This window comes from Cinclus cinclus, chromosome 2 (assembly GCF_963662255.1).
Source record: "Cinclus cinclus chromosome 2, bCinCin1.1, whole genome shotgun sequence".
Classification (NCBI taxonomy): Eukaryota; Metazoa; Chordata; class Aves; order Passeriformes; family Cinclidae; genus Cinclus; species Cinclus cinclus.
The window spans coordinates 24,650,207-24,716,829 of record NC_085047.1 but is presented as its reverse complement, the minus strand read 5'-3'; the positions used below and the strand labels follow the sequence as shown (position 1 = coordinate 24,716,829).

The following is a 66,623-nucleotide window of genomic DNA, read 5'->3' as shown; positions in this document are numbered from 1 at the left end:
AGGAAAGTTTGGATGGGAGGAGGAAAGGGAAGAGCTGTTTATGCCAGCCATATTTGCTAATGATCCAGATCACATCATTGCATATGGAGTCTAAAAGCTGGGTTTCTTTTGCAAGGGGCTGCCTTGTTTGCAGCACTGGCCAGTTCACAAGCACAGTGCCTTGATTTTTGTACAAGCAGTAATCCCAAGTTTATGAGCCTCAATTGTCATTTAAACACTTCCCAAACTGTTTAATATTTCAGGGTGCATCATGTAAGTCTGTCTGGGCTGTTTTCACTTGATCCAGTACTTCAAAGAAAAAAAGACAAAGCTCCAAGAAAAAGGCAGATTGTAGCTTTTACAGAAGCTAAAGCTGGCATGATTAAAATGAAAGTTTCATACTACTGTTTAATGTTAACGTGCAGCATAATGCAGACAGGGTAATGCTGATCAGGTACACTATGTCTTAGCAACAGCATAAGGCAGCAAGCTGGAATCAATTCACTCTCACAGCCAGATAGGCAAAGCTCTCCAAAAGCATTTGGCAGTACTTGAGTAACATCAGAAAGACAACATTTTGCTGTTATCTTGTAACAGGTCATTAGAAAAACCCATATATGTGCTGAAAGTTTCCAATAAACCCAAATCTGAAACAAATACAACTGAACTGTTGGTGAAGATTGTGTCAAGCTAACTGAATGTCACTGGACAGAACGCCAGAGCCAGGGACCTAGACCAGCACTAAGTGCTGCAGACAAAGTGGCATAGAACAGGGTGGGTACCCAAGCATAGCAGCACACTCCAGAGCTTTAGCAACAGGAATTTGTGCATGCGGACACAGGGATGTGGCCAGAAAAAGAACCCTGCCCACAAAGCCAGGCTGTCAAGCAGGCTGTTGGTGCAGGTCTGAAGACAGTGTCACTCCCAGGTACCTCCCAGAGCCATCCTCTGCAGCACCCAAACATTCCCCATCTCCCAAAAGCTTCGTGTTGACCTGACCAGCAGCAGGTCAGACGAGCATGTTCTCCAAGCGCAGCAAGCTGAAAGTGCCTGCAGGGAGTGTGGGCAAGCTCAGACCATCTTGGCTGCATTAAGAGGCAGATTGTGAGAGGAAGCACAAGCTGGGAGAGGCTGGATAACTCGGGAAGAATGGGGAGTATTTTTTGCTGAGTCCATTTTTTGGACTTGAGCCAGGCAGGGAGGAGCAGAGCTGGGGCTGAGTTCCCAAAGTAACGCCCTAGTGCAGCTAGCAGCCACGCTTGGTGCTAACAGCAATCCACTTGCTCTTAGGACATTCTTCCCTGCTAGAAATCTTTGCCATGTAGTGCCCCCTGAGCTCCAGGAATTCCTGAACCAGCCCTTATACTCTCATTTTTCTGCTGGAATTTTCCTCCCTACTGGGGCTTAACAATGGATGCAGCAAGGAAGGTCTCAGGCCCACCCTCTACCTGGATTTACAGTGTAAGGACAATAGTAACCTGTAGCACAAAGGTGAGAGGAAGACCTCCATCTGGAGGAAAGGCAGCATTCCAGCCAGCCAGAGACAGAACATGCTGCAACTGTGAGGGGAGGAACAGGAGTTCGTAGCAGTTGAGTGGATGTGCCCACATGCAGCCTGGAATTGACCCTAGTAACAGGCTGGGTATGTATTGAATGTGCATCTTGCACAGCCAAAAAGGTGCCCCAAACCACTAGCTACTCGGGAGTGTATGCAGTTTACTAAACTGCAGATTTTTTTCTCCTGCAATGCACATTTTCTCCTCAAAGCCCACAGCTCCCACTCATCTCAGTGCCCACTCACCATCCATGAAAATAATGCTGCTTATGTGAAGCTGAGTTTCTTCCAAAGAACTTCAAGTACAGTCAACACTTTGGAAACTGTCCTTTGCCTCCAATACTATCACCTTTCAGGGTTTCCTTCTATTCCTAGTAGCTTTGAAAGATTTTCCTGACAAGACACTCATGGGTTGGACAGTTGCAGCAGCATGAAGACAAAAAATGATCCAGGAGCTGTGCTTTGACAGCACTGGTCTACTGCTAGTGCAAGCATGAAAGTGAAGCCTCATCTAGATCCAGCTGAGGGATAGGGAAGATGTTCAGGGATCAGGTAAATTCATGCTGAACATGGACTAAATAAAAAGAGAGATGAGAAGCTCCTTGACTTCCCTATTGATCCACATTTGGCTGAAACAACTCATCCCTCAGTGGCAGAAGCAAGGCCATGCCAGATGATGCACAGGATACCCCTAAATCCCTGGCATAATATTGGTGTTTTGCAAATTCAGGCTCCCAGAGGAGGGTGATGTGAGAGAGCTTGGCAGACCAAAGAAACAGCTTCAGTCTGCAGCTGTGGCAGAACATTCCTCCTGCTCCAACACTTGGCTAGATGCAGATGCCAAAACCTTAATGCTGGTCATCAGCCCACACCGCTCAGGCACACTCCTGCCTGTCAGCTCCTTGCTTTACTTAGCAAGAGAGGGAGGTGGCTGCACAGCCAGGCTTTCGTTCTCCTGCACAGGGGTTGGGGGAGGACTTCTACTGCAGTACAACAGCAAATACAGAACCTTGAAGTGATTGCAAACTCCCCATCCTCTACCAACACCCCCGCCCTACAGAGTTGTTACACAGTTTCCCAAAAATCTTAACCACAGCAATACCATCTTCTCCTTAAATCTATATACCAGTCACTCCCAAGTCCCCCAGGCTCTACACAAACTGGATCTGAAAGAGTGCCTGAAATATTAAACTATTTCCTCTGCTCCCACTAGGCAGGAAGCCACAATAGTTAGCCTCTGAGGGGCTCCTTGCACCACTGCAGTGTGATCCATCTTTGCAGACCTCTTATCCCATTATGGGCACCTGCCCCAGCAGTGCACTTTGGCCTTCCCAGCACAGAACCTGCCACTCCAGGCACAGCCTGGCTCTGCAGGGCCAGCAACAGGGAAAAAAAAAGCTAGGGAGAGACAGAAGTTTCTTGTATTGCCATCAATAGCACTGGACTTAAAGCTGGTAATGCTTGGGTGTCCAAGTCTGACACCCTTCTGCAAACACCAGTCTCATCCAACTAAAACCCTGCTGGAAAGTCCTTGTTGCCAGCAGTGCAAAGTTATCTTCAAAGAGGAACAGCTAAACAGCAGACAAAAGTACTACCCAGGAAAATCAAAGCAGAGTTCCGGAACAATTAAAGACACCTGTGATTCTACTCATTAAAAGTTATCTTGCCTTTTAGCAGCTGTTCCAAGACACCAATAGACTTAAAGGCTACATCTCTTCCCACTATCTACAAGGAGAATATCCATGTCATTTCCAAAAGATTGTTCCTTTTTGGAGTTCTGGGTGTATTATGTGGGCAGGTGACAGTGGAAAAGCAAGACACAGGGACAAAAAGGCCAGGAACCTGCTCAAATACTGATAATACATTGCTCATAGGATGAAAGCTCCCCATGTAAATTCCTACCATGAGGGAATTCCTACTCTAGTTTCTAGGAGGCTGAGAGCTGCCAGCAGGTCTCTTATCTCAGTACCAACAAACCCAAAGGTCAGCTTTTGCAGAACTGGAAGAACATTTGTTTCCCAAATTTTCCTTAGCCTGTTGCTCCCTTATCCCCAAGTCCAGCTCACAGCTGAATAGCCATGAGACAGTGGCAGCTTCTGGTCATTCGGCTTGCCTGCATGTGTTGGCATAAATCAACAGGCCACTCCACAGATGATTTCCATTAATTTATTTTGATTAATTTGACACCCATTTGGAAACACTGAATATGATGCAAAATGGACACAAACATACACACATCAGCCTCTTCAAAAAAGCTCACAAATATTTCACTAAGCGTTTCCACCTAAAGCTCAGGTTTAAAAAAAAAAAATCCACTTTCTTTCAGAGTCCATCACACTTCACATTATCATCAGAGGAATTTCATAAAGACCAGATCTTGGAAAGCTGAATTCCCACATTTCAGAAAGAACTTCACCTGCCTGCTGCACAAATATCCTAGTAGTGGCAAAAAAAAAAATATCCTAGGTAACAGTAGAATTTTTCACTGAAGGGCATATAGGAAAACACATCCATAATCACACACACTTCCTGCCCTAATGAGGCAATATACATTCACATAGGAGATAAAAAACAAGCACATTATTAAGACATTAGGCAGTGAGGCAGTATCCATTTTATCTTCAGAAGAAATTTTACAGCAAATGGTTTCATTAAGACACTTGAAAGCAACCTACTTTGAAGGGGAAAAAAGCACCATCATAGCATGAAGGCTGAAATGTGATTAGGAGTCACAAGCAGCACCAGCTCGGGCTCACCAGTGACTTTTGTTATTTGAGGACAAGTTAAAAGGAGAAACAGTGGATGTGAGGACCTGTGACTCACCTACAAAAAAGCATAATGCAGGAAAACACAGTTAAAGAGTGCCAAGCCACCATTTACAGGGTGTATTTAATGGTGCACTGTTCCTACTACAGACACCAAACAGTGGGGTGATAGCATTTGGACACAGAGGGTATAACAATTCAACACCAGAACCCTGGCCCCCAAGGAGCCGTCTAGTCTGCATAAGTCCACACTACTTGTAAAACAACAGATGCCTCTTATGAGGTCATGGGTAAAGCAAGATAAACTAACTTCCAAAGTCTGAGTAGAAAAACATCAAGGCTGGCTATTACCAAAATCCTTCCCTGTTCTTGATCAGCTTTAAGTCCTCTCTTCACACACAAGTAAAAGTTTTAAGAGCCAGCAGGGTACTGTTTTCTGTGCTACCAGGCATACAGCTTTACAGGTGAGACATCCGTCCTTGCCTGAAGATCACACACAACCAACAAGTCCCCTGTCACATGCAGGCTGCTCCCAATGCTCCAATTCCCAGGCATCACAGATCTAGGCAGGTACTAACACAGGGTGTGTCTAGATTATAACATTTTTTCTACCAGCATGGTCGGTACCAAGCTCAGCAGGAAATTGCTCAGGAAAGAAACTGTTCCTGAGCACACCAAATCACAACATCTTGCCCTCGAAATAACTGCAAAGGGAGCATTACCCTCCAAGGATCTCTTGCTAATTCTCAGGGATGTTAAACGGAGAGTTCCCAAGTATGCATCTGAATGGACTGAAACTCTTCCGCCCATTTAGATGCCTTTTAAACATCCTATTACTTTATGCCTCTCATCTCACAAAGCAAATGCTATCAGAAAGAAGAGATAAACCAAAGCCATGCCTTTAAAGAAATGGTCACCATTACTATGCAGATTACAGCCACCTGAACTTCCTGTTCGCTGAGGAGCCAGCATCGCATCTTCCTCCTAGAAAAAAACCTCATCCCTGCAACCCTTTAGTGCCCTGAATAGTTTCAGTTTCCCCTGGACCCAGTGCAAAAAACGAAATTTACTTTAGCACTTCGCCCCTAATCTACTGGAGCATGTTTGACCAAGGCATGGAATGGTTACATTATTCTCAGGTCCTTTGCTCCTAATCTGCACTCCAAATTCCATGCTGCCTGGCACAACAGCCCAGAGAGAGTCTCAGTGTAAGCAGTTCAGATGAAACCTCCCAGTCACTAAGAGCTCACCGAGAGGCAAGGGACAAGGCTACAGTGACAGACAGGCTACAAAGGTGCAACCAATCGCTGCCTGTGGGAGCAAGTGAGCACCACAGAGTCAGCACTGCCAAGGAAGTGCCCTGTGATCTGCTCTGCTTTCTCCAGCCAGGAGTAGCAGGACTCTGCAAAATCACTTATCTCAAGCCTGCAAAAGCTCCCAGAGCTCATTCAGCCCGTGGGTACATGATTGATTCATGGGCACATGATTGATTCCTGGACGTGCAGTACAAAGGGATGGACAAATTGGCTGTCTCCACTGCAATGGTTCATTTAGCCCAGGAGATCCTTCTGCCTTAATCTTCCTCAGTGCCAGCAGGATAGGATCTAAGATCCTGCTTAACCCGCAGCACCCTTATCTCCAGGGTCACCTAGCCTGACATCGCCTCAGCAGGCATCACAAAATACATATTGGAAAAATTTACATACAACTCAAGTAGAAGCAACTTGTCTCAATTTGAACTACTATGATCAGGCTTCAAGCTCCAAACAGAAGGTCATAAATATTTTGCACAGTCCAGCAGAGTACCTTTTCATTCACATTAGGGTCAAGAAAGTGATCAGCACCTCCTACTGTGCTTGGTTACAGGTACAAAGCAGAAGTGCTATCCCTTCACCTCCTTATAAAGAACTGCTCACTAAATAAAAATGGTCAAGAGGAAATAAGGGAAATTCAGTAACTGTACAGCCACATTCCAAATGTAGCTGCTCCTCAATCATCTGCCAGTTATAAAGAGTGCCACTTGAGGAAACCAAAGAGTGCAAAGAGAGACACAGTCTTTACCTTAAACTAGGACGTGTCACGAGGAGCACTCACATAAAATATGGCAGGGATCCCAAGGGACAACCCCTGCTTTCTTTTGACACCATGCATCCACTTGTCAAAGTTACTGCACAGCAGCACAGTGAATGAGCATTACTTGCCCAATATCCCCCAGCTGTCTGCCATGCCTGTGCACTCAGGGGCAGGCATAACCCATGCATGCTGCACATGTCTGAAAGCACCATAGTTAGGACAAAACTCTGCTTTTTCACCTTAGGCCAAACTTGTAATTCTTGTGCCATGGTCCCTTGCTATTTCAGCCAGACCTTTGCTATTACTGCAGGGTCAGCAGCATACATAAATGGTTTAAAACAAAAAGCAACAAAAAAAATCCCACCCACAAAATCCAGAAAACACTTCTACCAAAACCTTGTTACTGTGGCTGAAATTCGTCCAAACCATAGTACAGTTACAGGCTCATGAGGAAAAAAAAATTGCACTCCTGCAGAGCGCATCTTAACAGGTTCATTCACCTGTACAGGTCATCTATCCCAAAAACAAACACCTCCAACACATCCTCTACTTCTCCCTATGTACCTTAGAGTTGATCTGTTCCTTGGCATCTTGACTTAAGAAAACAGATCTACAGGCAGCTCCACAATATACAGGTTGAGAGGAGACAAGATCATGGTGTTAACAGCAACACAACCAAGATGCTACCTACCAAATATGCTGCTAGCGGAATTGCCTACTCTCCCACAGACAGAGGATGAAGGTAATTTCCATAAAGCTACAGTAATGCCAGACAGACAGCACTCTTAATTTGCCCTCAGAGTTCAGTGTTATGTGTCGCTTCAAAACTCCTTACTTGGTGTATTTACCTGCTGTCACAACCCATAATCAGAGCAGAAACACTTTGAGGCAGAAGAGCAAAGCCTTCAAACCAATACAGACCCAGCTTGCAGAAAGAACAGTGGGATCTCTTTTCACTCATTTAGACAGACAGGGACAGAATAACAAATTTAGAGGTCAAGAGGTAAAGGCATCTTACAGAGTCCTACAGGAATGTAGCTCACAAAGGCACTTAATAGAAGCATGTACACAGCTGGATGGAATCAGAGATAGTCAAAAGAAATAAATATATGCACCAGAGAGGAGAGTGCTGCCCAATGACTGCCTAAACAGTCTCTTTGAGCCAAAGAGCCTGGTTTGTGCAGGGGTCCATCTGTTATCTGTATCCAAAGTTCTCTCTTTTGACTTCTCCAAAATGTTACATGTAGGTACAAACCCAGGGATTCCTTAACCTTTGCAGGAACCAGGGTACTCTCTGAAGCCCAGCAGCAGGTTCCTCCTGATGCCAGTATTCACATCTAAGGGAAACTCAATTTCTCAAAATGTTGTGCTCTTCATGCTGTTTCCCATGGTGGAAAAAGGCAGCAGGCTCCTCCTCTCCCCATCTGCACTTATGGCTTACTACTTTCTGCATCCTGTTGCTGGCTGACAGCATATGAAGAACCATTCCACCTGGGAAAACATCTGGTGTTGTCAGTGAGGGTATAGCCCACACATTGACCACGAGGAAAGGTTGTGCGAGGAAGGAGTCCTGGTAGGAGGGGCTGTTCCCCTGCTAAACAAAGTCAGTGAGCCATGACACAATGCCATCTGCAGAAAGAGGGCTGTCACACTATGTCCTCGGCAGAGCGCTGCGTAGGAGAAGACCCCAGGCCCAGGAAGTGGCCCCAGTTGCACAGGAGTCCCCTGTTATACTGGCCAGTATCTATCACTAACCCGCCCAGCAGTCTATGCCCAGTGTTGTCCCGCAGAGCCAGCCGAGCTTCCCTCTCAGTCACATTGTAGCTGATGTTCAACAGCTGGATAAGGAGGATGTATCCCATGCCAGCTGTTACAATGGCACAGTACCATACACAGGTGAACGACAGAGCGGAGCTGGCAGCAGGGGAAAAGATGGGAAGGAAGCCATTTAGTACTGGAACAGCTGCTTTAAAGTGACTTTCCCTGGTAATCACCATCCTTTCAAATCCCTGTCTACATCTGCCACAGTGATCTCACTTTGCTGCTTTCATCAGATAATACTTAAAGCTTTCTCAAAATTAAAGCTTCAAGGCTTACTTAATGAGAGTTTTTACTGCTATCAGAGCTACTCTTGCACACTGCCGTCACACAACCTAGCTCTTTACTCTTCCTGTTGTAATGGTGCTTGAGCTTTAAAGATCCCAGGATGCTCTCACTGGTCACGAGATGGAGTAGAGGAAGGGTCACTCGTGTACTAGCAGTGCCCTGCCCATCTGTGGTATTACTGGTCTCTGAACTTGTGTCCAACAGCTCCCACTACCTTCCCTGCCACACAGGGCATGTTCTAGGCAGATAACTTAAGAGTAAAGTAACTAGACAGTGAGGAATGAGAGAGAATGTGTGGATTCCAGGCTGTCAGACCATTACCTGCATCAGGGGGCATACATACTTACATCTACACATAACACGAATACTTCAAATCCTAGCTCCTTCAACTTTTTCCAAATAAATAGTGAACTCTCTCCAAGTCTCAGGCTGCCCACCTTGCTGAAAGCAGAGGCATGTCTTTGCTTTCCAGAGTTTTTTAGGGAGCACTTTGTGTCCAGGGCTGACAGCCAGCAGAACAAGGAGCAGGAGCTAAGCTGCCTGAGCAAGCCTGCCCCCACCCCAGCTCTCTCCCAGATAAACATCTCACCTGTAGTCAGAATAGGCCCCGGGGCAGTAGAGCAATGCCACAAATGGAGTTTGGCCCCTACAGATGGTGTGCAGGGTCAAGGTAATCCCATACACAGAGGTGAGCATGAAGAAGGAGAGTGCAAGGATGAAAGCTTGATGATTCTGCTCCCCTACGCAGCTGTTAATCCTCCAAAAGGAAAGAAAAGATTACTTTGCTTAAAAAAAGAAAGCATCTGCTATTTCTCCTTCCTCTCCCAGCTGTCAGAGAACCTGATTTCCAAGGTGCTTCCAGCTGATACAGGCTAAGAACTTTGAAAAATGTTCAAAGAAGCTTCATAACTTTTCTATATAAAGTTAAAAACATGAGACAATAGATCTGGAGGGTAACAGCAGCAGACTGTTTGCCTTAAATTTTTAGCAAGGGTAATATCCTTTGCTGAGACATATTATAACCTCCTTGGTTCCAGCACCACGTGCACACCCAAAAGGCAGCTTTGGGTTCCTTTGCCCCAGGAGAGCACTAATGCAACTTAACTGCAGGATCACTAGTGCTCCACAGACCAAGTCTAAAAACAAAACCAAAAAAACAAACAAACAAAAACAACAACAACAAAAAAAAATCCAAGAAAACCCACACCAAAAACAACCCCAAACTGATGAAAAACAGAGAAATAAAGGCAATTCTGAAGTATGCTGTAGAAGCTTTCAGCCATCAGGTCAACCCATTTAGAATAAACAGCTACTCTAACTGTTCTTTTAAAGGGTAAATACAAAGCTTTCTGTATTTAAAGAGTTGCATAAGGTCTAGCATATAGCAAAAGCAACTCTATTTACCAAGGACTGTAAAAAAACTTACTTTTAAAAGGAAGGAACTCAGAGAGAAAAAACAGGGAGCCTCAGCAGTGCAAAACCTACCAGACACAGTGATGGTCCAGTCTCCTCACACATCTGCCACAAAGCCGGCAGTGCCCTGCTCGGGCTGGCCTAATCAGCCGGCATTTAGTGCACCAGTCCTTTTTCACACCTTCTGGCTGCTCAGCTGACATCCTGCAATAACCTTTAGCCTCCCCATTCACAGTCCGACTGCTGCCAGCATCTGAGATGCTATGGAGCCCGCTGGAGCTCCCTCTAACATTCTTGTTGGGCAAACCTTGGTTCAATGGCTTCTCGTTACCTGCTGGGATGGGAAGGTAGCCAGGGTCCTTCTTGGCTCGAAACAGGGCTGCAAGCATAAGAATTAACCCGCACGTGAGAGCGACCACTTGGGAATACTCCACGTGACCCCGGGGAACCACCTCCCGGAGAAACACATAGTACATATATCCCAAAGAGAAGAGGCCCAGGCTCAAGAAAAAGAGAGTCCGTTCTTTCCTCCGGTGGGTGAGGTAGTAATACCACAGCACCACGACGGGCAGGGACGTCAGGATGATGAGCCCCAGCAGGAAGTGCAGGGAGGCAATGTGGAGGAAGACGGGCAGCAGGACGAGCGGTGGCACAAGGCTGAGGTTGATATTCACGGCCCCCGAGAACCAGGGGACCCGCAGCCGGTCCGCGATGGTGTCGGCGATCCTCTCCAGCGCTCCCGGGGGCAGGGATCTGCACGTCAGCCACCTGCAAACGAGGGGAGCACAGCGCCGGCTGGCACTGGGGCAGCCGCGCTCCCACCACATCCCTTTTCCCTCTCTCCCGACAAGTTTCCCAGGAAGCGGGGCGGCAACCCCGCGGGGACGCAGCCGCCAGGAGGGTGTCCCACAGCCGGGCGGCCCCCGGGGGTTCGCGGAGCCGATACCTGTCGCAGCCGTCGTCCAGCTCCTCGCAGTCGCAGCAGCACGCCACCAGATGGTTGCGCCGGCCGCGCCGGTCCACGTACTCGCAGCAGGAGAGCGGCTCCTCCATCGCTGCCGCCCGATCCGTCCCTCCCTCAGGACCGGGAGCGGCTCCCGCCGGTGGCGCCGCCTCAGGTGCCCCACGCGCGCCGCCGCCCCCGCCCCGCAGCGCCCGCCCGCCATTGGCCGCCCGCGCCGCGAGGTGTGCGGAGGGCGGAGCCCCCGCCTGGACCGTCCACCTGACGGCGGCGCCCACCAATGGCGCATGGGGGGCGGTGCCGCCGTCAAGCGGGGATACCTGCCTTAAAGTGGCAGTGCCACAGGTGACAGCCCGGACGCCCCGCTGCTCCCCGGGAGTGGACACGAGGCCGGGCATAGCTTCCCCCTTCACGCCTCTAAGCTGACCCTGCACCCCACCCCCTCCCTACCCCGCAACCCTGCGTTTGCATCACTGCCCGACGGGCTGAGCACTGCCTGAGACAAGCTCTGCCCTCCAAACACGACCAGCCTCGAGGGAGGGGGGGTCCTTGCGCTTTCTTAGATTTTCCTTCTGTATTAATCTTCTTTCCCTCAACCTGCTTAGAAAGCGCCTGAAGCACGTGAAAAGGTGTTTCATCATCAGTGGGCACACCATGCTGAAACACAACCCTTGATGGAGGAAAAACACTGAGGGCTGAAATTTCTCTGAGCTGGAAACATATGGCAAAAGGCAGCCTGCCAAAACTTGCAGTATGCAAGAGATATCAAACCCTTTCCTGTTAATTAATCTTAGGCATATTCTTCCTTAAGATGATGACTTGTTTCACAAGGTCCCCAAGGCTAAAAAAAAAGCCTATGAAGACCCTGTGTCTGTGAATCCACTACATTCATTTTTCTCCAAAGTGCTCTTCAGTGATGGTCATTTTCTACGTTGACACAAAAAGCTGCAATTTTGTAAGAGATAAGCCCAGTTCTCTGCTGAGGGTGTTTTTCCCTCTCTGAAGTGTTCAGATCTGCTCACCAGCAGAACAACTGCCCTCGCTCATTCACCATGGGATGGATCCAAGAGCTCTGCACTGTTGGGAATTGAGACTCCTGGCTGGCAGGGGAGAAAAGACTGCCAAGCTATGGCAATGTAGAACCCAACTTACATCTTCCACAAACCTTTATTCTATGCAGCTTTTGAGCTAAACAGTAGTCTAGAGGAGACAGTTACAATCCCTACCCCACAAGTCCTCACACACACATCCGTTCTTCCAATGTCTTCAATGAAAAGCTGATGTGGTTATTAACTCTCAGTCTTGCTGCTCCGCGTCCTGTTCAAGTCATCAAAGCTTCTTTGGAGCATGGAAAGGGAAATCTTCAGCTGTGAAGACACAATCATCCACCCCACCAATTACTTAAGTCGATCTCCTGCACAGGTGAGTGACATCAGGAATATAAAGTCTCCCTCTTCCTTTTCTTTTGAAGATTTCATCTGATTTCCTCCTCCCTGTTTCCATAAACAGTTGGCTTACTGTGCTCTCCTAACAGCTACATTCTGTAGAGTTTATAAATACTAACAGTCCAGGATAATAACATCTTAACACCTCACCAGACAACAGCACAGAAGATAAACCACCCCACTCGTTTTTAGTCACAGATAATGTTCTGTGCAAATACGCCAAGGAACATGGCAGTACAAGACGAATTTTCTTTTAGTACTTGGCCCTCCTAGTGCATTTTGGTGCATAAAACACGTTTAGATTATTGACAACCCTCCCAAAACACAAGGTAGCAAGCACTAAGATGTGTCAGGACTTCCAGACAAAAAGTGTTAATCTGGATAAAAAAGGTGGCTAAATTCTCACTCTTATTTTTTTTTTTTTTTTTAACACTGCGTGTTCAAAAAGCACTTAACACTTCAGAATTAGGAATTGTTTAGAGAGTATGCAGAGAAAATAAAAAGGGCACGGAAACCAGGAAACTAGAAATCTCTCAAGTGGAACTTCCAGCACTCAGGCTTTTTCAAGTTGTGATCAGAGTGGCTAATTAATAGATTAATAGCCGTTGGGTGTGCAGAAACACCTCTAAACAAGGAGTATAGAAAATGGCTTCTTTTTCTAACCTCCTTTAGTGCATGTAAGAGCAAAGAGCAAACGACGGAGAAAGCTACATGTGAACTCCCCCTTCAGCTTTCCCAAACTAATAATTTATTCCATTGCATTTTAAGATTTAATAAACGAAGTTAAAACCAGAACATTCCTGAGTAGCAAGTAAAAACTAAAGCATGAATTTACTGTCCTTCAGTTACTGAGTTGAAATTTCAGCCTAGGGATTGTAAGGATTTAAAAGTCATGGACTTCAGGATTAGAGAGAAGCAACACTATTCAATTTTTTTTTTGTGTGTATGTGTGTCTGTAGTATACAAGAGCCTGAAATTTTAAGTTATTATGAAGGAGGATTATCTTCTATGGATCCTTCAGAAACACAGAGTCTGCAGAAATTATTTTTCACTGGAGATTAGGTAGCCCCTTGATGCCAATGCTATGTGAAGCTCTTGCCAATATCTAGACGAGTGGTGGGGAGCAAATGCCAGGATAAATCTGAATGAAGAAACCCCATAAGATGGCAAAGCGCTTGATAAATCTTAATATGAGTGTTCTTAGAAAAGATAATCTGTTTTGAAATATTATAGTCTTTGCTTTGTCATGATTCAGAACTGAATTAACACATCTCTTAAGCACTGGACAAGCAGTTAAGAAAACAAGTTTAAGAAAATTAACATGGGTGCTTACATCTTAGTCAAATAAAATAAACTACACCAACCAAAAAAAGGAAAAAACCAAAACAAAACAAAACAACCCAAACAAACAAAGAAACAAACCCCCCAAAAAAAACCAACCAACAAAACCCCCAACCCTCCAAGAAACAAATTCAACACCAAAGCAACCCAAAACATCAGAACAAATACTGCCCATTAACTAAACTCAAGCCTAGGGCAAAACAGATCAAGAAAACTTTATATAGCACCAGACTACATCAAACAAAAGCCATGATAACACAAGGGAGAAATCCTGTGTTGTTGAGAAACAAGAACATCACCAGGAAGGATCTTCAGACCTACCTGCTCAAGCATTTCAATTGAGTCTCTTAAAACTCCCTTGACATGTTCAACCTGTTCCTTATCATACTGAGGTATCTCCTCTTTTGATACAATTTCTGGAGGTATGCTGAAAAAGATTGAGCTTACATAAGAAACATGAAACAAGAACCTCAATGGCTTTTTAAAAGCAACTGTTCTCTGCCACCATTCCTGGCCATTGCTAAAAGCATCCTCTTACAAAAGCCACATAAAAAGCTGCCTGAAGTTGAATTCCAATCCCTGTTTTCTTGAAGATAGTACCTCAGATCTTTGGAGGCAATGGCCACCAAAAGATTCTGCTCACATTGCATTTGCAATGTAAGGTCCACACTTCAGGGAGCAAGATCTTTCTTATGAAGAAAGTTGCTCTAAACAGTTCTGAGATGGTCACTATGGGAGGTCCCCACACTCCTTCCAGACTCAACATCAGATTATGGTTTTCACCTTTTTTGTTGATACTGTATTCAAAAGGAAGCAACATCTTTCTGTGTCAGAGTACAAAAGGCACCTAACATGGAAGTTTGAATCTCCTGCTAAATCTCCTCTCCTTCACACAGAGAGAAGCTAAAAAGCTAAATGAATCTTTAACATTCAATTTGAGAACATGCTGGTTCACACAGGATGAACATTTTGGTTCTGTAGTCAGCACTATGATTTCACAGAAGATGAGTCACAGCATGCTGATAAATGCTAACTAAGGTTAACATTTCTCCCAAAACAGCTTGTCGAAGGAGAAATTTATTACTGCAAGATGCAGTCAGACATGTCACTGGATTTCAACATTGACCACAGAAGTACAGCAAGCCCCAGACACTTCTGAAAACTTGTCACTGAATTTCATTGTTTATAATATATTTCTTTAGATCAGAGTCACACGTAAGCCAAGAAGAAAGCAAGAAAAGATTGTGAATTCAACTTACTTCAAAGAGCTTTCCTCCTGAAGCTGAACATGATAAAGGGACTGAGCTGCATGCTCTATCTTTGACAGTTTGAGGAACAGTGTTATATTGAGCAAGACCAAGAGCAGCAAACTGTAGAGACAAGAGAACAAAAATCAAGAGTTGTAACAATTTCAGCTGCAATGCTACAAACACAAGATCATGGCTAAAGACAGCTAAGGAAACAGAAACCTGTGAGGAAAAAAAAAGTGTGGGGAAGCACTATACTGAAAAATAGTATCTATCTGAACAAGTCTTAGCAGTTAGCATTAAGCTGGGTAATAGCTAACAGAAATAACCGTATCTCTTTTTGGAATTTTTGAAATTAGGAATCAGTAGATTCTAGACTTAATTTTTTTAATAGTATCAGACCTAAGAAAACCTGTAAGGTAGACTTGTTTGACAAGTCAGCATTTTCATCTTGCATGTCATTTCCAAGTCAATCCACTGCCTTTTTACACCTACATGCTCCACTCAAATTAGTTTATCATGCTGAATGCAATCTTAACATACAAATGAGGAATAAATACAGATAAAAACAAAGATAAGCTTGAATCAAGCAACATTTTAATGCAAGTGAGTACTTACAAGACACTCATTACTACAATGATGGCAGTGGTCCTAGTTACTGCATCTCTTTTCCTTCCTATAGGGTATGGAAGACAAGGAAGTTAGAAACTACTAAAGAACATTCCTCAAAGATGACTGCAGATAGATATATATAAGCACCCAGCATTTCACACAGAATAGGTCAACAACTTCTGATAGAAGAAAAAAAAAAGTCACGTAGGTGCACAGGATCACCTCCAACATTCACCAAGGCATTTTTGCAGCCATCTCTGAGAAGCTGGCTGAACAGTCACAGGCTCTTCCATCAGAATTCCTCCTACCCAGTGTGCTGTGGAGAACACAGGTCTGGGGCATGGTCACATTAAACCTGAATAGCCTGAGAAGTTTGCAGTCTATTCACTACTAACAGGCATATGCTCTGCTAGCTACACACAGCAGAGACAGGCTGCAAAGTGGCTCTCTCCTGCTTGCTCTCCTTCTCACATTCATCTTTCTCACAACCAGTGTCAGCCACGTTTTCCTGTAACTTGTCCCATCCTCACTGGATTGGATTATCTATCGTCCTGAAAACAGCCTTTCAAGAGGCCATCTGCTATTCATCAGGAAACAAGGATCCAACACCAAGGGACAGAGTGTGTGCTCTCTCCAAACTGAGCACCTATCACCGTGGGCACACTGATCTTTAAATATAATTAAACTTGCACATCCTGCCCTGGACAAAAGTCATACATAAAAGCTGTAATGTACAATGAGAGACATGCTCACCTGAAGAGGTGGAGCAACAGTAGCAAAATTAAGTAATTAGGAAGCAATTTCACATGCATAGAGAGTCCTTTACACATGCTGCTGATCCAAATATTCTCTCAGTGCTATCTCTTTAGGGAAGTGTTGTCTCCCTCTTTAGGGAGGTGTCCTTGGTCCTACTTCACTGTTGGCAATTCAACTTCTGTCATGGAATCCACCATTTCCTGGTGCAAACTAGTGCACAGATGTTCCTCATCTCTCTAGGTGAAGCTAATACTGTATATGCTGGTTGCCAAGTCTGTTGTGCCTAAGGGCAGCAGAACTGCAAGAAATGCTTCAGTGACCCAGAAATTACAGAAGCATATGGGAACCAGACTTCTTAACATTAAAAATAAATAATCAAAACTGAGACAAAGCCAAGAGGCAAGTGGCAAAGTTTAATCAACTCATGACCTGTGTGAGCAGTTATTTGAAGAAAAAGAGCAATTTTTCAGAAACTTTACAAGAATCAGGTTGCTGTTTTTTTCTCCTGATCCAATCTCATTTTCAATCCTTTGCAGATACAGAACAGTATTTAAGATTTTGGTTGACTTTTGTTTGCTTTAAAACTGAAGGTGATATTAGGCTTAACTTCATGAGATACTCATGATAGAAGTGATCATGCATGCTTCAAATCTACTTTATGCAAGCTTGAAGAAGCTTGAACTTGTTAAAGCTATCACAGACAAGAGTAATATACACACAGTGCTATTCTTGCACTATTTTAAGAGTTATGCTTTCTTGAACATACCTTTTGGAAAACATTTGATATAAAAAATTCCTACCTACTAAGCTGCCCTGAGACTCCACTCCCATGTCACCAGAGGAATGTTGGAAAGAGCGTTTGGGAAGTGATTCTACCACACCCCGGTGTAAAGTGCGCCGCCTTCGTCTCAGAGCAAGTAATTTCCCAGAGTCTTCTACAGACTGATTAATTGCATATTCCTCCATTAGGAGATCTGATTCTGCAGTGGAAAAAAAATAAGGTTATTGAACTGTCAAAAAGAAAGCTGGAAAGCTGGAAACAAATTGTGAGATATGCAAAGTGGCAGTGAGAGGAACCAGCACACCTTCCAGTACAAGAACTTAAAGCAGGTAATTGGCAAACTACACCCTGACCTCCACCCCTGTTCTATTTGCTAGAGGGCACACTTGGAACGCTCTGCAGAGGTGGGGCACACTCAGCCCAGGCTGGATTGTTCAATGCCAGACAGCAATTGGAAGAGCACTGAAAGACACTATTAGACTGAGACTAGGAATTGTGTTAAGACTGTGAGCCTGCAGCAGTGGCTGGCCAGGCTGGGAATAGACATTCATGGAGCCTGCCAAGTGCCACTGCTTCTATTCTCATATGCACAATAAAGGAAATTCTTAGGATAAGCACATGCAGTTGAGAATAACAGATTTCCTACTGCTCCTCATGCTTCCTTCTGAAAGCAATTATGGCCAGGTATACAAGAGCCCCTTGTTAGCCACAAGGCTTTTCATACCCTGGAACTGGCAGATACACTGATGACAGGAAATTCTGTCTTCAAGACTGCTTAGGTGTTGGCCTTGTTTTCAAGCCATTCTTCAAGGAGCCAGGTTTGACAGACACAAAAACATACATAGCAAAGGTAGCCTCCTTACTCCAGCACAAAGAAGAAAATATCTCACCAAGTTGTTTGAAGTTTTCCTGTATTCCTCCCCAGGTATTCTTCTCTATTACAGACTTGACAAGGCCCCAAGGCTGTTTTTTGTACTTCACTTCTGCAGAAACTCTAGCAAACAGAATGCAATAATGGAAGAGTGCTCTTCTAGGCAGTACAGTGATAGCAGAAGTCTCTTATCAGAAGCAGGCCTTCATCTTATGCCTAAAACCTGAAATACCAACTGGAACCGCCGTTGTTCTCCAGCTAGGCAGGACTTTCATTGAAAAAATGCAAGAGACAGACAGTAGCAAAGACAACATCTCTAGCTAAAGCATCAAAATCTAAATGTCCAAATTACGGGAAACATTTTGAAATGTTTTCCTTCAGACTCAGACTACCAGATGATTTCTACCCTCTGAAGCATTCTCATTTTAACACACATTTAAAACAGGATTCAGGCTTCCAGACAATAAAGTAATGATTTTTACTTTGTATGAGTATACATGATATATTACATGGGCACTACAATAGTAGAAGGTGAAATTCTTTATCACAACTCATACATCAAGTGCTCACATGCTACCCTGAGTAGACAGACAAATTATAATCTTTCTGTGAACATGAGAGAGGGGAAAATGACATTCCCACCATGAATTTCTCATGTCAAGCTAATCAATACGGCTTCCAGAATAAAAATTAATTGGACTAGAATCCTTCAGAGGGATGCTTCTAACAACCAAGTGAATCCCAAAACTATTCATAAAGGACAAGTCCTTGATTTCAGCCAAGAACACTGACCATCCCAGAACACACTCTTTTCAACTTTTCAGGTAATATTCCAAATCGACTTAAGCCCATTGTGTATGGGATAACAAAATAACTCCTTTCAAATAGCGTTCCTGAGCCATTTTAAGCACAGTTGAGTAACAGCTGTAACATCACCATGTGCCCTCTGTTCTGTACATGTATGCTCTGTGCACCACGTATACCTAGGTTTTTGCTCTTATCCTAGGGCTGTTGTATGTCTCAGATAAAACATGTCTAGATCTCAGAGAAGAGTGATTCATTAAAAAAAATCCAAAGCAGTCTACCAAGAACCTCACTCCCCTTCTTCCAGTAGAGAGGGAGTTTTCAGTACTTTTACAATCTGAGATTAGTCAGAATAGAATCCAGGCTTGCTAACCTTTCCTGAGTACTGATTAAAGTCTGAGATAAAAGCTCTTACTAAAGACAACAGCACTTCCAATGTTTTCAAAAAATGGGAGAGGAAATTCCATATCTAGGCAGAGTTCACTTGAGTGCCCTCCTTGCAAAATTAAGTACATTTTATCTTCCCTGCACATTCCTGTGAAACCATTCTCTTCTGCAGGCCTTTAGCAAGGATGTCTGGGAAACCTTCTAATAAAATATTTCAATTTTTTCCAATTTCTCCCACTGACACAGCTGCACTCAAAAACACAAGGCTGGTCAGCACCCAGTTCAGTCTTGGAGATGAGTTCTGTACTCAGAGTCAACATCTCAATTAATTTCTCACTGCATGAGATCCAAGCACAGCATACATGTGGCAAGAAATAGACTTAGCTTATTTTTCAGAAGAGAACCCAACATTCTCTGTACTGCTAGCAGATCTTTAACCTAATCAACTCAGAACATCCCTGCCTTGGCTTCTGCCCTCCCTCCGTGCAGCAGCCACGCTCACCGTAACCGGCACTTGTGACTGGATGTGCGGCTGATGCAGTATCTGTTCACAGTGTAGAAATAATCATGGTAGGGGACGTCGTGGGTCAGGACCTCAGCATCCACCTGGTAAGACTGACCTTTCTGGCTCTGCTTATGCAGGATCTATCATAAAAGAAAATAAAATTAAGAATGTATATTCATGGTAGACAAATTTTCCCTGCCCCCTGTCAGCCTGAGTTCCTTAGTGAACTCAAGGAGAGAGAAAGCCTGAAGAACCACTGCAAAAACCAGTTAAGAGAATATCAATTACAGGTGGGGTGGGAAAAGAGAAGATGCCTCCTATTAGAGCCAACATTAGCAGCAGCAATGTTGCTTCCCACTGCTACCTCAAGCACCAGATTCAAGGCTGCCCACTGCCTCATTACCACAGCTCTTCTTTGAGACCTTTCCCAAAGCAGAACTACAAAAGGGTTGAGATTGGAAGGCACCTCTGGTGCTTGTCTTGTCCAAAATCTCAGGCAGGACTATCTAGAGCCGGCTGCCCAGAACCACGTCTAGGTGGCTTTCCAATACCTCCGAGGAAGGAGGTACCACAACCACTGCTCAGTCACCCTCACAGTGAAAACGTGTTTCCTGATGTTCAGGAGGAATCATCTGTATTTCAGTTTGTTCATCACCTCTGGTCCTGTCACTGGGCACCTCTGAAATCTGTGGCCTTTAATGGTGAGGGCCTAACTCAGAATTTTCTGCACCCTCCCTTCAGATCCTTCTATATAGATAGATGGCCCTGAGCCATCTATCCAGCTCTCAGCCATTTCTCACATGGGATGCTCCAGTCCCTTTATCATTTTAGTGGCCCTTTGCTAAGCTCTTCACCTCTCACACTGGGGAGCCCAGAAGTGGACACTGAATTGTACGTTTTCACCCCCCAGTTCCTAAGAGATGTTTATACTTCTTCCCACAGGTTTTGTGGGGGTTTACAGCCATCTGCAAAGGTAGGAAGCCTCTCTCTTTAAAAAGCATTGGCTCAGTAATGGTGAGAGACTGCAAGCCACCCTCAGAGATACTCTGTTTAAACTGCAGATGCACATTCAGTTCACTGAACTTTAATCCATAGTCACAACTCTTGACAGACCATAGAGATTACCTGCCCCTTGCTTTAAAGGGCACCAGACAGACACACAAATGCACACAGTACCTGCTTTTCAGTTGCAGTTGTGAACTTCCCACAGAGTGGATTGTTAATCGTTACAGTGTATGTCAAAGTCCTCAACTGATTGCCATTGGAGTCTCTATTCCAAGGGGTTGATACAGCATCTAGATGAGAAGTTATGCAAAATCTCACAAAAATTACCTGAAGGGCATTATCTCTCCCCTATCATGTCTTAAGACTTTGAGAACAGGAATAGGGGGAAAGACAGAAAACTGATTCAAAATAGTTGTGGGGTTTTTCCAGGAAAAATAATATCCATGTAGTCTGCTAATAAACAAAGGTGAGGCTCTGAATAGCTGAGCCTGAATCTACTGAAAGAGACTGGAGGGTAGAGAAAAGAATAAGCAGTTAAATGAAAATATGTCATTTCCCATTTGCTTAAAGTGGAATAGATTCACTTAGCATTATCAAAAGCTTTTGCCACTTTGCCTTCCAAGCTGACACTGAATAAATATAACCCTTTTAGACTTAATTTTCTGTTCTTATGGTCTCAGTGAATAAAATTTACTCATTCCGAAAATTAAGGCCCGTGAGTACATTTAGGAGGATGCAATGATTTTTTGCCTGTACAAATTTCACTATTTCTGGGACACAATGCAATCAGAAACATCCCATAGAATTGCATCAACTTAATCGCCTACTCAAAATTCAGGCATTAAGGTGAAGTTTTGTGGTGCATTGAAATGAGGGTTTTACTCCAAAATGTACATACCTAGGGAAATAATAGTCTAGCTTTAAATATCCTCTCTCATGGTGAAACTTTAAAGTTTAAAAATTCTTTTAAAGCAAGCAGAAACTTAAAATTTAACTTAACCCTATTTAGCAATTCTCAGAGGTAAGAATTTTCAGGGTAGCTTGTAACAGAGAGAAGGTAGAAGAGTTTATTACCTACTATACTCCTGGAATTAAGAAACCTCTGCATGAAGTGAGAATTGGTGAAAAGGATTTCAAACATCTTATCTGCAGTGATGTGGAAAACTCTGTTTATAAAGAGTCTCCCATAAGGATCATTGTCAGAGACAGTCTCCTTCACTGCTAAGAAAGACAGAGAGATCAGGTTAAGAACAGTATTATGAATAACTTCTATAGCATTCTAAACTTCATTACAGCTTAAATCCTTCCCAAGCTTGCATCAGCATTTGTTTCTCACTCTCAGAAACCCACTGAGAAAGCAGCAAATCATTTGATAGGTAGGTTGCCTTCAGGAACAAAGTCCAGAGCCGATTTTCAAATACACACCACTACCACTACTTCCTAGAGCGATTTGATAAATTCACAGCACAAGGTACCATCCCTTTAATTTTGCCTTCAGTATTCTACTAATCCTGCAAGAGACACTGGGGAAGGAAAGAAAGTTAGCATAATTTTCATTAATATGTGAATCTATTGTATAAAAGACAAGCAAGAAGCACAGTAAAACCATAACAGTTTTCTTCCTGTGTCTGGTTGCAGAATTCTGCTTTAAACATCTGTAATACTGGTAATGTCCATAGTCTAAGGGACCAGACAGACTCCCAAACAGTTCTTCCCTCCATACCTATTGAACAGGAACACAAGGGATACCTTGCTCCATTTTGCAGTCCCCAAATATGCACAAAGAGGCTCAGAGGCTCAAATGCCATCACCTATTTCAAAGCCACTGAGCACCGCAGTGGCATTCTGTAGCTGCAGCGCTAATCTTTGCTACTTCTGCTTCTTGGTGGCTGCTTGCACGACTCAGCTTTGTGATTGTCTCAGCCACAAGAGATAAGGGATAGAATTATAATCCTGGAGGGCAAGCAGTTTCCTGTGCCAATCCCAACTCAATCTGTTTATGCTTTAGAAACAAGTCAATCCTGAACTATAACTATCAGCAAGACAAACAAGCCCTCCCCTCCCCCCCCAAAATGAAACAAGAAGCCCAAAATCAAATATTGCAGCAGACAGACAAGTCAGGATGGCCAAGCTTTAAACTGATACAAATGAATGCTCTGGGCTAGGAAAGGTAAGTGGCAGCCGCGAATCCAAATGTAGGCTGTAGTTCACAAGCTGCCTGTAGGCTAAGGTAAAAGCACTTAAAACATTATTGGCTTGGTAGCAGTCAGTATGGATAAGGCAAATGCAGCTGAACAACCACAGCATTCCCCAACAAAACCCAGTTCTGACTGAGCAGACTTCCTCTCAAGTGCTGCTCCTAGCCTGCTAGAACTTCTGACTCCATAAAAAGCTCTCCTTGATCTCATCAGGCTTCAAAGTAGGACTCCAAAAGTGAAGCATGAGTGTTGTGTTTTTGTGCTTGCACAAGAGATTGACTTCCTCGCCATGCCATGTTCTGCTTATGCAATTGTAATTCTACACAATTATGAGATGGGACACAAAGCAAACATAGATTTCAAGAGGCCTATTTAACCAGTCAATACACATAGAATACGAATTCTGCTGCGCTGAAACATTCTGCAGGAAGCCAGAAATTCAGCCTGAATTTTCAGCTAATACTCACTGCATTTCCTATCCCAGCTGAATTTAACTCCAACAAAAGGCAGGCTAAGTGAACTGTAAGTCTGACCTCATTTAACAAGACCTCAACATTACAGATCTGTCCTTCCAGAGTGCACTCCCACATCCTCTCTTTTGCTAAGAGACAGGAAGCTTCACATACTGATCCTGACATCCCCTCTGCCTACTGTGCATCAGCTACTAGCATGGCATCAGATACCAGGCAATTCAAACCTAGTTACCGTGGTTGTGTGTTACTCAGCTGGACCTTGACATGCCCAAGGAACACGCTACCACTTGGAGAAAGAAAAAAGACCCAGACACATGACCAAGCTACCAGATAAGCATCAGATCAGCCTTGTCAGCTATTTGTATATGTCTTAGCAAACACCAGACAACCTCTGCCTCACTGAGCCTGAGCTAAACAACGCAACATCATATTCACCTGAAATGCCTGAGGACAGCTATTTTTCTGCTGATGCAAGGTAGTTTGGTAAGCCAGGGCAACCTGTGATACACACATAGCCCATGCTTTATTACCTTAAGGTGCAGATCTTGCTACCAAGCTCTGTTACTCTGAGTTTGTCCTCTTTCTAGTGAGTCTGAGGAAAGAGCACCCACATGTTTACACAAAACTTTCCATAAATTAATTTACCTACAGTATCTCTATATGGTCACGTCTCTAATAAGGAACAGTCAATTAAGTGACAAGTGCATGAGTATCTATTGAGAAATGTTTTTTACTTATAATTTTTCTCAGCTCTTTGAAAAAACAAAAGGGTTTTTTTAGAAAACTGTTAGCACACACAGCAGTAATTTTCAGAAAATCCAAGCTAAACCTGGGTTTACATATCAGGCTCATCAGCTGCTTTAGATGCTAGGATTCAAACAGCTGTTCTCCAGAAAAACTAAACATTTTGGACAATGGTCTAGAAGGTGCATGTATGTTTAAGTGCTGCTGTGAGTTCCACACCCATGGAACCAAGTAGCAAGATATACCAAGGTCTTGACAAGCTTCAGGTCACTTCCATCTGGCCTCAAAATTATCTGTAGAAATCGTAGATGAAGCAGTGAGCACAAACAGTAACACAGCAATAAATAAGTGTACACTTTATACACTTGCAATTTGAACACAACAGGCATCTTTAAACAGGCATTTCTGCTACAAGTGAAGATGCAGGTTTGTCCGTTTCATTTGTTTTAACTCACACAGGTAAACTTGTATCTGCCTTAATTTTTCACAACAGTAGGGCAAACATGAAGCATTTTACCTAAGACTGGTTCAGAATGCTCTTTATCAACAATATGTTTAGTGCAAATCCAGAGATGTCAGTCTAACTCCTTCACTTCCAGTGCTGTTTTAAACACTCAGCAACATACAATTATTGACACTAACTCTCTTAACCTGAATACATTTTATAGTTGAATTGGAGCTGTCTGCTAAAAGAACATGAGATTATTCTGACTTTAGGTAAGGATCCCATGGGACCCAAAAAACACACAAGTAAACATATTACCCGGAGTGTCCTGGTTCAGCCTAATGAGAGGTCTATTCCCTCCCCCACTACTGCCTTGCACTTCATAAGGTCATTTTCATCACTGCAACACAAGCTGTGAAATAATGTTTGAATATAATACCATTATGCAGCAGGGATGGCAGAGGTTTAAAGACACCTGCAATGCAAAAAAATTCAGAAAATGGGGGGGAAGGGATAGTAAGAAAAACATGTTATTAAAATTTCTATCAACCACCAACAGCAAAAAGCTAAACACATATCACAAGCAAATTAGTAAGAAGGTTGATTTTTTCACTCCACAGCATTGGGGGAGGATCAGGATTTTTAATAAGTATGTATGCAAATCTTGGAACTGTTGAACATTTCTATACTGGGGATGGGAAAAAACTTACATGCCACATGAAAGACACATAGGTAGAAGCTTTTAACCAAAACCACCAGAAATCAAGAATAAAACCAATTCCTAGAAGTGGACATCTTCCAGACATCATCTATTTAAAAAGACTGTATCAGCAGTATTAACCATTTTCTGAGAGCTCACCTATACTTTAAAGACTAGATACAGAAATATCTTGGGGAGCTGCTAAGTAAGTACTGTCACCATGCTAGCTTTTTCCAGTTCACAAGATAAAAAAATCCCCACAACATTTTGCCTTCAGGTAACTCAAACATATACCCTCCAAACACCAAAGTAAATAATTTAAAAATCTATATCCTTTCAGTATTTTGATTAATATGCCAGTGACTTGGCTCCTCTTCCTTACATACACTGCATATACCATTTTTTTTACTGGGGAGGGAGGGGGACAACTAACACAGGGCTGAACCTAATTTCAACTCTCCTATATTTCAAACACTCTATGCTCTATATACCTCTGTCTGCAAGCAGTCAAGCTTCTGCTGCGCCCATCTTACAGCATCACAGTGCTGCTCTCCAGCACAGACCATGCATTTAAGGTGGTTATTAGCACACACAGAAACAACACACAAGTAAGTCTCTCATGTTACACAAGAAGGACAGAAATATGTGATCTCCCAGTATAGAGTAGAGCCTTCTAGCAGAAAATACTATTTTTCCAATATCCTGCTTCCCCCCCTCTTTCTTTGAGGTATTGCATGTCGTTGAACGTAATCACTGAGAAGAAACAAATTACCCTATATATTAGAGTCCTTGAGGAATTTTAAAAGATCTCTTGGCCTTGTGTTGGAAACATGTATTCTATGCTTGAACTAAAATCTGTTTTCTGAAATTCAGAATTAAGGTCACAGATATTAATGTTTAGCTTAGCCAAAAGTTTGTCATGGCCCAGGTTTTTACTCTGGTTTATGAAACTGGACAAAAACACCAAGATGCAGGTCAATAGGCCAGTGGTGCACAGTGGGATGCAGACCCCCATCCCCAAGGTGAGAACTGCTTAGGACAAGGGAATTAATGTGAAGAACAACAGTCTTGAGCTTGCCCCTCACCTTATTTGCCAGGACACCTCCATGGGCAGCCTGAGTATGAACCAGAGGACACAAGAGAAATTAATCGTATGGGTAAACCTTTGCCATGTAGGAAAGCTAGTTTCATTTGCATGAAGGAATTCACCTTGTAACAGTGTGGGGCAACTGCAACAGAAAACAGACAGAGAAACAGAAGAAAAAATTCTAAGCATGAATATTCTGAGAGAAAAGATTAATGTTGAGTCTAGAAAATCCTGCTCTGAATAAAAAAATACTAGTCTTGGGGAAAGGAAGATAAATAAGAAAAGCAGCACAAAGTCAGCTGTCTTTTTAATAAAGAGACATCTCCAGTTTAATATGCTCTACTTATTAAACATCACTAATGCAGGCATGACAGGGAATATTTACCTGCTATCATTTAGGCAACTAGCAGCAGGAAAGACAACAGGACTGCTTTTTAATCAGTTTCCCTGGAGACCTTTGCCGTAAAAAAAATCCAGAGACCAACAAAGATGTAGTAATAGAAAGATACGAAAGATGCAAAATAGCAAAAAAAATTGCAAAGGCAAAAACTTTCTACTGCTCTAAAAGGCACACCTGTAAAAGAGTAAATTAATTTGTGAAGCTCGTTAAATGTGTAGGAATATGGCATAAACAGCCTGTTCAAGTAGGTATATTCACAAAAAATTATAATGCCTGACATGCACTGAATTGAATCTGAACTCAAGCCAACACAGAAGCAGTATGAGTGAGCAACAGCAGAGTTAATGAATATAAGCATATCCTCAGGCAAAAATCACAACTTGAAGGCAGCCAACTCCATCCACAGCTCTGAAAGCTTTCCTGGACACCTCAACAATCCCCCCCCATAATGACACCTGCAAACAACTTCAACTGTCAACTCTGACATGACAAAACACAAAGTTTCTCGGTGAGATTAAGAACTGGCCTCAATTAACTAACTGAGGCCAGTTCTTAATCTGAGAAATTATGATTAACTAATAATTAACTAACTGTTCTATTCCTGCCAACAAAGGATGAAGTTTTGTTTGCACATGAAAGTAATATACAGCTGCTACTGAGCATAGCACTACTGTAGGGGTTGACTGACCTTTATTTTATCACAACAATATAGCCTTGGAGCCAATACAGGTTGGGCACACTTCGCTTTGAAGGCATTTACAGAACCCAAGATTTAGATACTACAGAATATCCACCAAAGTTCAATGAGCTGTCTGAACAACTACAGCCCTTTGGCACAAAAAAAATCCCCTGGGGAAGTAAGTGAAAATCTCACCACAGAAAGCGAGAACTCGTCAGGGGCTCCTGTGAGACCACAGGACAAGCACCCATAGACCTCAGCACAAGTCTGTCATCCAGGTACCTGAGTTTCTTCTATTTTGTACTGGGAGAGATTTGAGTTACAAGGTTGATATATTAGGATCCATAAGTTCGCACAGAGTATGCAAAAAATCTGCTGCAAGATATCCATTAAAGGTTTTCATCTTCAGATCAGATTGAGAATATGCATAATACTCTCCTGAAAGCTAAGAAGTTGTCTTTCCCTGAGCTTTCAGTAAATTCCTCATCTTACTTCACCAGTAACAATGAAGCCCATAAACCTTAAGAAAGCGTAAAGAAGGGGGGGGGGGGGTGGGGGGGTGGTTGGGGAAATCTTCCAGAAACTTAAGAACAGCCTGAAATGTGTCCCCTCAGTTTCAAAGAAATGCAAACAAAGGAAATAGATGTCTTTGAAATTAACACCACCCCATTGTCAAGAAATTTTTAGTTTAAGCTGTTGGCAACTCTCTACCCACCAAAAGAGAAAGAAAACCACAATTCTTTGTTTCCATTCTAGACACCCAACAACCTTTTTGTCCCCTCCAGAAACTAAGATTAAAAAATGTTTTTTGCTGCAATTCCATGAAACAAATAAGCAAACAAGTTTCATAAGATCAGAAGTTCTCAAACTTTCTCCACAAGTGAGACTGAACACCAAAGTCATTGTTGTCTTACAGATCCCAACTGTTAAGAGAGTTACCTTCTTCACTATCTGAAGTACTGCTCTTCTCTGGAAGATTTTCATTCTCATTAAGGTCCAAAGAGTTTTCTAAAGACCTGCTCCTAACTAACTTAGCAGGTTTCCTTTCTGAAGAGGAAAGAGGACTTTTTATTTGCCTCTCAGTTGGGGACTCCTCCACCTAAAACAACCAAGAGAAGAAAAAATATCAGTAATCAGACACAATTAACAAAAACAAAACAAAACAAAAAAAAAGCCCAAAACAAACAAAACAAACAAAAAAGTTACTTTAAGAAAAGACAGCCATACTAAGTAAGCCACATGTTCCATCTGCTCAATTACCACCCAGTCAAGTGCGCATTTCCCCCTTGCTCCTCTACCCCAGCCAACCTCTCTACCCTTTATTTAAATAGTTAACTAAACCCTGGTAAGAAGGAACAGACTTATTTGTATGTACCATTGGTTCCAAGAGCTCCCTTAAATGGAGCAGCCATCTGCACAGTTTGGGCCCTTCCCTGCTTTGACATCAGCATTTATAAATTCATTAACCTTTGTATTTATCAGGTCACTTTTTTCCTAACAATTTAGCAAGGGTCCAACAACCCAGAGGGGAAGCACAATTAAGCAGACAGGGTGCCCTTCTCTTTCAGCAAGATTAGATTACCCCAATTGCATATTTGAAAAGTTCTTATTTTGTAGGACATCATCACCCTTTGAAAAAATAAGTTTTAAAATATCGTCTAGAGCCACCCTACCTATAAAATGTTACTTCTCACAAACAAAACAATGGAGTATCATTTGCCATCTCAAATATATAATCAGGAAGGAAATCCCCCTGAACATCAGTCACTGAATCAATGGTACAGCTCTTAACCTTAAATAAGAACTTTCAGCTAAGTATATATGCCATTGGACACTTAAAGTAAATCTCCAGGGAAACTGTACGGACAAAGTTTGTGTATCTCAAAATGCCACCCAAGGAGCTTGGCTACCAGCTTTGAATCAGTTTTCATTCTAAACCTCTCCTCAAGCCCCACTGCCACCAGTGGAACATCTGGGATCAAGATGCAGTCACTGGAAGAGCAGTTAATGGACCATAGTAAATATGATCAGGCCTCCTCAACTGAGTTGTTCTGATTCATCTGCAAAACCATCATCCTTAAAGATTATTCAGCATTGACTCAAGAAAGCAAAAGCATCCACTGCTTAAACAGTCATCATGTACTTCCCGTACTTCTTGTTTTTTCCTCAATATAAAAACATTTTACTTTTTTGTGCAACCAAGGCCTATTAGGAGGTGGGTGGCTGCAGAACAGATTGTAGTATAAGCAGACAAAAGTACTCCTTCAGGGTCAAAAACTTTAAAAGGAAGACTGAATCAGAAAAACAGATCAGTTAACAAATGCTCCTATTGAGAGAAGATGTCATGTAAGTTGTACTCAGTCACATAACAGGATCTAGGACAGAACCAACATTAAATGTCAAAATACCAACACAGATGGAAGTAAAAAAGCAGCTAGTTGTGACAGAAGAGCCTAAAAATTGACACACTGATCCAGCACAAACCCAAGGAACTCTCATAGCATTTTGACAACAATCAGGAATCTAGTAAAGTGGGGTTCCCACCAGCAGAAGGGTTCCTGCCAGCAGCGTAAGAGCAGCCCACTATGCCATGAGCAGAGCAGGAAAGTCAGGCTCAAGTCACAAGACAAAAGCAACAGGTCCTAGAAAAAAAAAGCTTTTCATAATGTCATGGAAGAAGAGATTCAAGCTGGGGCTTTTGTAATAACTGATTGAGCTTAACACAGACTTCATGGGGTGATTAGCATTTGTTTGGGGTTTTTTCCACACTAAAGAGTAAAGATTTAAAGATCCATCAGCTGGAATTAAAGATGTATAATTTATTCCCTATTGTACATTTATCTCCTGAGCTAGTCCTGTACTGCTAAGCTCTATGCCAAGGCTTTTTTTGGTTTTCAGCCTGTGAACAGCAAGATCTGGGACTGGAAGGCCTTCCTACAAGGGGTGGAACAAAAACAGGCAACCAGGTGGCTCCCACATTCACATGTACTGAGAAGCAGATAAGCCATGACTGGTGTTCCACACAGACTTTCCTCAACCAACTACAGCCAGCCATTAACAATATGTTTTTCAAGATGGGCCAAATACTAGAGCAAATCCCTCCACTATTCAGATCTTCCTCATATAGGAGCTTTGGGACTTTCTTTTCTATCAGAGCAGTAAAGAGGAGTTTAAGCCTGTTTTCCCTCCAGTCCTTGGAAGGTGGTTAAGTGTGCTTTGTGTCATCATTGTGATGGCTTCTGATAAATACATTCATTCTAAGCACTACTGCTTTCTCCTACTGCCCTTGTGGTTCTACAAAATATGCTGCAATCCTGGGGCTGTGGAGAGAGCATGGACATTCCTGAATAATACCAAGTGACACATACAGCTAAACAAAATCATTGTACATTTTAGCTAACCTGAAACAGCAAACTAAGTAGTTTAGTTACACATTTATGAAGACAGCACTTCTACACTGTAATTGAAACACTTTTCAGAGGCAGTTTATTCAATGCAGAATCCTGGCATTTTTACAGACCAATTCCCCAGGCATTCCTCCTTACCAAGATGCCCAATTAGATTTAGCAGCTGCAAGAGACATCTTGGGATGTGGCACAGCAATTATTTTTAAATGGCTTCTTCTTGCACAAATAAGATTTACAAGTCCAAACTAAGGCTACCTGTGTAGATTTTTTGTTATCCCAAACAGCCCAAATCCCAGCAACATCCCCAGTCCTCTCAGGCCTCCCATACAACTCTCCAAAAACCTTGTTTTATACATGAGGAATACCCATCATGCAAGTAACTAAGCTTTTAGCATCTGAGAAACATCAATACTGTTTGCTGGATATGAGTCTCTAGCCATTAACTTGGATTCTGGCAAAACTGTGTAAATCCCACTTAACCTCCAGATCAGTTTTAGCAAGTGTTTTAAAGCCAAAATATTTAAGTGGTAGTAAAAACTATTAAAATAATCTAATTTCTTCCTTCCTCAAATTCTCCAAACCAATACTAGCAATGAAGCACCCAGCCCTAGTGAAGCTTACTAAAAATGCATTTGTGGTTTATTTTCTTTTCCAAGATGCTTGGAATATCTAGTAACCAAGAGAAAATACCTGTAACTTTTTAGGACTACAGCTGCACACAGGAATCCCAGAAACTGTGCTAGACACTGTGCCCATCTCAGGTATCACTACTAATGCACTTACTATTCACATCAGACAAACACATTCACAAATTCATACAACATAAATGAATATGAGTGAGGCATTCATGATTGTTCAGTTGTACTAACCCAAGGCATCAAGTTGAAACTCATTATAGTAAGTGTGGGGGTTTTCCCCTTCCTTCTGAAGCACTAGAAAAAGGTTTCATATATCCACAATAGCAGACTAATTGACCTTTGAAGGCAAGCATGCTAGTGTAACTACCATTTAATAAGCCCTATGTATAGGAGAGACAGTAATATAAGAGGAGATATATTTCTAAATTACAAATAGCACAAGCAAGAAAGCATTGAAAGTGAAAAAGGCATTACTTTCAAAAAACACTTGGATAAAACATAGATATGGTCCCCTTGGGAACTGGATAAGAAAAAACAAGAAATCTTGTTTTTAAAGGAAAAAGAAAAAACAGACCAGGGCATAAGCCTGAGCATTGTAGCCAGGCTGTACAGCAAATTAGTGATAGCACTGCTAAAGCTCCCACCAACAATATTCTCTTATGCAGAATTTTGCTCATTTTCAAACTTAAGAAAGATTCTCAACTTCTCAAAGATGTCTTTGGGATTTACAATCTCCATTCATCCTATGCTTACAGATATACAAATTAAGCACATATGCTTATCAGCTATAAACAGCAAGAAAGGCTGTGTCAGCACTTACTCCTGACAACATGTGCCTGTTGAGTGACTCTCCTTCTGTTTGAAGCATGGGCTCATGAACTAAACCAACCATTTTGGGTAGTTTTTCATCCCTTTCTCCAGAATCATCACATATGCTGGATCTGTCCAAACCAAGAAGGAAGATATATTTGGAGATAAGCACTGAGAAACCCAAGAAAGCGTCTCGTGTGACTTTTGCATTGAAAACATGGCTGTTCAGATAATATTAAAAACTACTAAGTCATTCTTCCCACATACACCTCATCAATATCAAGCCATTTTCCTCATTCCAGCCACCTCTCAGAAGATTCAGCTTCTGATCATAAGGTTAATAAAACCAAGAAGGTGAGTGCTGTGGGAAATCAGAAAACACAGCTGACAACTAATTTGGAAAGAAAATGTTTTAAGGAAGTGTCAGAAAATATTTTTTTTCTGCTTTGCTTATTCCAAAGTTGCAAAGTTGTGACTTCTTAACAGAGAAAACGCAAAATATAACAAAAAAAACCAAAAAACAAGCAAACCCAAAAACCCAAAACAAAAACCAAACCAATCAAAAACAAAATAAAATCAGAAAATATTTAATAGAACATATTTTGAAGCCCGTAGTGAACTCAGACATTTTTCACACAAAGACACTCAGATAACACAGGATTAAAGAGACAAATTACATTGTTCAGTTTTGTAGAGTTGTGCTTATTTACACAGAGATATGTAAAGTACTATTATTAGGTTGACATCAGCAGGTCATAAATCAGTTCACATGTGCTCAAAAAAAAAAAATAAAAAAAACCCAAGGCAACTCTTTAAAAAAAACCCACATCATTATTATCACAAGTATTCCATCTTATTATTATTCCTGTTTCTTAATTCAACCTGAGGACAATACCAAAATAAGTTAAAACCTCAGGTATCAGGCAAACAAGGCAAAACAAGTATTTCAGTCTCCACAAAGCAGGGGAAGAAAAGTTTCTGAACCATAATACAGCTGCATTCTATTCAAACCTTCCAAACTGTTGAAGGGTATATAGATGCTGCACCATCATGTGAAATGGCTGCTATTTAAGCTACCCTATTGCTGGTCCTCACACAGATCCAGGGAGACACAAGATCTTCCTCTGGCTTCTTTTAAGGAGCCTCAGCTGCACTGCTACTATTTTAGAAAATTTACACAGTTACATTTTTATGCACTCTCAGTCTATGCAGTTCAGACCTTTGCATAATTTTACTACAGGCTCAACCTTTCCAGTAAGGCTACAGCAGCTCTTTAGAAACCAAGTTTCTAAGAAAGAGGACACTGCCTCTCCCCCGGTGTTTCAATAGGCTATACAGCCTCTCCTTACCGAGACTGCCCGTTGTCCTCAGACGATGAGTGGAAGCTCTCCATCTCCTCGCTGTTCAGGCCCAGCTCAGAGCCATAGCTCTGGTGCACTAGCTGCCAGAATTCCTGCTTGGTCAGCCTCTGAAACAAAGCAAGCTAGTCAGGAACCACAGTATGGGACTGTAAGGCACTGGAGGAAAAACAGCAACAAGTTCGAATTACACCACAGCCTTTAACCTCAATTCTGACAAGGACCGAAAGCATTCAGGTATCACGTTCCGAGATTGGGTTTCAGCATTTTAGGCAATTGTACTCCTGTCTACTCCACACTCCCATTGCTGTTCAACCAATTAACACCAGATGTAAAAAAATCATCATTTTAAGAAAGCACACACTTGTAGCCACTACTTGCTTCTTCACATGTCACCAATATTTTCACAGATACCTCTGAGGTACCTCCCTCTTGAACTTTACTTGATAGGGCAACAAGGTAAGTAAGCACCTCTGATTCTGAACAAACTGCTTAATAGATACCCACCTGTTTCCTAAGGATACTTGAGTACTTTACAAACTGTGGGAGGCTAACATTTTAGTCACTACACTGGTGTCTAAGTCACTCAACTGTCCACTTCATCACGATGGGACAGGAGGTCCTCACTTTTTACCACCAGTACCCTCTTTTATGAAAAATAGTTGATTTTCTTCAGTATTGCCTTGACTCACCACGAGCTAAGTCTTCTCCTTCTCTACAGTATCTTTATCCTGTTCCATGAATTCCCACAGCTACTGAGACACATTTAAGTTCTTTTAAATCTTCAGGAAAGCTTGGAGGTGAAACTAATACGACACACTTATCTGCAAAGTAAGCAATGAGTTTCAAAGTCTGCTTCGGCTGTAAAGGGCTGATGGGTGAAAAAAAAAAAAAAAAAAGAGAAAGAAAGGAAAGAAAAGGGTTTGGGATTTAACAGAGCTCAGAGAGCAATACTAGCGATCTTAGAACAGGAGACACCACACCGAAAAAATGTGCCTCGGCCACCATCCATACTGATCAAGGGAACAGGACTGTGCTAATGAGGCGGTAACACAAGTAGTGCTTACTATTTGCATGAACCGATGACGTTAAATACTCATGCGTTATTTAAAGGGCCTTTAAATTATCCTCTCCATCCGCTTGCTTCACCTGTAGAGTGTTAGTTACAGTACCCACAATTTTAGACAGACACGGAGGAGCTGACGCGCAGCGCTGGATGTACATGCGCGCCTACAGCCGCCCCGGTGCTCCCCACGCCCCATCCCACTCCGCGACCCACCTGGCGCGCCCCGCCGGGCAGCGCCTTTGCCGGGACAGCCCCGCTCCGGCCGGGAGCCGCCGCCAGGGCCGCCGCGCTCCCACTTCCTGCTGGGCGGTGGCACCGGGGCCCGATCGGCGCCGCCCCCACCGGGCCCGGGGCAGCGCCTTCCGCGGCTGCCGCCGCCGACCCGGGGCGGGACGCAGCCAATCTCGGCCCTCGCCGCTGGGCCGGGGCCCACGGGGGTCTCACTGCGTCCCGGGCAGCATCGCATCGCACGGGAGCCGCTCCCTGGGAGGGCCGGGACAAACAGCCCAATTCGGGGGACGAGGAAGGGTTTTTCCCTCGGGTGTTTTCCAGCACAGCATGGTTTCAGGCTTTTCAGAAAGCAGCTGGCAACAGCACCCTATTGGCAGAGATCAGTTTCAAGGTAATTAATCCTAGCGAGGGCAAAGTAAACATTAAAACACAAAACACACAGCTATAAAGAGAGGGTCATAGCAGCTAATGCCAGCCTCCGTCTACGCGAGGGTTTGTTGTACAGAGCAATGCAGTGCTGAAACACGTGCATTCACTTACAGCTGGCCTTACTTTCCCCAGGCATTCTGTCTTCTGGAGCAATAAACTCATAACCAGAAACAACTACACACAGCTGTTCTTATTAAATGGCCAAAAAACAGAGGTGGGCATTACATGGTTTCAAAATACAACTGAGGTGGATCTTTAGCTAGCACACCTTTCAACCAGGAATCAAAGGACAGAAACAAAGCCATTTTCATTGCGGCTGCCCAATATTGCCAATGCCTTGATTCCCAGTCATAATGACACAGAGGTAATGTTGCTAATTAAATTCACCGGTATATTCTGTCTATGGGCAAATCAGTCTGCCCTTGTGCAGTCAGATCAGTACTTCAAGGAAAGCAAAGAAGCTTTTCAGCTTCTATAAAGAAATCTATAAAGCTGTTTCCTGTTGTTTTATAATAACAATGTTACCAACTTCTGCTTCTAAAACAGGATTCTTGGACTCTGCTCTATTATTCCTAGCTCAGCTAGATATAAGTTCTTAATGGTCACAAGCCAAGATCAAACAATACTTGCTTTATTGTATTAGAAAGAGTCAGTTCTGAAAGCAAAGGGCATAAGTTTTCTGGGTCAGACTTCTGCTTCTGAGAAGACAGCTTAGAGAATCTCTGAAGCTTGACAGGTGAAATCTAAACATGAATTACTTTGCCCATTCTAGGTGATGGTCTACACTGGGTTTTTCCTCAGTTCTCTTTGGATGCAAAAAACAAAGACTACAAGAAGCAGCTGGGATACACTTTTGTCTTTTCAAGCAGAGCACAGATCATCAATACTTCACTTCATGCCGGACAAAGTGATGTCATGGCATGAGCAATATTACAGAGTACCACCAATAGAAGCAAATCTGATGATTTTTATCTTCTATGGACAAATGTAGAAATAAGAACAAGACCTGCTATACAGGTTGACTAAAGAGATAATCCTCACCATATACCACACTCCTGCCAGGCAACTCTGATACAGAACTCTGACTGTTTGCAGACAGCAGAGGGAAACAGCAAACTCTCCCTCTAATTGCCTAAACAAGAAGCTCAGAATCAAACCAAGCTTTCTTTCATCTCTTAAATTAATCTTGTGCACAAAGATGCAAATAAACATCTCTTTTCACAACCTTACCTAAGAAACTGCTGAGGAAGGCTGAACTGCTGTCCAGGGAGATGCTTGCCACAAGAAACCCAAGTGATCAAAAATTCTGGTCCCTTCTCACATCTCTAGACTTACGTGCTACAATGTCTCTGGAGACAGGTGCAAATCTCTACCAGCAAAGCATAAGAAGAACAATAGGAAAATAAATCCAACTCTAAGGCAGAGGACTCATGAGAATTGAGGACAATGAAGTTAAGATCTTGTTCCATTAGAAATAAGGAGCACTGTGTTTGTTTGGGATTTGAATGACCTGTCTAATTACATTTTAATTTGTTCCTTCTCCCTTAAACTTGAGGCATATTCAACACCCACATAAGGTTTATGAAAATAAAGCAAAACTGTGATTGGCACTGCTCTTATTGACAATAGTAGCCATGAATAAACTTCTTGTATTAAGCTAGAAAGCCCATTGCAAAACAGGATTTTTTGGCTGATTTTATAAACTAAAGTATTATTGAAAGCTGCAGTGGCTGTGGAAGCAGCTATCTGTTCTATCAAGACCGGTGTCATGTCTCTTCCAGGCCTGCATTAATGATTCCTTATTTTCCATGATGCTGGGTCATTTAAAATACAATGGCAAAAGCCTACAAGACTCACTCTGCACACGTTTTGCAACAGGGATGATGGGGGGGGGAAGTGGAATTTTCCTTCAAAGAAAAGTCTTTGTATGGACATTGAAAGAATAAAAAGTCTAAGAAAGGCCCATGTAAAGAGGAAACTACCCACTGATTTGCAGAGGAACTAAAGCTGAAGGGCACCAAACACACTATAGTGTACTCTGAGCAAGGTCTGAAGAAGTTATGAGCTTAAGAATTGTAACTGAGTTTAAAGGGGACTAGGAATCCTGTCAGAGCAGTGGTGCAAAGCTGAGGGAGAATATCTTGACAGATGAAGTTTGAGCCCAGAATAGCATCTAACCATTTGCTTTGTTTTCTTGCACAGTGCAAGTCACTTCTAAGAGAAAAGCAGACTGCTCAAAGGACTATTTGTTCAGCCACCTAGGACATGCAATACCTGGGAGGTACAAGGCAGAACAGCCACCAGATGGAGATCTAGGAAAGGGTATGAGGCTGACCCCACTGCAAAGTTCTGCAGGTGGTGAAAGCTTAAGGTACATCAGGTAAAGCAGATGGGTCACTCCTCAGAGGCGAGTCCTCATAACAGAAAATCTATGCCTGCAAGTGCTGAAGAGGCCAGGGACTGAAAATTACCTCTGCACAGACATGATCTGAAGCAAATGTAATTCCAGTCCCCTGGACCCAAATCCCGAAAATTGGGGATTATTGACCATCAAGTGGTGTAATCCAGCACCGTGACACCTACAGTCAGAGTTATACTTCTGATGACAACTTTATTTCATAATTTAACAGTTGAATGTCATCTCCAGATATAAAAGATATGCTCCAGAATATAACCAAGCTATTCATAGGCTCTAAAACATTTAGTATTTACAGATGAAATATTAAAACCAGCTCCTTTGGGAAATGGTTCCAGAGTGAGATTTGTTTTTTGTCAAAAGCCTTACAAATTCTGATGGCATCCCTTTGCTCACTGAAGCCAGGAACATCAAGCTGCACACAGTCAGGCATTGCATACCATGGCAGGGCCTCAGGTGTATGAGACATTTTCCACATGTATGCTGTTCCTGACATTGTAGTGATGGGGAAAAAACAGCAAAACTGCTGAAAAGCACCAAAGGCTCTCTTAGTATTAGCCCAGTAGGCAGCTGCCATTCTAGTAGTGTCAGTGGATCCAGCTCCAGCAACTTCAATTTCTACTTTCAAATCCACAGTACCCTTTTATAGCTTTATCCAGTAAAGAATAACATAGGCAGCTGACAGGTGACTCAAACACATTCTAACAGAGAATCAGAAGTCATTACTACGTTTCAGAAGTAGGTCAACCTAACAGAAATCCTGTTCCAATAAGAGTTCCAACATACTACATTAAAAAGCCCTACATATACCTTATGACTATGCTCCATTTTACAACTGAGAGCCCCAAGCAAAAATTCTCAAAACCAGATTTATCTTCTAACATACTTCAGTGAGGAGGCAATCAAGTTAATAGCAAGATATGATAGAAATAATAAAGATAGTTCCAAAGCTACTCAAATGTCTCTAAAGCCTGCTGGCTTAATCGCATCTTGCATGCAGTCCATGCCTCCTACTTTCTTATCTATCCTTTAGCTACTGCTCTAAAGTGAAAAATGACCCTAATGTGACACTCATTTCAGTGTCACAGAGAAGAAACACAAGAAAAACTAATACTGAACACTACAAAGCTTGTTACCTCTGTTCCAGCCCTAGGACAGGTTTGTATACCTGAATGTCTACACACTGACTCCCCAGAACCACAAACTAATCAACAGTGCCATTTCTGACAAACTCGGCACAATGAGAGGAAAGCATATTTGTGCACTTCCAGTTGCACATTCCAGTCAAAAGGTGATATAGGACATTGTGGCTGGATTCAAGACAAGATGGTTATGAGGTTACAGTTAAATAGTAATTGATTTGAGGAACAAGAGATTTGCAAGAAACTCTGGTTTTGCCTTAAATAGCATTTCCCTTTATTTTCAGCTTTTGTTTTGAAAAAATGTGCTCCAGTCTGCCCTAAAATTCATCTAACAAAAAGAAAAAAGTGTAGCTACTATGTGTAAGTAGAACAACAGCTTTAAAACTTTGGGGATCATTGCACTGTTATATATAAGTATTTCCATGTGTAATTGCAACTGTGTTAAAATAGTTAAACAATGAGAGACAAACAGGAAGGAAATGGTTTACAAAAACTGTCTTTCTTACAGTGATGTTCTGCAAAAGTGTCAGTCCATTTGTGGAAAGATTAGCTGAAGTATCCACAAATTGCAATATACATCAAGCTAACTAACCAAAGTTGCTGAAATACACTTCCATATCATACAGCCTGCCTTTGTTGCATTTATTCAAGGTCAGTAGAGTTGTAATGAGCTAGATGGCAAAGGTTCAGCTAACTTATCTGAAAAGGACTTTTGGCCTTTTTCCTTGAAAGTTTTCACTAAGAAAACCTCTTGCCTTTTTGATCACAGATTAGGCATAGAAAATGTGAAGCAAATGCTTATCAATTTAGTAATATATGTTTGAGCTCAAAGTGAAGAGAAGCATACAACCTATATGCAAAGATAAAATGCTCCTTCAACAGCAGAGTTGTAGGTAGCAGTTTAAGAAGGAAAAGATGAGAATTTTGTCGGTGATCTGAAGTACAAGGAACCAAAGCACAACATCAGATTAGAGTTCTAATCTGAATTCAATCTAATTCAGAAAGGAAAAAAGCTAACTTCAAGTCTCTTACTATCCAGAGGCACATCTGTCTACATTATTGTCCTGGTTTACAATACAAGATACATATTCTATTACCATCTACATTATACCCAAACCAATACTCTCTTACAGATATATATATATATAATAGAGAATGAAACCCTACACATAGTTCTCTCTTAAAATAAGGTCTCCTTGCGGTACACAGTGGGTTTCCCCATCTTTCTGCATTACCCACCAAGTGTAACCAGGTCCTTGAGCAAAAACACTGATTGGTCTGCCTTTGCCTGCAGTGGGATTAATCCAAACAGTCTTTCCTAAAATACCTTTCATGTGTACCACAGGGATTCTGTCTCCATCCACTGTGTGCAGGGGTTCAGATTGGGCAGGACCGGCTCAATTGATGGACCCTTGGGTGTTGACCATCCAGGTGGCTTTTGCCAAGTTCATTTCCCAGTTTCTGAAGGTTCCCCCACCAAGTGCCTTCAGGGTAGTTTTAAGGAGTCCATTGCACCGTTCCACTTTCCCGGCAGCTGGCACGTGGTAAGGGATATGACATATCTATTCAATACCATGTTCTCTGGCCCAGGTGTTGATAAGACCATTCTTGAAATGGGTTCTGTTGTCTGACTCAATTCTTTCAGGGGTACCATGCCTCCAAAGGACTTGTTTTTCTAGGCCCAAGATAGTGTTCCGGGCAGTAGCATGAGGCACAGGGCAGGTTTCCAACCATCCTGTGGTTGCTTCCACCATGGTCAGTACGTAGCGCTTGCCTTGGCGGGTTTGGGGAAGGGTGATGTAGTCAATTTGCCAGGCTTCCCCATACCTGTACTTTGACCATCGTCCACCGTACCACAGAGGCTTCACCCGCTTGGCCTGTTTGATTGTGGCACAGGTTTCACAGTTCTGGATGACCTGTGAGATGCTGTCAATACTAAGGTCCACCCCTCGGTCACGGACCCATCGGTATGTTGCATCTCTCCCCTGATGACCAGAGGCATCATGGGCCCAACAAGCTAGGAATAATTCTCCCTTGTGCTGCCAGTCTAGATCCACCTGTGATATTTTCACCTTGGCAGCTCACTCCACCTGCTCATTGTTGTGATGCTCTTCATTAGTTTGACCCTTGGGTACGTGCGCATCCACGTGTCGAACCTTCACAGTTAGCTTCTTTACTCAGGTGGCAATGTCCTGCCAAATCTCAGTGGCCCAGATGGGTTTCCCTCTGCGCTGCCAGTTGGCCTTTTTCCACTGGATTCCAGAGGAAGAACCAGGCTTTTTCCACATCATCCCTGGACCCTTTGGGGGAAAACTGCACCAACACCCTGACTGACAGGGTATCAGGTTGTATTCTGACTCTGTCAGTGGTTTTATTTTTTATTATTGCATGTATTTTGTTTTTCCTTTTTCTCTTCCCTATTAAAATGTATAACTGACTTGAAGTCTCACTGGTTTTGCTTTTCAAACCAGTACAATTATAAAAAGTTGATTTGGTTGCTTAACCACAGGTACTGATGCAGACAAGCTTACCTTATCCAGTAACACATTCTGCCACAAACGGAAGATACTGAGGTAGCTTCTGTCTCTTGCACTGAATGATGTAAAGAAAAACTACAGAAAAAAAAAAACAAAGTAAAAAACAAGCTCACATGTAGCTATTTTCAAGAATCCCAGAATGCTTCCTTCTGTCTTTAATATCCCAAATTTGTCAGTAACAGCTTGCCGCATTTCACATTCAACAAACCTAAGGTTGTATTCCTCAGGTTCCACAGTTTGTATCACTCTCAGTGAGTATGTTCCCCAATGTCCACACAGTATATGAAGACACTTGCTGTTCTGGTCATGTGACTATCCTTGGCATAAAGGAAGAGCTCATCCTCAAAACTTAAGCACACTTAAATTTTTCCCATAGGAGGCTGAACCAATCAGAAATACACATGCCCGTTTCTTACAGGCCACAACTATTTCCATTCTTCTCCCACATAAGCCTTTTATGAAGGTTTTCACAAAAGATTATGTGAAATTAAAATAATTAAAATATGAGATCAAATTATATGCATCATTTCAAGTATTAAAGTCTTTCCCATTGGAAAGTTGGGGCTTTTTTATCAAAGAAGTCTATCTTCCTTGTCAATGAAAATTAATACTGGATGAATTGAGAGGAAACAGCCAAATATGATTAATCACAGTTGCTTCCCAAAGAACAGCTCCAGGTTCACTGTAGTAAGCTCTGTTCTTTGCCAGGAATTATTAGTTCTTCTATAAGTGCCTTGAAAATAATCACAATGTGTGTTGCACATAAGACTCTCCATCATGCTTTTCAGTTTTTCAAATACACACTCAAAAACTTCATTTCCCAGCACATGTTCTGGGGTAAATTTGTCCTTTACTTCAAACCTATGGCATCACAGTCCTTTTGTATTCAGTAGTGTTCTTCAAGGAGAACTTGAAATCCAGTGACTTTGCTATTTTTCCAGTATGAAGAATACACATTCTGAATTCATTTTTTGAATTTTAGTTTTTTTTTGAATAGGTGAGACAAACTCTTACTTTCTGGTTACTGTATCAACACCACTAAGGGATTCTGCAGTCAAACTGGAGTTGAATTATCAAGAAACATTCACAGGGTCCAAACCTAAGTTTGCCTTCTAATCCCAATCACATTTAAACATTTGACAGGGAAGTTATTTATGCAAATATAGACTACTACAAGTGCTGTATTCTGGACACTATCATTTATCAAGAACATATTTAAAAACAGATTTTCACCTTCTCTCCTTTTGTTGCTATTTGTATGGCATTTGGAATGAGACGAGCAGTCTTCTCCTTTGTCATGAAAGTGATATCCTTCAAAGCAATAGAAATCTAAGCAGAAACACATTTGATAAGACATGTTAAAAATAACTTATGACTAAAAAGTAAAAGTTGCAGAACATCCAAGAGGAACTCAAACCCCAAACCCTGGAATCCAATCCAGATGAGATCACAAAGGTAATTACTGTCTCCACTTGCTGCTTTAACAGCAACCATTTCAAAGTAGAAGCTGAGGTGACTTAAGAGTCATCTCCTTTCACATTAGGACTGAGGAAGTGGTTCTTTCTGCTTTTCTTCTACTCTTCCAGCCACAATCCTAACCAAACACAAATCAGAGATCTGAAAGTCAATCCCAATCAGAATGCTATACATAAGGCAAGACATAGATAAGAGAGATCAGATAACAGACCCTTCTTTCACAGAAGTTTACAATATAGTCCATTCTCAAAATTTTATTTGCAGTCTAGCCACTGCAAGAAATTCTTCCTGCCTAGGCACATTTGACGTGGATTCTAGTAGTTGAAATGTTTCTATTTAGAAGAACATGGTCTGGCTGCAAGAAGCCATTTCCTTCCAGCCTACCCCCCTCTTCTCTTGAATATAAGGCTGTGCTGCCCTTCATCTTAGAGAAAGTAGGAACATACAGGTCTAACTTGTTTCTTCCTGTGTGAGCAGAAAGTTCTCCACTTACTCCCTCTCTCTTTGCAACAACAAAGCCTGCTAATGAGTTCCCAAAGTTGGCTCTACCATTGTAGCTGATGAACTCAGATTGCCTAAAGGTATTGCTGAAGATATCACTCTGCTAGACAGGCAGAAACAGGTTACCAGGATGTGTGCTGTTTTGGATTTTAAACAAACCCAGTCAATATTTGAATAGTTTATATATTCATAGGTATAATTCCAAAGAGTTTATTTTTAATTAATTTCACATCCAAAATAAAAATATTCAATCATCAAATCCATCTGACCAAAGTAAGCTTGGTTTTCAGTTAAGTATTTCTACAGCTCCTCACAGTCTTAAATGCACAAGCTATTTGTTGTTTGTCCTGTGTATTCCAGGCCACTCAGATGTCAGATACTAACTGAAGTTATAAGCAGTCTCACAGTTCACAGAACATTTTGACATGTCCATCCTCTGTAGGTTATTTTCCTTTTCTTATTCAGTGCTTCATGAAAGTTCTACAGCAGATACAACAATTGTTTGAATGAAAAATTTTAATTCATTAACTTAATCCGACAGAAATTAAGAGCCAACATATCACAAATATCTACCTTTGCTCATACTGTTCAAAAGCCACAGACCACAATATGAGAACTCGCAGAAGTAATTTATCAATTCCCTTCAGCTGTTCTTAGATGCTGATATTTACATGTAAGGCTAAGTCAAGTAAGGTTCAATGTTGGAGAGTTCTTGAATAGGGCAACACTACATGCCATGTCGTGCCCCAGGACTTGAAGTAGGAGATTATGTGTTGCATTCTTTTATAGGACAACTTTGCACGGTAAGGAAAGGCAAATTATCATCCAGAAACGTAAAAAGCCAGCTTTAGCATAATTCCTAAACTTCTTATGCTGAATGACTGTCTGAGCAGGCTTACTTCAGTATTCAGATGCTTCCACTGCTACTTCTATTTCACAGAGAATGGATCTGCATTTCCACTCAGGGATGCTGGCTCTTTCTTCACAGCCCAGAGTTACTAGTATGAGATTGACAGGATGAGATCTGAGACACTCTAATCCTGTATCCTGATAGAACAAGACAAAGAAAACGTGGGATTCAAGTGAGCTAAGAAATCTTACTGTGGTCTCCCATCGGAAAATGTTGCTGTGGAAACAGAGCCAGTTTTCAGAGAGATACAAGCGTCCTTGCAGCAGGATATCCTTCTGGAGTGCACAGGCATAATCTAGGTACAAAGAGCAAGACAAATTACTCACTCACTGACTGCAGCACAGTTGACCCGAACCTGTTAACTAAAATGAGATGGGGTATTATAATACAATAAAAAGCACTTTATTTTGCTTTTAAGAAGTCTACGAAGGCAGACTTGTACTGGCTTGCATCCAGACCATTGTTCTGGGAAAAACAATGAAAATTTCTTCTGTTCTCAGCCCAAAGCTAGAGTTGATGGTACATCTGTGTGAGGACAGCACTCCATCTATCAACCCCTGTGCATTGTCTTAGGTTTTCAGAGAAGAGGTGTCAGGCAAGACCAGGAGTACATGGGTGAAGTATTCATTAGTCAAACTTCAAAGTGCCTAAACAACAGAATACACAGACATTTTATAGTACAACAGATTATACTGTCAACTCCTACATAACAGTAGTTCTGTATCTGGGTACTGTCTGAGCCAGAATTTTTATTTTGTGTACTACAAGAACAAAACAAATACAGTTCTTGTTCGAATATCAAGAAGTTCAGGAGTCCCCAACATCCTAACTTCAAGCTATATCTGCATTTACAGAAGCTTTTATTACAATTTTTAAAATTCTCTAGCATTTTCCCCCTCAAATAATCAAGTGGAAATAAGTTTTCTTGTAACAAGAATGAGGCATGTATACAAGCCCTTGGAGATATAACTACAACTACAAATAGTAACTACAGAAGCTTAAATTGAAAGAAGTCAGTTGTAAGTGCATGTTTAAGAACACTCAGATACCAAAAGGCTGACAGATGAAGGCAACAGGAGTTTGAAGTTAAGGACTTGAGGAAAGCATTACTAAGAAGCTGCATCTGATTTCTGTGGTTTTTAAGAGAGGGATTCAGACCTATAGAGGTTATCACTGGGCAAGTGATGAGCAACTCCACTCTGACCAACCTAGACAAAAGAGAATATCAAAAAACAAACAAAAGAGGTTAGCATTTCTCCTTTTAAGTTTTCAGAACCAGTAATTTTATGTTGCTTGAAAACAACATTTTCAGGTAAATTATAGTGGTACTCCTTTAAGCTCTCATTTAGACAGTATAAGTAATTCCTTTCATTTTAAGAAAATAATACTTTATATAATATTTATATACAGTGCTCATTACAGTGGAATAGTTGCTTATTTTTAACAGTGGATTTAAAAACAGAAGCAGTAACAACTCTTTTAATGACCAGCAGCAAGCAATGGCTTCTTGGAGCACTGTAAAGCCTGTACCAAGTTTCTCTACACCAAGCAAAGGAAGAGCTCCTTGCTTGGAGGATGCAGAAAATCCTTTCAAGGAAATACTGCTTTGTATGGGGTAAAGAAAAATTATAGAAAAGTAGCAGCTTTGCTTCTGATGGAACAGATTAACCCATGACTAAATCTTTCTCTAAATCATAGGCAGTCTCTTCTTTGAAACTGTACTTCAGAGTTTGCTCCACAGCTTTCCACATCAATCAAGAGTAAGGAGAAACATCAAAATAATGCTTTGAAGAAATATTATTTCCTTTTATTTTATGTCCCTACTGAAGTATTTTTAAAATGCAGAAGGCATTTCAGAGGATAAGTGCCTCCTGAGGAAAAAGACACACAGGGATTTAACTGCTTTAGAGCTGCTGCTTGCATACTGCAAGCATACACTAAACAGCCTCTCTATAGTCACTTCCTTAAAAATTGCATAAAATGAGAGATGAACTTTAAACAGTTACAATGCCATTTTTGTATGAAAATATACAGTGTATTTATTACACAAATACAACACAGGCAGGTGATAAAGGAGGCAATAAGGCACATCACTAAGCAAAGGAGGTAGGGTTACATCCTTGCCTTCTTTGGATTCTGCAGTGGAGTGAAACAGCTGGAAAATGAACATTTCAGTGCTGAGAAAATTTATGCATCATAGTTTGATATTCTCTGACACCTGCTTCTTTCCTCTCCCATTCATCTGAAAAATAGTTTTTTAAATTATAGCCACCCACCATGTCACTCAGTTCCAAGAGTCACATTAATCAGGGTGCCTTGGGCAAGGGTATTAGTTCCAGGGAGCAAGGGGAAAGTTTTTGCTAAGGATGATCTACCTAGTAAACAGAGTCTCAGAAACAACATCCTTTTTTGTTGTTGGTTTACGTTTTTTTGGGTTTTTTTTTTTTTTCATTTTGTTTTTCCCCACAAAGCAGGCAATAGAGGAGTATGGACCTGGCTTTCCTTGAAAGTAGTTCATGCTAGTTCAAAGACAGGAGAATAGGGAGTTACCAGCTGTAGTTGGAATTTGCCATTAAAAACCCAAAATGTTTTGACGTGACTGTAATCTGAAGTCATCAAACAGAAGACAAGGACTTTTTCTGTGATTACTTCTTACCTACTATGAGTCTCTCTGAGTCTGGCAGATGAGAAAACTGTCTCTTGAATTCCTCACTCCTATATTTGTAAGTGGAACTTGAGAACTACAAGAAAGAACAGTAAAAGGTTATGTAAACAGATTTGTTTTCAGCCATCAACTGTCTTCATACTGGATGTGAAATTTTATCTTGCAGAACAAATGAACCTCAGAAGAGCAAAAAAGAATAGGTGGTATCTAAATGTGATCATCACTGTAACTTTATGCTTACTTATCTAGGAGTATTTATTTGGCACAGGCCAAACTATTCCCTGTATCAGTCCATATGGCAGTCACAAGGCATTACAGTGCTATGACAGCAACCTTCTCCACCCATAAAATGAGAGCCCTTCTTGGACTAAATATTCTAGCACAGGCTAGAGTGAAGAGGCAGCAAGGTCACAATACAGAGGTGACAGAGAAAAATCAAGCCTTCATGGAGGCCAATAGAGCACAAAGACAGAACCTAGAACATCAATGTCTACTTGGAGCACCACTTCAGGAAAACTACATTGTGTTGTATTTTTTTGCCACTTGCTCTAACTAGACCTGTACAAATAAAGATAATAGTTTCTTCCAGTAAGAATGAATAACAACATCACCATCACTTCTTGATTTTCTGTCATATTCTACATTTCATTCATTTTAAAGACATCACTGTCTATGATTTTCTTAAGATTCAAATTGGGCAGTAAACTCACAGCAAAGAGGACTACTTCGATGGATTTTTATTCCTTCCTCCTACAGACAAATGTGCTTGCTCCCACTCAAATTAAGAGCTTCAGCACATTCTCCACAAAATATACTGCATAAAAGTCCTACATTTGATTTTCATTTATAAGAGGATCATTTTTTTTTTCTTAATAGATATTGGACACTTATTTTAGAGGCAGTCTTAACTAAATGCTGTATACGGCCATGACTCAGCTGGACTAAAGCTATTAAAGGAAGAAATCACTTCTAAGTGTTCCTAGAACCAGGTATAAATATATTACAAAAGCCTCTTTCACACTTTTTTCTAAAGATCTTAAGAACATGGAGGCTATTCTCTACTTGAGCACCTGTATTACTCTAAAATTTGACATTCACCATTAAATCAATTTCTACCATAAGATTAGCTGCTATTTATATTTAAAGTGGGGGAAGAAAGAAGGCAAAGAACCACTTCTGACTGTATGACCTTGCAGCATGCTTATTTTTGACATATTCCTGCAGCATGTTAGTTGGCCACTATCCTTTCACTATGTTTGCACTTGTCTAAAAAATCCCAAGACAAATACAGATATTTATCTTCAGCTTGATGGTCTTTTAATAAACTAGAGCCAATAGTGCTCCCACCTCCTCAAGATTCCCACATTTTGATCTTTTTCACTGAGGACATTCCTGCTTCTTGCAGTTGAAAAGTTCCCTGAACACCACCCTACTCACACACTTACCACACTCACATCCTACAATGGTCTGGCGTCTCATACTTGAGAACTGAGCTCTTAGGCCACAAGAGCAAATTCAAAGTCAAGTGTTTAAATGCATTTAACAAGTGAGAAAGTAAAGTTGCCCTGACACCCATCAGCTTTTAAAAAAATGTCAGTTTACCTTCTAGACCATGAATAAAAGGAAGTCTTTATGTCTGACCTCTGTTTGAGTATATATTTGTTGTCCACTGATATTCTGAACATTGTAATGCAAAAAAGGCAGCACAAGATGGAGACAGGAAATGCATCTACCCCCTCCTCCCCCCAGAAAAGTAAACATGAAACGTTTGGGTGTAGCTAAGAAGAACATGTTAGACATGTCTCCTCTAAGATGTAATGCCTCCAGTTATATTTCAGTTATATCTGTGATTATAAAAATAACATTATTGGAAAGCATGTAATCTGCTGAAGTAGGTGGGCAATGGTTTCTTGGCTTGCAACATCCAGCCCTGAAATGCACACTTTTAATTGATCATCCGAAAAAGGCATTCAATATCGCACTGCTTCGAAGAAACCAAGTTCTTTGCAATTACTCTGGAAAGAGACATAGGGAAAAATGAAAAATTAACTCACATCTGTAAAGTTTCCACCTGTAGCTCCGGAGTCCCTATGGCTTACACACAGTCCTACCTCAGCTGTCTGAAGTCTGGGCTTGTGTTGCTAAAGCCAGCATACAGGGAATAAATTGGTCTGCCATGAGAGGAAAATGAAAGTCACAATTTATGAAATCATGATTTAGGAAGCAATGCTTTTAAGGCAAAATGTAATTTCTCAAACATGCTGTATACAAGAGATAAGAAGCACACTGAAGTTCAGCATTTTTGTGGTTGTAAGACAAAAGGAATCAAAGAAAATAGGAGCATCACAGTGTCACAGGCACATTTGTATTAGTGCCTGAATCAGCCAGTTCAACAGCTCCAAGAATCCAGACTCAGGATACTGAGTTTTACTTAGAACTGTAATTTTTCTAGAGCATAAAACTGCTACAGCTTTTCTTGGAAACCCTTGCTGGCATTTAGAAGTATTGTCATGAGTGACTGGACTATAGGAAATCCTTATTAATTACAGATTTCTGCTGAGCTCTTAGGACACATGCAGAATCTGCTCTGAATCTTTATCTAACCAGCCGAATAATGTGAGCACACAAACTTTTGTGTTGGAGTCTGAAAAATAAGGCCTCTCTGAGTTCCTCAGAGAGAGATCAACAAGTTTCAGTGAAGGCTGAAAAATATAGTCTTAGATACCAGTGTGAAAAACAAGCCTTCATAAAGGCTCCAAAAACAGTTTTAGACATAATAAAACCATAGTAAGAATATTGCTTACATTTTTTTAAATAGAACTAGATAAAAGATATGTGTAGTTTATGCATAACCTAGCGTGCTAAGAAACTAAAATTCTAAGAGGTTAAAAAGAAATAGTTTGGGTTTTTAACTTATTGAGTAATTTGTGTATGAGAATCTATGTATTGAAAAAAGGCTTGTTCTTGCTCTCTCTTTCTTCTCTCCCCTCATCTCTATCATCCTTGCCCAAAGAAGATATGAGCTGCAGCAGCAACATCAACCTTCCCAGGACCTCGACAGGAACAGCTTCTACATCTAATGGAGACTTTACTTCGATTTAGAACTCTTTACCAAAAACTTTTAACACATACTTCAATGCTTGTGTCTCTTTGCCTTTTGAGACTGATGTACCTTTACAATAAGCAATAAACTTTATAGCAACTAACAGCTGCTCAGCTCTTTAAAAAAACAAACAAACAAACAAACAAACAAAAAACCTACTACCCAACACTTTTGAACCTTATCTTTTCCCTGCTTTGCATGAAAACTATCTCACTTAAATCTGTAATTTTTACCTACTCAGTAGGTGGCTTGGTGATTAAGAAGAGATCCCTCAACAGACTCGGGAAACAAGAGGGGCAATTTTAACACTACTGGCAACTTCAACTTGCTTCAAATGAAGAAAACAAGTTATTTCTATGAATACAATATCTCTCCTAACACTACTATAATGTCCAACATGCGGCAGCATTTGAAGCAGGTTGCCACCTCTGCGTTGCAAAATCCAGCACCAAATATTAAAAGAGGAAAGGCATAAAACAGGTTGGAGCATGGCATTCATAAGATGAAAATAGCATCTTGTTTTTAATACATACACATTTCTAAGTTTAATTAAAGTCATCAGGAAAATACTTGGCCTGAGGATAATCCTAGACATTTATGGTCATGCTATATTTAATCACCAAGAAAATAATTGCAGCCAACAACTCAAAACCATTTTTCATCTGAAGCCACAAAATATACTAGAAATCTGTAAAGCAGTATAAACAGAAAACCATTTTCAGTGACAACTAGAAAGTTTTACAGAAGACAGTTATGTAAGATACTATGACTAGAGACACATAACTAAATTATTCTCATACCTTGTTTAGAAATAGACCAGTTCAACTATGTAAAGTCATGTTCCAGAAGAAAATATGTAAACTTAAATAGAACTAAGCCGAGTTATTTATAAGATAGAAGCCTGTTAAAAAAACAGCTTCCCTTCTCATTTACATCTTCAAAGTGTAGCCACTACAAACAATTTGAGCCATTTAGCAAGCTGCAGAAGAAAATTAAGCAACACCTTCTCCCAGGAGTACAGCAAAAACCCTAATCATTAAGAAATCAGATATCAGCAGATATCACTTAGCATCCAAATAAGCAATCAACTTCAGCAGAATGGTGTGCACACTAATAATCCAGTCTAATCTATAACACACAAGCCACATCTCTCTGGCTTTAAAAATAGAGCTTCAATGACCAAACTTCTCTTTGGAAAATAATAAAACATATATTTCACCTTTATTTAATTAAAAGTCACTCGGGATGGAAAAAAAATCCACCCTATCTATGGTTAGTTCTTCTACTAATATATCTGGTTAACTTTATCTTCACTTTGTAAGTTATTTTTGGATTGTAAGCAAGTTACTCCTTATCTCTTTCTGCGGTAGTTATTAACTTCTCAAGTGTATTAGCAAAAATATTTTTCTTTTTCACATTTATTTTTGTGTTTTTTTCTGAAGCCTGTCATTTTCAGTGTCCTTCTTGAAAGCCAGATGTGGCATTGCAGGAGCTACCACAGGGTTAGAGGTTGTTTCTTTCCCTTTTCTCTCTGTGGAATTCTCCCCATTGTCATGCTAAGATACCTGTCGATTAGGCCCTCTTCAGGGGGAAGGGGAGGACGGAAGGGAAGAAGGAAACCCCTCGATATCCAAATAGCCAGAAGAGCAGACAGAAGGCTCTGGCCCGGCCCATTCCCCCCGTGGAGTTCAGACGAGAAGGACGATCGCCTCCTCAATCTCATCCCTGACATTCCAGTGCCGCGAGCCATCCTCCCTGCTGTCAGACCCTGCACTGCTGCCTTCTCGCTTTAACCTGCCATCATCCAGCACTCTGCTGAGCACTGGGACCGACACCGTGAGCGGAGGGGGCTCTCCATGTCTCTCTCCCACGTAAAATAGTGCTGCCATCACCCCCAGCCCTCCTGCAGCTCTGCGGGACCTGCCCGCCCCCAGCACCGGGAACTGCAGCTCAGGGAAAAGGTGCCTGCAGCCAAAAAACACTGGGACTGAGTTACTGTTCTGTTTGTGGGTAATTTCATAGCTGCTGTTGTTCTTGTTTGTCTTGTTAGATATACTAGTAAAGAACTGTTGTTCCTATCCCCGTATCTTTGCCTGAGAGCTCCCTTAATTCCAAAATTATAATAATTTGTAGGGAGGAGGGATCACACTTTTCGGTTCAAAGGGAGGCTTCTGCCTTTCTTAGCAAATACCTGTCTTTCAAACTAGGACACCACAGATAAATCAGAATCACAGTGAAAAGTCACATGCGTATGACTACCAGTCTGCCTTATCTTTTTGCAGTTACAGGGCACAGTTTCCCACTTCTCCTGACAACAAGCACTAGGCTATATGTTGGAAGTGTCAGACTTGTTCAGTTTAGCTTGTCACATATGATCAGTCCAGATTCACTCTGTTACAGTGATCTATTTTCACTAGCCACTTCTTGACAAAAATCAATGAAAAAAAATTGTTTACGAACAATTTTCAATCATTGAGTACTCAAAAGCTTTATTAGTAGTGACATGTTTTTTTCTGTCTTGAAGGACAAAAGCATTTAACTTACACAGGGAAAGAACCAATCACAGCACCTGAAGACATGACATTACTTAGGATGACTTACTGCACTGTGTACAGTACACTGTGCATTCTGGTTCACTTCTGTTCGTTTTAGGAGGGGTGTTGTGTGTAGTTGGGAGTTTTCATTGGTTTTTGGGGGTTTTGTAATAAGGAGGTATTTGATCATATCTGCTTATCCACACAGTTGTATTTAAGTGACAGATCACGAGAGGCATGTCAACCAACTAAAGAAAAAAAAAAAAAAGAAACCAAGCAACTGTTGCCAGGATTTGCTCATTGTATTCCTTAGGAGCCTGCTTTCCAAAAGTTCCCATGCTCCCAAGGAAATGTGAACAAGCTCCTAGTCACAGTGGGAGAGGGAAATGTTTAGGGAGCTACAGATGTTTTCTTTACACTCATGATAGGCTTTTTTTACTTCACCCTTATCTAGGGAGGGGACTCTTTTAAGCACAGGACAGCGGACTAAGGTCATTATGTCCCAACCCTGTGGCACAGCCCCTCTCTTTGTGGAGGCTGAAGGAGAAAGGAACTCTTAACATTTATTAGTGACTGTGAAATAGAGAAATTGAGAATTAAGAATCAAGCATCAAGATATGCTTTGACTAAAAGGGGGACTCACAAAACTGTATTGTTTGCTATAATTTACGGTGCTTACAAGAACAGGAGGGGAACAAGGCTACAAGGTGGGGTCAAGGGCTAGAATACGCAAACAGGATGCAAGGAGAAAGACACCACAGGATAGATAAGGGGTTCCTCAGACCCCTGAGACCAGGAAAACCGATATCAAAGTCCAGAAAATCATCAAATGACTAAAAAGAGAGCATGCACAAGGAGGTAAGGTGAAAAGTTCAAACTGAGAGGGAGACTATTTACTTCATCCTAAAGACCCCAGACGACCACCAGAGCAACTGAAAAGGAACAATGTGCAGTCGCAAAGAGGTGTGAAACTAATTTCAATATGAAGCGGGGCGGGGGGGGGGGGGGGGGGGAGGGTGTAGGTTTATGAGCAATGAATATGTATTAGGCATATTGTGTATTCCTACTTTGTAGAGAATAAAAGGAGAGGTGCAGGTCTCCAAAGGTGTGCATGTTTTTGGAGGAGGTACTCCCCATGCACCTCAGCGCTCAATAAATACATACGTATTCTTATAACTTATTTTGTGAGCTATAGAGTGTTTTCAGCACTTCAACAGAGAGGAAAAACAACAGCATTCTCCTTCAGCGGCACCCAGTAGAACTTTGGTGAAACTATGTCTTTCTTCTGTTGGAAATACAATATGTATAATTTAAAGAAAGTTCTATTAAAATACAGGTCATTGGCAAATACTCCAGCTACTGTATATTCCAGGTGTTAGTTTGGTAGGGGTTGGTAAGGTTGGGGTGGATAGGGGAGTGAGGGGTGGTGGCTATGGTTTTTAAGCCTACAACACCCCATAAAAAAGGTTAAAGACAGAGTCCCTAGTTCTCCCAAAATGAGTGTTACTATGAACTAGTTCTCACAGGCAGGCACACTGAAAGTGTCAGACAGACTATGATTTACCACTAACATCAGAAGCTTCCAAAAATTCACATAGAAACTCCTCAGAACTATTTAATTATGGAGAGCTGCTGAATTATTGGACACCCACTTAGAAAACATTTGACACCCAGTGTCATGAAAGTGACTGAATGAGGTGCTTCTGAAAGGGAGACTGTTTCTATTTATTTTGAAGACTGGGTACAGCACACCAAAGCACTGTGTCCCACGGGAGTAGCCCAGCTCTCACCAAGTGAGATAGACATCAGCCTCACCAAGACAGCATTGACCTGACACGTGGTAAAAGCCTGTTTTCCTGAAAACTAGTCAGGAACTAGTCAACTTCTGGTCAACTACCGGCCAGGGAGACCTGATCACAAGCATTTTCCCATGTGGAACATGAACTTGGCTGAGCTGGAATACTGCTCACAGAAGGCCTGGTCATTTCCTGCACTTCACCAGTCACATACGGTGTCCTTCCAAAAGCAGGAAGGAGGGAATCTCATGCTTGAGTTTCACCTATATAAGTAGAGATATCAAAACATGGTGGAGCATGGCTTGAAAAACAGCCTAGAAAATCCACATCCAAAGTTGTTACCATTATGATTCTGACAGACAAGAAAACTTAGCATCCTATGAAATACTATGCTGCTAGCATCAGATTATATAATTTTAACAAAGGGAACATTATTGTGAAGAATTTTTAAAACTGATATCCTCTCCAAGAAAATTAAAAGACTTAGAATTGAAAATACAAACTTATTTCTTCAGAGAACTTTGAGTTGAATAAACAGTTACAGACTATGTTTTTAATGTTCTTAAAAAAATAAAAGGGGAAAAAAAACTACCCACAAAAAACTCAAACCAAAACAAGTAGAACAGACATGGAAGAATTTTGTAGCAAGAGTATTTCAGTTTAGAACATGAGGAACGCTCACAAATTTCTCCTTCGAGGTCACACCAGAATTAGGTCATTTTCACATTTCATTGAAATGGGGTTCAGCTGAAGGTGCTTGTTTCCAACAAGGTGCTTGGGAAACAAGGTGATAACCTTCTTATCAATTTTATTATAAGAAAGCCTCTAGACATTAGTAGTACTATGTATTTTTTCCTAAAAAACAAGGGCTTGGATTGAGACTATCCTCTGCTTATTCTGATGCAATAGTTTTGTAGTATTCAGTACTTTTTTTTTCTGCAAGTAAGTGTTCTAAAGCATTTTAATAGTGAAGCCAATGTACTTTCATAACAATTCTGATTTGGAGATAAAAATCTCAAGCTTGCCATGTACAGTGCAGAGCAAAGCATATGCTCCATTTCAGAATAAAACTGACTCGAGGCATGAAGCTAATGTAGTCAGAAGACATACACCCCCCCACACATACCTCCTCTAGCTGCCTGCAGCCTGTTCCAAACCATACAAATCCCTTGCCAAAGCCTCTACAGCCTCCCGCCCCCGCCCCCCCCCCCCCCCATTTGCTCAGAGCTGGTGCTGGCCACGCTCCAGCAGTGCTAGCTAGCGTTCTGCCAGCCTCTGCTTGCATGCCAGCTTGGAAAACAGGCTGAAACACCCCAGCCTTGCAGTAGAACAGGTGCACAAATGCTGCAGCAACTGAGCAAAGAAAACTTACGCAGGGGTTGACATTTCAGAACTGCCCAGCTCCAATCTAAAACTACCATCACCAAAATTGATTTTGGGAAGCAGACTGCAGTAGCATAAATCATTTTAAGTTCACAGAAGTCCCAAAGGGAACACCAGAGGAAAGTACTATCACCAAGGAAACCCCAGCTTGGAAAGAAGCATTTAGTGCCTCGCACTCCTCCTCTCTGCATCGCTGAAGGCTACAGCGCAGGAACCAGCCTTAAGAGTATATCTGCACCTGGCAACTCAGCATGGAGACAAATCTACTCTCACACAAAACTCAGCCACTGTCCCCTGTTTTAAGTCAAGCCCTTACTGAGACGCCTTCTCAGTCTAAGCTCCAGAGCAGGAGCTCAGGACATCAGGGCATGTTTCATGCACACCCAAATTCCTCAAAATGTGTACATTACCAGCCACCTAGAGCTCAGCTCTTCATAGGCACTTCGAGGCAAGGGATACAGGGCACTGCATGCCAAACAGATCTCTGCCTGATCTGAGAGGGGAACAGCAAGTATGCACCTATTCTGCTTTCTTTAGGCTGGCTCTCCCTTTCATTTTCACAACTACATGGAGTAAGCAGCAAAGAGAGCCCTCTCCCAGCACAGCCCTACTGAGGAAACAGACAGAAGAAACAGAAAAATGCATGTCCAGGCTTCTTAACCACTCGGATTTAAATCTGAAAGGAGAAGATAATGGAACACAAAGAGGCTATATTTACAGTCATTCTGCAGTCCTAGCTGCTGGCTAGGATTAGTAGCGGTCTCCAGGTCTCTGTGCACCTAGCTGAGTGCTCCGGAAGGCCTGAAGTTCTGCTGTCAAGAGCAGCTACATATAAATAGCAGGAACTGGTTACACCAGAAAAACAAGGTAACTCTTCTGCTTTCCCAAAGCTAAGACAGGAAGAGCAGCAAAATACTGGGAAGTATATCCCTACAGAAAAATATTCACTGGGAATTTATTTCCATCAGAAAACCAGTGAGAAGATTCAAAGTAATCTCACAAAGGCCTTATCAGAGCCTGGGTACCAGTGTGACTCAGGTCTCAAAAATAGCATTAGCATAGACTGCTTTAAGTGCATTTCCTGTTTATAAGATAACACCATCTGCAGCTGACTGAACACCTAAGTGTGGACATTTAGCAATTAATGTCTGCAATTCGCAATGAGGCTGATTATTTCAGTTTCAAATATGATTATTTATATAACTGCCACCAAGTACCTCTAAGTTTGGATTTTAAATATGAAAGTTAAGTAAAAAGCTCAAGAGCTTTGGACTTCGATGGACAAACATCTTCCTCAGTTCTGAATTAGAAATTAAAGTGCTTTTAGCTTTTAAGAGCTAATATGTCCCAATCTCAGATTTATTCAGCATCCTCATCAATACCTCCTTAGCTGGCAATAACATCTTTGAATGTGGTAGTAAAACTATTCCTATAATGCCCCTGACCAGAAGCCACATCTCATGTTGCCTCCCCAGAACACTAGCACAAGCTAAGTTCACAAGGCTCTTAACTGCCCAATTCCTTCTCATTTTAGAGAAAAACTATGGTTCTGTACCTATTGTCTTGACTTCATAAATGTAGCATTCAAGCATTTCTTTTGTTCTATTTTAGTAATTTTGTCTACTCCATTAAGATTTAACAAAAAGGAAAAAAAAGGAAAAAGGTAAATCAAAATATAACAACAAAGTCCAATGAGACATCAACTTCTAAAACAAATTTAATAGAAATAAACTAAGTGTGTTTGGATGAACTCTTACTATCTGTCTTGGGGTGACTTTATGATGCTTATATATCCCCAGTCATCTGTTCTGTTGGTGTTGAATATTCGAGTTCTGCAGCTTTAAGACTGTTTCCATGAGTGAAGGAGGAGAGAAGAGGTGCAGAGTTTGTTATCAGAGACTGCACTTGCTCCCCCACATCCTTCACACAGACTGGGCTGTCTGCAGTGGGCAGCAGGAGAGAGCTCTCCTCTGTTTTTGGTTAGTTTTCTGGCTAGCTGAGGCAAAGAAGTTCCCTGGACTGTGGTTTGGGTTTTTTTCCTATTTTTTCTGGGAATTGTTCAAACCTGCTCTGGACTGAAAACCCAGAAGAGCACTGGGAGCTCACAGCTGTGTCCCACCAGGCCTGGCCTGGGCCGTGGCATTTCCTCGTTCTGGAGAGACTGAGAACAGCCGGAGCCAGGCTGCACCCTATGGAAGGGACTCTTCTGAATTTGTCATCTCTTCGGAGCAGCAAGAGGCTTTGCTGTTTAGTATTGTTCATTTTTGTGCTGGGGTGTGCTTTGCCTGTTAAATAAAAGTTTTTTTCTACTTCTCTCCAAGGAAATATTTTCCCCAAACCAGCTGGGGAAGGGACTGCTTGAATCTGTTTCCTAGAGGGACCTCATTCAGAGGTTTCCTCCCAAATTTGCCCTAAACCAGGACACTGTGTTAACACTGTACATGAAGTGATTTTGTCATCCTTCAGCACAAAGTTACCCTTTAGTTCAAGTCAATTTATCTACTCCCCAGGCTAATTTTGAATTTTTTAACTATGTTGTCCAGGTTTCAAAACAGCCATAAGTGTATTAAGTATTATGATGCAATGGTAATTAAAAGCTCAATCAAGATTATTTCCTTTTGGATAACAAAATACATTCCTTTCTGAATGGCATTTTCATCTGACTCACATTTGATTTTATAGCATGTGTGTAAAACAAGTAGCCAATGTTATTGGTTAAGAACATCTTTTTCCACCTGATCTTTCACTGCAGGCTGCCCAAGTAATACAAAAATATTCAAACTTCCTGTCTTTAGACTTATTTGATCCACTTAACAAACAGGGGAGAAATCCAGATGTTTTCAGGGTGAGGAAAAATGCCTTATACAGTTAAAAAGAAAAGACGTAACTTCTCAACTCAGCTTCCTTACCTGCAACCAAGTCCCACCCAAGATAATTTGATGCCAAAGTAGCCAAATAGAGAAGCAAATGAACAGCACGCTTCAGTTGGACATTTCGCTCCTTGCCCTTCCAGTAAAATCTGTCTCTCTGCATCTCTGATCTGTATTTAAGTTTAGTAACAGTGCCCGAACAAGGATCAGAAAACAACATCATGAAGGAAACAATCACCATGGTAGTAACTCTCCTTGATGCAATTTAGTTTTCAGCAACTCATAAAAGGATACATAAATACTTTCAAAAAGGACTACAGTGAAAACCTGAAGCATATTAAACCACAACACTACATAGTTAATAATGCAGGAATGACTGCGGCAAATTATATAAACCGCTTTGCTATAAATTACTCTGGTCATCTTATTAAGCCTTCCAGTAACCCTACTGCACTTGAAATTCCGTGGAAAGTGGCACTCACCAAGCAATTGCCCTGAAACTTAATCTCCTGGCTGCTGCTAATGACTTAATATACCACAAAACAATCATATATTGCAGAGTTTTATCTACCTGTCTTCTTTCCCCCTTCTTGTATACAAGTGGTTCACCCATAACAGACCTGATAAGACAGTGCTACACCACTACCTGTTTGCAGAAATACAAGCTGTAAACAAATAACAAAGGCAAAACAATTTTTAAAAAAATCTTTTTCTCATCTCCTAGACTTTTAAAGCACTCATTCTGCTACTTAGGAACTTCCCTTTCATTAAAAGGATATAGCTATTCCAACTCCATGCAAATTTCCTGAACAATGTTGCATTTCTAATGGTTTTGCTTCCAGTGACTAGGAAAAAAAAAAAAGTAAATCACACAAATCTGAAGTATTTTCTTTCTGACCTATTAATTACACTTAATCTTCAGATTATAGATTAATTTCTATATGTACAGTAATAATTCATGTTATATAGAACTACCTACTGTTGCAGCTGGCAAAAGCTTATTTTGACAGGGCACCACTGTCAGTCTTCGTTCAGAACTGATGAAATTTTATGACAACCAGATCTACCTCTATGTTCCGTCTGGAGCTGCACCAACAGCAATAAAGACATTCCCAGCATGAAAAGAAGGGAGAAAAACCCCTTTAGCCTAATCACCCATGTTCAAAGGTTGATTAGAACTGCAGCTTGTCTTCCTACCAAGTTAAAACACTGCTATCACATGGCTGAAAAAAGGCACCTGTTTCTGGAGATTCCAGGTAGGTAAACAACATACCAGTCCTACAACTACAGCAAAACCCATTTGTACTAAAGTTAGGGCATTTGAAACAAAAAAAGAAAAAACACCAAAACAAAAGCCCAACAAACAATATACCAAAATGCAGTATTAATGTGCTTAAAGGCTTTAATTCTCTTTGCAGACCTATAACAATTAATTTAACCAATTCTCATCCTCCTTAGCATCATACCAGCAAATAAAAAGGCTAAAAAACCTCCTCAAATGTCAAGAGAATTGATGTATCTCCTCCAAATCCCAAACATTTGGGGGCACAGAAAAGAAGAAGCAACATACCAAGTATACAACATAAGAGAGCTACTGTCACAAGGCCTTAAATATCAGCCCCCAAAACAACTACCACTTCAACCAGCCCAGCAAGCCATTCCAAGAGTGGTGTTAGTTTTCAGAGAAATGTGGAAGATTCAAACAATTATAGATAAATACTTTATTTAACCCTATGAGTCTTGAGCCCTGAAGTGCCTCAATAAGTTATCTTCCAAACTGTGGTACATACCTGCATCCCTCCTTGTGCAGGTTTGAGTCACATATGCTTGCTGTATTCTTGCCACACATATTGTCACACACTCCCAGACTAGTTCTTTCTTGTAGACACCAGATCCACGCACGTAAAAATTCAAAATACTTTCTCAATTTTGTGCAACTTCAGTCGCTCATATTATGAAAAGTAAAAGGCTTATTTTCACTTTTCACTGTATCAATTATTTGCTTCTATTTTCAAACTCCTTCATACTGACCAACTCTTTAAAGTGGCATGACGCCCCAATCAATCACCTTTTTAAAGCCTCCTTTCTATCTTCTTTCCAACACCTCCTTGACACTTCACATTTTCAAATGTTTAAAAAAGCCTCCCAGATACAAGCAACTTTCCAAGATGCTCATTTGATTTCCACTCATTCCACCTACCTTTTAATTCCAAGGGAAGGACTTACTTTTTTGGCCTTTTTTTCAACAGGCTTTCTTCTTATTGTAGACATACATGAGCTTTCTTTGACTGTTCATTAATATAAACTAGAGTTCCCAGACACAACACCCTCATTTTTGATGCAAGGATCCTTTTCATTAGCTTCCTCATTCACTTCTACCTTCTTCACTATGCTAGGAAATACTTAAGGCTTTCACAGATTTCTTCTTCCAAGGATACGGAACTGAACCATATTTCAGCATGAAGGGCATAAAAAAAATTTTTTAAAAAAAGGAGAAAAGGGTTAATTCAGAATCGTTAGATGATACGGCTTCCATATATAACCATTTCCAATCATATTTGACTTTCATCACCTATTTGCAGTTGCCAATACTAGGACTATTTAATCAATTGGAGATAAAGCTCTACAGTTTCCAGTGGAGAGAAAAAAAAATCTCAATATTAAGTTCATAAGCAATCTTTTTTTTCTTCTTCCAGTGAGTTAATAGAAGTCCAGCTTTGTCCACCTCCAGGTAGGGGTGAAAAATTAAAACAAAAACAAAACCCAAAAAATATCCCATGACACACCATCAATTTTAAAAATAGCAATTAGTAATACTATCAGCTTAAGAATTGCCTACAGTAACAGAGGAAACAAATTATTTCTCAAAATTATTCAGAGATATCTGAAGTATTTTTTTAAGAGAGAAGAAAAACTCCACATAGCAGGATACTCTTCTTCCCTCCCTGATAATTTTTCAGCTGTCTTTCCTTCTCCTCACTCGCCATAGCCAGGAGACAGATTGTGCCCCAGAGACTGTCAACCCTAGCCTGCTGCTCATTACATGTGCTCACAGCACCTATTGAGCATTCCTGATACCTGGCCTGACTTCCAGAGGCATGGCACAACTGCCTACTCCCACTCAATCCATGAAAAACTGAGGTCAAACCAGTCAGGCTTTCACACCCACATTTCATTTCTATCACCAGCCAAACAAGAGTACATCACCCTCAGAAGAAATTAACCCTTGGAGCAAACTTAAGTTGTTGGAATCATGCAGCACCTCCAAGCAAATAACCCTGGCAACAAAGCTGATCCCTGGATGCTACCACGGGCTAGTTCTCCTGTTGTACCAATTCCTCCATTCTACTGGGAATAGAGCATAACAGGTCACCAGCTGCCACAGGACATTAAGATTATCTTTGTCGAATGCTAGTGACATATGCTTCACACACTGCAACAAGCTGCTTTCCCTGCTGTCACCTACACATTTACTATGACTCAATTTAGGGAGTTCTAATGATTCATTTTTAATAGTCAGCAGGTGATCATCAACCAATCAACTAATTGAAGCATTTTCTGTCAAGAGCAAGGAGAGATGCCAATGACATAACATTTTAAATAGAAGATCTAAATTTTCATCTCAAATTTGTGACTTCCTGGTTCTTGCTGCTTTACAATTCAGTTGCCTTGAGGCTGAGAAAAATAAGCATCATAGCTTCCTACAACCAGCCTGGTAAAGGCTTTCAAAACTAATCAGTGACCAATGGTAAGGCTACATTTCCAGCCATAGCATTATCTTACAAAAGGGAAATATTTACACAATTACTTGGTTTTAACTGCAAGGTCATATTTGCAGAACCAGATAAACACCAACATCAAACACATACAAAGGTCTTGAAGTACAAGTCAGACAGAAGATAATAATTTAATCACACTGGAAAACACCTCACTCATACAGCAGTTGCCACAGCACTGATGAAATTACAGGCACACATTACTACAGGAAGCCGAGTGGCACTGTGAGGATATACAATATCCTGCACTGTGCAGACTCAAAGCTTTGTTCAAAAAACTTCAAGCCTTCAGCATGTGTCTCAAATCTAAGAGTGCAAAGCCAATAGCACAGCTACGTTCTCCATATAAAAAATTCTTTAATGACTTTATTTTCAATTGCCAGGCCTATCAAGGAAACACTGAGTTGTTAACTGCAGGTCAAACAACCTGACACTAAGGTTTATTCCTCGAACAAAATACCACCTTCGTTAGTGGTTGTATACAAACCATCGAGCATTAGTTTACACAAGCTAATCTGCCACCTAACAAGAGCATAGCTGGCAGTTACAATGTCTGCACAGTATGACTTCCTACAGACTCAAGTACAGACAGCTGGGCACAGGCAGGACAGCTCTGGACCATCCTTGTCTCCGTAGGGATAATGAAGACAATACTGAATACTCCGAGAACTCACTTCTAGCAACACAAGTCTATGACCTGCTGGGATTTTATTAGGCCTGTCCCAATTCCATTGGCTCCAGATTACTACTGTTCAGTTTAAGAGTATACATGCATTTGGAGGGGATTTAGCCTATAGCCTGAGATGCAAAAACATATGTCCTAACTATTAGGACATCTACTCATGACCAAGAGTGATGAAAACATAAAAGCTATATTTATAAAATTGGAGTTGGGAAATCTGATCCATCCACCCCCCCTTACGCTCACAGCTCTGCCATGAAGTCCGTTCTTTATGGCCTTCACTAGCTACTCAATCTTTCAACTGCTGAGGACAATGTGACTAGCTCATCAGGAGGACACAATAGTCCAGATGATGTTCCTATGTGCTGAAGCACAGAGACATGCAGAGAGGACATCTGATACAGAACCTGAGTCAGAGTCCCTTCCTCACAGCTCTGGCACCCTATGATTCCCACAAGATCAGCTGCTACTGTGCCTTAGGCTCCATGGACACGTGCCACTCCATGGACTCCTTCCTTATCAAACAATAACAATCTGTGCACCAAATTAACAGTAAAACATACACTCCAAGTCCACACACACACATACACCCTCTCTCAAGGCATTTTTAAAAATCTACCAGAAGAAAAGTATTGAAATAAGCACTTACTATTACACACTCTGCTTTCAGACAGGCATATCCCCAGAAAGTAAAAAAAAAAATTAAATTACTTCTTTCCTGCCTTTCTTATTCACAAATTCAATTTTTACAGAAAACATAGGAAGCTTATTTACTGTTATGAAAAACAAATGTATTTACTTGACAAAAGCAAACACTAGGAATTCAATTCAGAACCAGCAACCACCACCAAGAATCAAAATTCAGCCCTTATGGTTAAACAGCATCAGAGCATCAAAAATGTCTTTCTATAGGCATAAGAAACACTAGATGGGTTTATGCCAGCAGCTGGGAGATAGGACTGGGCACAGAAGCCACAAGTTCTGTCACTAACTTGATACATGATATCAGAAAAATAACTTCACCCCCTCTCAGTCTCACATTACACCTTAGTAAGCAGTGATGATAAAATTACCTGTCCCACTACCTGGGTGGAGAACACTTTACTAATTCATTACTACAAAGCAACTTGAGAATTGTGGATATAAAACTTGTACATATACACACATATGTAAATTAAAATAGACACATATTATATTTACAAATTAAAACCAAGTTAGGAGAGAGGTAAGACACATTACCCAAAAGCTCCAGTCAGCACTCCAACTATACTGAGCAGGACCCTGCATTTTCTCTGTGCATGAATTAAGACTGTCCTCCGAATCAGCAAGTAGCCGGTTAATAAGACCATGATCCACTTCATTAACTTCCTGTGAACAAAGAAGTAAGGTATGTAATCCAGCAGTGGTGGAGAAAGGTGAAGCAAGATGGTTAGTCCATTGAACAACTGTATATTAAATGAAACCTGACATGGTAGTTCCACCAAGGCAAGTAGCGTGGAAACACTTACCACTGACAGCTTTTTCATTGGTTTTATTACTTTTCCCTACACTATACTCTATTTAATTATATCTTACATTTTTTTATCAAAGTATTTTATTTCCACTGCAATCCCCCCCAACTTGCACACTGAAGCTGCACATATACTTAGAAAAGAAATAATACCTATAGGAGACATCAATGACCAACATGCAGCACATCTCAGGAACCTGTGAGACCTTTCAGAACTTGAGAAAGGTCATACAGGTGTAGCATTTTTACCAGAGGACTGACATATATTATTACAATACTGATACATCAAGTGTTTTTACTTACTGTTAGTTACACTATAAATTGTATAGAAATACAAGCCAAACACTTCAGAGACAAGTTGACTCATATCACTTACTGTAAAGATAATAACTAACAGTTTTCTAATTCTATAGCACTCTCCCTTGTTATCAACATTTTTTGCTTTGGAAGTTAGTTTTACTTTACAAAGGGAAACTAAGCCACAGAATGTCACTCGTGCCATCCCACCCTGCAAATGGTACAAAACCAGCCCAGGGCCCTAACCAGTAGCCCCGCCTGTACTACCGGATCCGCCGGGATGAGGCAACGCTAGGTTTCAACTCCAAACCAACTCAGAACCGAGAGGGTATTGGGTCATTCGCGCCCAGCGCTGCCCCGGAGCCGCGGCCCGGGCTGGGGACAGGCTGCGGAGGGGACAGCGGGACGAGGCAAAGGCACAGACACTCTGGGCTACCTAATGTGAGAGCAGAGCTGACCCGGGGAGCTTTTCCACGCGAACACCTGCACTTGGTGAAACCTCCACCAGTTGCTGCTCGCTCACCCTCTCTCTCCGCACCAAAACCCCGGGATTCAGCAGCCGCCCGGAAATCCCGCAGCAGCCTCCCTGCCGAGTCTCCCGGGAGCCCAGACCCTCACGGCGGAGACCCCGCGGGGCGTTAGCTACCGCCACCCTCATCGGAGCGCCCCGAGGGTCACCCTAGCCCCGGCTCCGCCTCGCCCCAAAAACTTTTGGGGAGGTGGGTGGGGACGGTGGAGCTCCCCAGCGCTGATCGAAGGGCCGCGCCGCCACCGCCCGCTCGGGCCCGCCCGTGCAGCTGCCCAAGAAGGGAACGGGGCTGCCGTCCCCCGCACCTACCTGCGCGGCCCGCCGCTGGCCCGGAGGGCGGCGGCAGGGGGCACGGAGCCCACCGGAAGGGGGAGAGCGGGGAGGGGAGAGCGAGGCGCTTACCATGGAGGGAAAGGCGAGGTTCGCACAGCACCCGCCAACTGCCTCCACGGGACGCACGGCGGGACTGCGGCCGCCATTTAAAGGGGCCGGCGTCGGCCGCGCCGCCAGCCCGCGGCGGGAGGAGGTTGCCAGGGGGGAGCGGCGCCGGTGTTCCCGAGGAGAGGAAGTTGTCATGAGGGGAGAAGAGCGCTGCGGTGCCTCCGCCCCCCTCCTAGTCGGGCTGCAGCAGCCCCTCTGCAGCTTCCGCAAGGGTTAACTGGGAAACCTCCGCGCCGGTGGAAAGTTTGAGGGCTGTTGTAGGAAAAAAATTGCCGGCTAAGCGGGGCGGCGCGTTCGCTGCCTTCTGCCCGAGGGAGAGTCCCGCGCCCGCCGCACTCCGTGAGCAGAGCCGGTTAAACTGCGCCCAGGCAGCAAAATGGCTCCCAAATCCTGAGTTTGGGCATTCGACGGAAAACACTGCCGAGAGGCCACTCCCGGGGGCTCCTAGGGGGAGAGGAGGAAGGCTGGCTGCGGGCCGAGCGGAGGATGAGGTGACATAAAGGAAGTCAGTGAGGGGCGGTTTCATCCCATGGGTCTCATGATTGAAGGCGAGTGGTTTTTGCCCCAAGCTCTGAGCACCCCGAGGCTCCTCAAATCAGGCGACCCAACCAGAGCGGTGATGGCTCGGAGATTTACACCCTCAGCTCACCTCACAGGAAAAAGAAGAGCTGTATGAGGTGCAAAGAAATCACATTGCTGGGTAGTTCGTTGGTAGATGATGAAAAGCGATGGACGGATATACGGATGGGTAAAGCAGCCTATTGTGACAACTCTACTTCTACCT

General features: G+C 41.8%; 2 protein-coding genes across 2 annotated transcripts; both read right to left on the bottom strand.

Moving 5' to 3' along the window:
• Positions 1 to 8,018: 8,018 nt before the first annotated feature.
• Positions 8,019 to 10,944, bottom strand: ZDHHC23 (zinc finger DHHC-type palmitoyltransferase 23). Its single transcript, XM_062512601.1, has 4 exons — positions 10,838 to 10,944; positions 9,964 to 10,659; positions 9,068 to 9,235; positions 8,019 to 8,286 (listed from the first exon to the last, which is right to left on the bottom strand). The coding sequence occupies exons 1-4, from the start codon at positions 10,942 to 10,944 to the stop codon at positions 8,019 to 8,021; spliced, it is 1,239 nt and encodes a 412-aa protein (XP_062368585.1).
• Positions 10,945 to 12,130: 1,186 nt separating this feature from the next.
• Positions 12,131 to 65,877, bottom strand: GRAMD1C (GRAM domain containing 1C). Its single transcript, XM_062512590.1, is given in 19 exon segments — positions 12,131 to 12,219; positions 13,960 to 14,065; positions 14,898 to 15,008; positions 15,504 to 15,561; positions 17,054 to 17,233; positions 17,925 to 18,028; positions 19,599 to 19,741; positions 20,778 to 20,896; positions 21,681 to 21,827; positions 28,272 to 28,431; positions 32,198 to 32,318; positions 33,537 to 33,655; positions 41,361 to 41,441; positions 42,600 to 42,695; positions 44,445 to 44,548; positions 46,910 to 46,994; positions 64,302 to 64,430; positions 65,801 to 65,809; positions 65,812 to 65,877. Coding segments are annotated over 19 exon segments (2,016 nt in total). The 3' UTR covers positions 12,131 to 12,141.
• Positions 65,878 to 66,623: the final 746 nt, after the last annotated feature.

Coding starts and splice junctions, on each gene's coding strand:
- ZDHHC23 (XM_062512601.1), bottom strand. CDS start 10,944: ATGGAGGAGCCGCTCTCCTGCTGCGAGTACGTGGACCGGCGCGGCCGG. Junction 10,660..10,837: donor CTGGACGACGGCTGCGACAG/GTATCGGCTCCG, acceptor CCTCGTTTGCAG/GTGGCTGACGTGCAGATCCC. Junction 9,236..9,963: donor CTGGACCATCACTGTGTCTG/GTAGGTTTTGCA, acceptor TTCCTTTTGGAG/GATTAACAGCTGCGTAGGGG.